This window comes from Phoxinus phoxinus (assembly GCF_949152265.1).
Source record: "Phoxinus phoxinus genome assembly, chromosome: 15".
NCBI lineage: Eukaryota > Metazoa > Chordata > Actinopteri > Cypriniformes > Leuciscidae > Phoxinus > Phoxinus phoxinus.
Genome location: NC_136890.1, coordinates 18,863,937 through 18,935,854, shown reverse-complemented (window position 1 = coordinate 18,935,854; position 71,918 = coordinate 18,863,937). Strand labels below are relative to the sequence as shown.

At 37.1% G+C, this 71,918-nt stretch overlaps 4 protein-coding genes across 8 annotated transcripts; 2 read left to right on the top strand and 2 right to left on the bottom strand.

The window, feature by feature from the left end:
* Nucleotides 1–1,920: 1,920 nt before the first annotated feature.
* atoh1a (atonal bHLH transcription factor 1a) lies at nucleotides 1,921–3,530 on the top strand. The gene has a single exon (XM_079637510.1). The coding sequence runs from the start codon at nucleotides 2,075–2,077 to the stop codon at nucleotides 2,951–2,953; it is 879 nt and encodes a 292-aa protein (XP_079493636.1). The 5' UTR covers nucleotides 1,921–2,074; the 3' UTR covers nucleotides 2,954–3,530.
* Nucleotides 3,531–29,193: 25,663 nt separating this feature from the next.
* Nucleotides 29,194–39,074, top strand: smarcad1a (SNF2 related chromatin remodeling ATPase with DExD box 1a). Of its 4 annotated transcripts, XM_079637563.1 has the most exons (25): nucleotides 29,194–29,273; nucleotides 29,498–29,565; nucleotides 29,977–30,076; nucleotides 30,224–30,329; nucleotides 30,432–30,498; nucleotides 31,020–31,093; nucleotides 31,189–31,314; nucleotides 31,404–31,482; nucleotides 31,615–32,090; nucleotides 32,550–32,746; nucleotides 32,830–32,920; nucleotides 33,034–33,133; nucleotides 33,225–33,284; nucleotides 33,458–33,533; nucleotides 33,690–33,825; nucleotides 34,009–34,140; nucleotides 34,280–34,375; nucleotides 34,613–34,730; nucleotides 34,967–35,082; nucleotides 35,953–36,141; nucleotides 36,251–36,346; nucleotides 37,088–37,110; nucleotides 38,031–38,213; nucleotides 38,309–38,415; nucleotides 38,544–39,074. In XM_079637563.1, coding segments are annotated over exons 1-25 (2,880 nt in total). In that variant the 5' UTR covers nucleotides 29,194–29,271; the 3' UTR covers nucleotides 38,606–39,074. The 4 variants fall into 4 exon arrangements, 2 of the variants coding, with proteins under 2 accessions (XP_079493689.1, XP_079493688.1); XM_079637562.1 differs by lacking the exon at nucleotides 29,194–29,273 and having other exon boundaries at nucleotides 29,314–29,565; XR_013800453.1 differs by lacking the exons at nucleotides 36,251–36,346; nucleotides 37,088–37,110.
* A 1,517-nt stretch (nucleotides 39,075–40,591) lies between these two features.
* Nucleotides 40,592–45,447, bottom strand: LOC307012068 (perforin-1-like). Of its 2 annotated transcripts, none has more exons than XM_079638317.1 (3): nucleotides 45,177–45,447; nucleotides 44,417–44,945; nucleotides 40,592–42,764 (listed from the first exon to the last, which is right to left on the bottom strand). In XM_079638317.1, exons 2-3 carry the CDS (start codon nucleotides 44,935–44,937, stop codon nucleotides 41,741–41,743), a joined length of 1,545 nt encoding a protein of 514 aa, XP_079494443.1. In that variant the 5' UTR covers nucleotides 44,938–44,945; nucleotides 45,177–45,447; the 3' UTR covers nucleotides 40,592–41,740. The 2 variants fall into 2 exon arrangements, with proteins under 2 accessions (XP_079494443.1, XP_079494444.1); XM_079638318.1 differs by having other exon boundaries at nucleotides 40,598–42,764; nucleotides 45,172–45,425.
* Nucleotides 45,448–48,389: 2,942 nt separating this feature from the next.
* LOC307011503 (macrophage-expressed gene 1 protein-like) lies at nucleotides 48,390–52,884 on the bottom strand. Its single transcript, XM_079637238.1, has 2 exons — nucleotides 52,389–52,884; nucleotides 48,390–52,104 (listed from the first exon to the last, which is right to left on the bottom strand). Exons 1-2 carry the CDS (start codon nucleotides 52,851–52,853, stop codon nucleotides 50,386–50,388), a joined length of 2,184 nt encoding a protein of 727 aa, XP_079493364.1. The 5' UTR covers nucleotides 52,854–52,884; the 3' UTR covers nucleotides 48,390–50,385.
* Between the last annotated feature and the right edge of the window lie 19,034 nt (nucleotides 52,885–71,918).

The following is a 71,918-nucleotide window of genomic DNA, read 5'->3' as shown; positions in this document are numbered from 1 at the left end:
TGTGGATTCAGTTTCACACTTTGAAATGTGGTTTCAGGGGGGGTTAATTACTGAACAATTAAAGTCTGAATTTAATCCAAATTATTACATTTTATCTATAGGCTATATAAGAAATAATTATTTTTGTTACATGTTTCAAACGATTACTTTAGCTAGCTGTGGCTGAAATTAATTTTATAATAATTATTAGTATTATTAGGCCTATTATTCGTGTTGGACATTTTATCGACTTGTATCAAGCACGCGATATCTCTGGGTTTCCCGGGAGACAGGAATGAAGAAAGCAGCACGCAGACTCGATCGCGGTGGAAGCCCCCATCGAGACACATTTTGTGCCCTTTTTCCAAAGAGTTCTTCAGGCGTGTCGAATGGAACATTGAGTCGCTATTGTCCCTGGGACACTTTAATAATCGACGGCAGCAATCCCAACCTGTTGTTTGCTTTAGGACCTATTCCAAGACACACAAGCCGCCTGAGTGAGGCTCCGGTTGGGGTGAGCTCAGGCGCCAGTCCGCAAGCCTCTGCACTCTATGAATTCATGAATAAATGTAAAAAGATGAATGTGGACTTTTTAATGCCAGAAAACCGGAATTAAGGTCATGTGCATCACTGCGTTACATACTTGTTTCGGTGACTAACCAGGGAACGCAGCTGTAGCCTATGTCATTAAATGCACGGTTTTCTCTGCGCATTTATCCACGTTATATGGTTTCACTCCTGAAAATGCCTTTTCTTAGTTTCACGATATTTAGTCATTATTCCATTCTTTTATTACTGGCTTTTGTAGGCCTTTAAACATTTGTTTAAGTAGCCTACAATAATTAAAGTGCCATCTATAATTCAACGAAAATTACCTAATTAGTTGCCTATTAGCCTATTATTATTCATATTGTTATTATTAATCTTGCTGCCCCTTCTGCGCTTGCTCTCTTTTTAAAGCTCGTGACAGCAAGGGACTGTCGCGCCTCCAGATCAAGTTTCTGATCTTTGGGAAGCTCTTTTGCTAAAAGGGCGTTCCTTAAATCGGATCAAAAGGTTTTGAACTTGTTAAAAAAAGAAACGAAACTCAATCTGGTATAACACTCATTGCTTGAGTGTCTTATGTGCACCAATAGAACGAATTATTGCACTTTATTTAATGTTTATGTTGCATAACTGATTTTTGAATAACTGAGAGAAGTAGCACACCTAGTATATGTATTAATTTATATAGGCTAATTATTAGGCTACATGTACGATTAGGCTATAAGCACGATTAGCCTATATTATAACTAATAAATAGATACCCTTAATTAAATTAGAAAAACATTTGTAGGCTAAATAACTTTCTAATATGCCTAACTTATTACTAAAAGTTGCAAAATACAAAATGATGCATGTTTCTTTCATTTCATGGGACAATATGAATGAAGACAGAGCAAATGCTTGTCAAAGCAGTGTAGGTCATCGGGTTTGTTTTCTTATTGAGGTTTGGGCCTAATTTAAGAAATCATTCAGTTGAGTTTAATAAACCAAGGAGTTTCAAAGCACGGTGTCGTCAAAGATTTTTGATTACCCCTTTCTCTGCATTTCAGTGTCGAGACAACTTTTTTTCTTGTTTTTTGTTTGTATTAAAGGCCTAGCCTATATCTAATTTCCTAAGTGTAATGTGTAAGGAGGCTCACCACAAAACTTCATTCAGTCCCTAAGATTCTGAGTAGGCCTACGTCCTGTGGGACGACCCATTGTGATAATAATTCTGTAGTTAAACAGGCTTGAAGCGCTACATTATCAAAAAAGAAAAAGAAAAGAAAGAAAGTTTGGGCATAATAACCTCTCTCGGGTTTGCTGCGACTTCTCATTGGTCGCCTACACGCGCCTGCCCCGCGTGCTCTTATTGGTCAAAGCGCCACGCGACCAGCTTGGGAAGGGGGGCTCCCCGGCGCGTGCCGCTTTTAAAACCGACGAGTCGCTCTGAGACATCAGTAAAGAAATCCTGTTCACCACAGGTGTAAGAAGAGAAATCCTCCACGGCAAAATCCCCGTTCCCATATCATAGCCACCCACTTTCCTCCAAAAAGCACAAAACAACAAAATGGATGGAATGAGCACGGATACAAGGGAAGTGGTTGAACTCGACGTCCAGCATCCAAGCTTGGGGCGGGGGGAGCAGTGCGAGTACCCACCAGCTTTGGCACTCATGGCCAGCAGTGACCCACGCGCCTGGCTGGCTCCCGTGCAGGCTGGCACCTGCGCGGCACACGCCGAATACCTGCTGCACTCGCCCGGCTCGAGCTCGGAAGGCGTGTCTTCTGCTTCCAACTTCAGGAAGAGCAGCAAGAGTCCTGTCAAAGTACGCGAGCTCTGCCGGCTTAAAGGAGCTGTGGGTGCAGATGAGGGCAGACAGCGGGCCCCGTCCAGCAAAGCGACCAACGGCGTGCAGAAACAGAGGCGAGTGGCTGCCAATGCCCGGGAGAGGCGAAGGATGCACGGATTGAACCACGCATTTGACGCGCTGCGCAGTGTCATCCCAGCCTTCGATGACGACAAGAAGCTCTCCAAATACGAAACCCTACAGATGGCCCAGATCTACATCAACGCCCTGTCCGACTTGCTTCAGGGCCCCGGTGCTAAAGCCGACCCGCCAAACTGCGACTTGCTGCCTGCCAAGGGGTTCGAGGAGGACCGCTCTCCCAGAGGATCACCGAGCGCCTGTCGGAGAGGCACGGGCGCGGGTTACCCGTACCAGTACGATGATGGAACATTCGCTTCTTTCATGGAGCAAGAGCTTCAATCGCCCTCTGGAACGAGCAAGTCCGGTTCGGAGGCCAGCAAAGACTCGCCTCGGTCGAACCGGAGCGACGGAGAGTTCTCCCCTCACTCGCACTTCAGTGACTCTGACGAAGCGCACTTGGAGTTGCAGAGCGAAGACGAGCTCTCGGAACTGAAACTGCCCAAGCACCGCGCTTTTTAGAAAACACACTACTGGACTGTCCATCAATCGTGTCAATCGTATATTTGGGCTTTGTAATGGGTTGCTTTATTTATCCATTTGTTGTACGATCTTTTGACATTGATGATGTTGTGTCTGACGCCAATAGATTTAGTTGCCTTCTCGTGACATTGACCAGACCCCTACGCCATGTGAACTGCCGCGAGCAGCAGTGCCATGGGCTCGAATGTCATGCATAAAACTGTCTTCCGTGAAAGTTTTTGAAACTGTTTATTATTCAGAAATGATTGTCATGGGCCTATTTCATGGATACGATTGATTTTGAACCCTGTAAGAATTTGCGACTTCTAAAGTTTACGTGCACTTTAAAAACGGGCCATAGGCTTGAGAAACATTCTTTTGTCGTGGAAAAATAAATTTTGTTTATGTAGAAGTAATGCCAATTTGAGGAATATATTTAATATAGCCATTAGATTTTGTACATCCGTTCTTTTTAATATTTGATTTCAATGCAAAGTTGTGTTCTGCTTCTGTAGCTGAAGTAAGCTATTTATTTACGTTTGCCTTGTCAATTTTTGCCTTACATTGGAATTTTGCTACTCGTATGTTTTGTTTTATTGTAGAAATAAAAAGGCAAATTTAACATGATTATGTCTCATGTCTCTTTGAGTTATCTCTATTATCTCTATCTCTGTTATACTTCTTATTTCCTATCAGTTTTTCGTTATATCTCATAACATGTCTAGATCTTGTTGTTTAAATCATTTCCATATGTACATTGCAACAAAAGGTCTTAATATATGTTATATTTTTACAAATGTTAATTTATAATTGGAACACTTAAGTTGGAAGTGGTGTGACATTTAATCATTACAACTATCAAAACATATGGTGATAAAAATAAACCTTTATTTTAAGTGTAGCCTATATATTTTGTATATAATATACAAAAATATATAAATATTATATCCATACTATCACGTAAATATATAGCCTACTATATCGAGTTCAGTGAAACGAGAAACATATAGGCTCTTTATCAAGCTGGTTATTTTTTATATTAGAGTTTATCAGATCAGTGTATTGTTTGAGTTCTTTATTTTAGAACTAAAGTTATTTATGGAATTTAAAAAGTTTATGTATGGCATCAGGTGTGAAACCATTTTAACGAAATCATTACTATTATAAACTGTAATACAATTAGAGCTGTACACTTCAACACACTTAATATGCAGTGACACCTATAGGCCTAATTAAAGAAAAAACGAATTCAACTGATAATACCATTAACTCATAATGTCAGTTCATATTTTCATTCTTTAACTTGTTCATTCTAATGCTGGTTTCAAAAATATTTTTCTTGTGGAATTGTAATCAAGATATTTGTCAAATAAAATGTAAACGTCCTCTTTTAAGTTAATATCATATTGTTTGTGTTTCAGTCGGTTGGCCAGCCCGAACTCGTGAGAAAAAGTTTTACGATTGCTATTTCGTATAAATTCGCATTTATGATTTAATTCGTACGAATCGTAAAAAAAATGTAAGCATCAACAACCTGCTTTAATGCGAAAACGTAACTATGGCTGCATGCGCTGTTTTTGTGCCTTCACTCTAAAACTACCAAAAATTTGAATTTCTATTGTAAAATCTAGTTTCAACGTTAATATTTTTATTTGCTCAGAGTTCGAAAACACTTCTCTAAAGACGTTTAGCACAAGCGTTACGGTTTTCTTTACGCGTGCACATGTATGCTGGTATGCTGCCAACTGCCCCCGTGCCAACTGTCAGCTTCTCTACCCTCGAGCCATGACAAACATCATGAACTAGGCTATTTGATTTTGCGTATTAAGGTTTTTAATAGTCTTCTTATCTATGCGTAACCTCATGTTTATTGAAGTTTTAACTGTAATTGAAGCGTTTATTATTTTTTACAAAATTGCTGGCCGACCCGTGTCAAGTGGTGTTGGGTGTCCTCCTGGAAGCACGCGCTGTCAGCTGGTGAGCGCACTGAGTGGAGTCCCACAGGACCTGACTCGAGAGACTATACACTCGCTCAGTGAGTCTGCCACACACGCGCTCACACGCCCGCCAGCACGCACCAAAGTACACATGCTGACGTAGTAGGCTACTATACACACAAACACCCTAATTATCTTAAACTAAAAGGGAACTTACATATATAGCCTTCTGTGTTGTATTTATATAAAACAAAAATTGCTACAACACTGTATAGCCTAAAAAACGTTTTTGCCTTAATTTTTAAGTAGCCTACAGTCAACTTGGATGTTTAAGTATTTCAACATAATTAAATTGACTTAACAAATGAGTTTACTCTTGTATAATTTATAAAAAAGTTGAAAATTACTTAACTTATTTTGAAGAGTTAAAGCAATGCAAAAAAACATGTTGTCAACTTATTGATCATACGTTTTTACAGTGAGACCTCTAAAATAGGCTACATGTTTAATAAAAACATTTTTACACATAATTTATCATTGTAAAACCTAATTTACCCCATATTGGGCTATTTTTTTTTTACAAATTAAAGCTTATATTGATCCGCTCATTTAAATAGAATATAGGCATGTTTATTATTTCAACATTATTACACTTATACGAGTCTCACACATTGTAAATTGTATAAGCTACTGACATAGTTCCTTTAGGAATAGAGGGGATCCGTAATTTTCCTAAACTTTTTTTGTCCGTTCCCTTGAAAGACTTCACTGGAATTGCTCAGGAATTATTAATGAAAGTGGGCGCTGCGTACCTGCTTTTTTGTGTCTCCACCCCTGCGTTTAACCAATCACTTGAGCCATGTGTCTGCGATCCCTATCCAGATTAACATCGAGAATAATAGGGAATATCATGCACACGCTCAGAACGCTAAATTATTCACAACCTTATCCATAATACCTTTATCTTCTAGTGAACCGCGCGACCATCTGTGCCGTCCTGTTACATGCGTCCCTCAAACGACAAACGCGCTCAAATTTCGCGACCACGCGCCTATAAATTGGGAGTAGCCACTTAACAAACTATGTGTAAAGTTTATCACCTGCATTTAGCTGGCGAATTTGATATTATTATTAAGCGTACGCTTAAAACTGACAGGTTCACTACTTGCATGCAACATTCAATATGTGACTGCCACTGGAAAATGAGGAAGAGAGCATTTTTAATATCTAGGCTACTTTATATAACTCCAATAGGCTACATATTGTTAATTGGTTATTTAATTTGACACAAAAACGTGTAGGCTACCTTTATACCAGGTATCCCGCGAAGGCAATTGTATAACCTTATAAGTTATAAAACTTTTTTTATCTGCTAACTACGGTCCAGTGTTCTCATTATTAACGATTTTTTTTTTTTTTTTTTTTTTTTTTTTTTTGCCTTTGGGAAATTATGTATGTATGTGTGACTTGCGTTTTGCGGAAAACTTTTGTCCTTATATCTCATTAAAATGTATAAAACAACTCTGTTTGTAGGCTATAGTAGGCCTATATACTTCTGGAACATTTTTTTTTTTTTTTTTTTTTTTACTGATTCGAATTAGCCTACATCAGCAATCAGCCCTATTGTGGTTTAAAATAGAAATGTGATTATTATGGTGCATTTGCTCTAAATCTTTTTTTAATTTTTTTATTCAGAAATAATAGATAAAAAGGGGAAATACTGTTATGTTACAGATACGAAATGGTTGTTGTTGTTTAACTTATTTTTTTAAATGATCGAGCACCTCTTTATATTTGTCGAGTCTTGAGTGGATACTTGCTGTATACTGTCAGTTGACCCTCGCGTGCCCTTATACCACAGCATCGGTGACACCAACGTCTTTTTTCGTTTTTCGTTTTACTCATGGAGTATTCCTGACAACAGCTGGGAGCCTGCCTGAGTTGAGGTTTCACATCTCATTAAATATTGAGGTAGAGCGTTGAGGGAAAAACATAAACAAATACCCCTCCATTTCTTACGCAATGCGCGGGCGCATAGAATCTGAGATCGCGCGCAATGGTTCTGTCGTGTTGCTTTTCAACTTCATTTAAACATTCATAGTAATCTACTAAACCAACATATAGGCTAGATACTATGGAAATTCTAAGACAGTTATGGCAACACACTGTTTCTTATTTGATACGGTTTATACGTTATGTAAACAGAAAAGGCTGGATCTTTCTCAACTTCACACTGATGGTCATTGACTGTTTTTTGTTTGACAATAACAGAAAATGTAGGAAGAACATTGAAGTGACTTCTTCAGCTTAATGCTTTTTAAAACTTTGAATATCTTGCACTTTATTTCCCCCTTGTGTGTTTGTGTGTGAGGTGCTGGGGAATAGTTAGCTTTTGCTCTTCTATAGTTCTTCAACCATTCTTCAAAATGATGGACAGATTATGAAGAACCTCCACCACGAATATCAACCTCCTCTTCATTCAGGGCTAGACGTACATATTTCAGAACATCAGGCATGCACACTGAACAGGTTACGTGTTAAAAAGTGAGTACAACAATGTAAACTGCAAGCCGAGCACATGCTCATTCCTTTGCTTAGTTGAAAAGTGTGGTTCCTAAAGTTCATTGGAGATAAGGGGAGTGGGAGGAGCCAAGGAAAGGGCCTGGACTCTCTGGGGACATTGGAACAAAAGCTAAAACTGGGCCGTACTCTCCATCTGCTTCGAGACAGTAGCAACAACCATAGAGCAAGACAGAAAAAGAGAGAAGAGGGCATGTGGGGGTGAGGTGAACAAGGCATTCAAAAGAGAGGAAAAAAGACAACTTTTGATGCAAGTGCAGAAAGTAAATGAGAAATGGAGAAAAGATTCACTGTAACATGTTAGTGCACAGAGAGAATCATTCTCGACTATGTAAGCACTGATCTGACTGACTTATGCCAAGTAACTGTTAGCATTTGGATGTCGGCTTATGGAGACAACTCTATAAAATATTAACGTCAAGTAATGTATTAGAGGCGTTTGTTGACAGATACGCATACACCTGTGCATGTACCACAACTACATGGTTAAAAAAAAAGCTTTGTGGCCTTTTTAAAAAAGATTGTTATCTAAGCAAGGGGAGAAAATAATAGAAAACGTCACATGAGCCGCTGAATAAGAGGTATGAATAATGCATAGGCTTCCTGTGAACACTAGTCTGCAGTCTCTGATGATGCGTATCAATGTAACCTAGATAGCCAGGATTATTCTTGTGGAATCATAGATAATGTTATTCATGAATGCTCTTAACCAAAAAATATTCACACAGTTTGGAAAAAGTTTTTGGGAACATTGATATAAGTATATTAATAACAGATATTAATACACTTAACAGAATATTCCAGGTTAAACTCAATCAACAGCATTTGTTGCGTAATGTTGATAATATAAAAATAAATCCGATTTAAAGTTAAGTTAAAGCACTTGCAATGGAAGTGAATGTCGCCTATTTAAAAATGTGAAGCTTATAATTCTATAAAATCACCCACATGAATTATTCTGTTAAATTATTTAAGATATATAATTGTTCGTTTCATCTTTATGGTCATTGAAAGGCAACAAAGTTGTGAAATTGGATATCATTTTACATAGCAGATTATGTTCAAACTTGTTTAAGTTTTGTGTCTATACTATTGAAACAGTGTATAAAACAGTGCCTAAGGACTGGCCCCATTCACTTCTATTGTAAGTGCCTCACTCCAACCCATTGTTTTTGTTTGAAATAATTTTTTATGGTAATCAACAGTGTCACAAGTGCTGTTGGTTGACCTTAATTTGTATTGAACCTGGAATATTCCTTTTTGAAACATATTTACTGCTATATCATTTTAATTGCAGAAAATCTGCAGGGGAAAAAATGAATGGATTAGCCATTAGTTAGCTAACCTTGCTACCCCACCTCGGTGTCTTTCAGCATGCCGTAAAAAGAAACTGAAAGAGCAGTGGTGATTCTTCACATCTTTGTTTCTCTTGTGGCTGCCCTTTTGTGTCTGCAAAATGTTCAAAGTGGACGTACCTACACCAACATGAGGCTTCTTGGGTAACCGTCTCATTCAAAGATACACAATGGTGAGGCCAATTATATTGACGTTCAATGCCCTTTGAGCATCAGTTACATTCATTGTGAGGATATGGATGTGTGTGCATATGTATAGGAAACACCTAAACTGTAGGGGCATTTATCCTTTTTGTCGACTTCCTCGTGGGTTGAGTTACGTCCAGCGTGCTGTTCCCCTTCCGATGAACGAGAGGCTGTGGTTGTGAATGGTTGAGGTCAAAAAATTGGCTCTTGCAGCGCTGGAGGGCCTTTTCCAGTCACACCTCAGAACATGAGGGGCAATTCTTTCTTTAAAACTAGTGGTGAATGCTTTGACTTCTATAGATTACAGGGGGAGACACTGAGAATGATTGGATTTGTGGTGTAAACCCCATCTAAGAGCCTCCTGTGTGGGTTTTTCTCTGGATGCAGAATTGATATGCATGAACTTCATGATCATAGGAAGCCTATAATTATTCACCCCTAAGCCAAAAGCTTGTACACTGTACAAAAATGACTTTTGAAGTTTAATTCTTCAAAAAAGATTATTGGAGTATGGTTTGCAAAAAAAAAAAAATTCATTCTTTCTGCTTCAAAATTTCATGTTTAATTCAATGTGTTACTTGCAATTTCGGAGTGAATATTGTTAAATCCTATGCACCATTTTTTTCAGTGCACTAATAATTATTTGCTGATGTTTTGATGAAGGTTCAAATCATATTTGATTTATTCAGCGTCAAAAACTATTTAGACATCTGTAATTCTTCTTAAAGGAAAGCATGTAAACTGAAATCATGCACCAGGACCTCTCTTGCCCCTCTCATCTCTGTCAATGCCTTGAACTCATTTAACTCTGCCAGGCTTGGAGAGCACTGGCTGTCCCACCCACTCACCTGTGAAGGCCACGCATCTATTAAGGGACTCTTGCCCCCATTGTACAGTGGCTGCACATATAGTGTTTCAGCTGTGAGCCATGCTCTAGGGAGGGATACTGTATATTGTCAGGAGTTTTCTTGTGTTTTATTCCGCTCTCCTTTCATGGCCACTGAAAGCCTCCCCTGGTCCAGTTCCCCAGAGACCCTCACTCTCAGGTATCCTGTGGGTGGAGCAGAGGGGAGTGGGGCAAGCTAGGGGAGACAAGGATATCGCTTTCAGCTGTACGCAGAGACAACCGTGCCCCCCGCCCACCTTTTCTCCCTCCCACTCCCAATTAGGGATACATGTCCGACCCCTTTTCTTTTTTCCTCCCCATTTCCATTCATCTATTCAGCACCCGGAGGAGAGCCTCTGACAATGGAGAGTTGTGGAAAGCAACTTTGCAAATCGAACAGTGTCGTGCAGGGCAGAGAGATGGAAAAGATAGATAGATAGATAGATAGATAGATAGATAGATAGATAGATAGATAGATAGATAGATAGATAGATAGATAGATAGATAGACAGACAGACAGACAGACAGACAGACAGACAGACAGAGATACTGTATATGGATGGATAAATAGATAGATAGATAGATAGATAGATAGATAGATAGATAGATAGATAGATAGATAGATAGATAGATAGATAGATAGATAGATATATAGATAGATAGACAGACAGACAGACAGACAGACAGACAGACAGACAGACAGAGATACTGTATATGGATGGATAGATAGATAGATAGATAGATAGATAGATAGATAGATAGATAGATAGACAGATAGACAGACAGACAGACAGACAGACAGACAGACAGAGATACAAGATGGACAGATAGATAGATAGATATATAGATAGACAGACAGGCAGACAGACAGACAGACAGAGATACTAGATGGACAGATAGATAGATAGATAGATAGATAGATAGATAGATAGATAGATAGATAGATAGATAGATAGATAGATAGATAGACAGACAGACAGACAGACAGACAGACTAGATGGACAGATAGATAGATATATAGATAGATAGACAGACAGACAGACAGACAGACACACACAGACACACACACAAATACTGATGGACAGATAGATAGACAGACAGACAGACAGACAGATAGATAGATAGATAGATAGATAGATAGATAGATAGATAGATAGATAGATAGATAGATAGATAGATAGATAGATAGACACAGATACTGAAGATGGACTGACAGACAGACAAACAGATACTGTAGATAGATAGATAGATAGACAGACAGACAGACAGACAGACACACAGAGTATCTGTAGATGGATAGAAAAATAGATGGATAGATGCTGAGTATTGCCTAATGAGTTTTATTTCCATGGAGAAAAAGAGATGTCTGAATCACTGATGAGTCACCAGACACAAGGTTTCGGGCTGTCATTATAAGGAAAAGAGAGTGAAACCTGAGCTGAATGACCTCCGCTGAATTCAAGCTTAACATGCAGGCCTTGTTTGAAATGTATAGTTTATTCCAACTTCACAAGTCAACCTGCTAAAGTAAAAGCACTGGGATTTACAGTCCCTATCTCCTCAGTGGCATAACAACACTCACTGTGTCATCAGAGTGTCGATATTTTGTAGGCATCCCGGCTGCAATATGAGTGTGAGACCTGGGAGTGGAGTGAAGGGAGTCGTGCCTGCAGGGTATACTTAGAAAATGTGACCTCTTTTAAAGTAGTTTGTGCCCAACACTTACAGAGTGACTTCCATGTTGCTTTAATACAGCCCAGATTCACTCAAGATACAAAAGAGCTAATTAGTTAACCAGCCAGCGGGCGTCCTAGCAGCTCAAGCCTCTCAGCACCAACTCCCCATTCCCTGACCCTCTTCCAAAACATCACTCTGCAAACCCAAGAGCTATTTTTAGCTATCTACTTTACTCAAACAGTAGAGCGTTGGTGCTTGCAACGCCAATGTCATTGGTTTGATTCCCATACATTCACTGATAAGAATGTAGGCTAAATGTGTACCTTGAAATGCAATGTAAGTCGATGCGGAAATGTAAATGTAGCCACTATACAGCAAAGTTTGCTACTATTTACTCACCCTCATTCCAAACCTTTGCTATTTTCTTGTGAAAAAAAACAAAATGAGATTTCATAAAAGGTCCAGATCTGTAAAGTTAAAAAATGAAAACCTCCCAGAAGCTCCAGAACAACCCATAGCACAGATTTAAAAACAGTTGTCTGTGAACCCCCAGGGGACCTCAAGGGGGTGCTATAGCGTCTGTGGAAAAATTGAGAGAATATTTGGTAACACTTTACAATATGGTTCATTAGTTAACATTAGTTAATCATTAATGTATTAACTAACATGAAATAACCATGAGCAATATTTGTTATTCTTTGTTAATGTTAGTTAATACAAATACAGCTGTTCATTGTTTGTTCACGTTAGTTCACAGTGCATCAACTAATGTTAACAAGATTTTAATAAAGTATTAGTAAATATTGAAATGAACATTAACAAAGTTTAAAAATGCTCTCTTAGTGCAGTTCATTATTGTTTCATGCTAACTAATGTAGTTAACTAATGTTAACTAATGAACCTTGTTGTAAAGTGTTACTGAATATTTAAATACTTTGCAAAATGTAAACCAGTAATAAATGAATAATAATAATAAATCTGCATATAGTATAGCTTTGTGATTTTTTAAGTGTTCTTTGTAAACTGTATCTTTCTAGGGAGTTTCTCATCACAGCTTGCACTGATTGACCATTTTTTATTGTGAAATGCACTATACAGATGAATTAGAAAATTATAATATTGGGTAAAAAACAATGAATTTTTGTATACGTTTTATAAATGTGTTTTATTTATAAAACAAATATAATTGGTAACACTTTACAATAAGGTTCATTACTGTAGTTAACATTAGTTAATGCATTAACAAACATGAACTATGAACAATACTTTATTAATCTTTGTTAAAATTAGTTAATAAAAATATTAATAATGTAAATAAAAGTGCATTAATAATGTTAACAAATACAACCTTTGATTTCAATTACGTATTAGTCAATTTTGAAACTAATATTAACTAATATTAATAAATGCTGAAGAAGTCTTGTTCATTCTTAATTCATATTAACTAACTAATGAATATTGTAAAGTGTTGCCACATCATTTATGTTTAGTTATATGTATTATTATTTATTTGCGTGTGTGTGTGTGTGTGTGTGTGTGTGTGTGTGCGTGTGTGTGTGTGTGTGTGTGTGTGTGTGTGTGTGTGTGTGTGTGTGTGTGTGTGTGTGTTGTTTATCAACATATTATTTCTTTGCCATGCACGGTAATATAATACATTTCTATATGTCCCAGTCCTGGAGAAGTGAAGCTGATTGGCAGTGCAGTATCATGCGGATCTGTGTTGATTGTTGTGGAGCAGTTTGTTCAGGTGAGCATGGGAAAGCTCTCCGTGTCTCCCATACTCAAGCTCATCTTCCCTCCCTGCAGATTATCCCTGCATCCCTTGTTTTCACATCATCAGACTCAATCCACATCCTCTTGCTCTTCTCCTGAGGGATGCTTCCCCCTCTTCAGATCAGTGCTGCTTCACTGCATCTGTCAATCAGTGTCTCTCTCTCTCTCTCTCTCTCTCTCTCTCTCTCTCTCTCTCTCTCTCTCTCTCTCTCTCTCTCTCTCTCTCTCTCTCTCTTCACCTTCCCACAGTTCATTTTTCTGCACAAGATATGTGACACCCTGAAGTTCAATTTGTTACAAAATTCCTAATTTTTGATCACCATGCAGTTTAAGCCAATCCAAACAGCCCCTATTACTGACAGCACATATGCTGATAAAATATCAATTAATGACTGCAGTTTTTGACACTTATGTTAAAAATCTCCTGTCATTACATTGCATTACATCACAACTATCTACATTGTTTGCTCTATAGATGTTGGATAAACTGACCATAGCTCCCTTCATGAGGTGATGAACAGCGTGTCAAAACTTTACCACTGGCATTGCTCTTCTGTCTTTTCTTTTCTTGATGTACAGACAATCAGTCTAGCTCTTCCCCCTCCCTGCTCCCCCCCATCCAAAAGTGTGTACTTTGGGGAAGAGCATGAGATGTGAAGGCTCTGCCCTGCCAGGGAGACAGGGGCGAAACCAAAATGGCACGGCTAACAAAAGGGCCTGTATCCAGGCCGAGGCTAGCCATTGTCCTGTGCAGAGCCTGTCGTCGAACGTGAGACGAGCGGGTCCCCCCTCCGCTGCAGGAACCTAATAGGAAATCAAAGTTCTCACGGAGAATGGGCCAGGCTCAGAGTTACCCTCCCTTGGGTCTTGCTGAAAGAAGAGTGCAGAAAGAGTTCTGGCAGGACCAGAGAAGGTTAATGCAGTGGATAGTCTTTCTGCTGCTTGCGTCTGCGGCCCACACTAAACTCTCTGTCTGTCTGTCTGTCTGTCTGTCTGTCTGTCTGTCTGTCTGTCTGTCTGGAAAGATACCTTCACTGACCAGCGTATAAGCTCTAATTGGAAACCTTCTGGCTCCCCAAACTCAATTATGCACCAAAATGCCATTCTTATCATTGATAAATCAGTTTTAGGGCCCAGTCACGGTTTTCATAAGGAGTACATTGAGATTCAAAAATAATTGAAATAATGTAAAATAGGAAATAAACAAATAAACTTAAAACTAAAGTTTTAAGGATAGTGAAAATTTTTAAACAAGGAAACTGACTAAATAATTTATAAATGTTTAAGTAATAAATATGATTTTTAAATAGATGTTTAAGACCTTTAAGATACATATTTACGATTTTTTTTTTGGTGACATTGACCACGTGACTTCACAAACAGTCAGATGTTTTGTTGAAGCACAAAATGTCCTTTGAATCATAAAATCATGATGGAGAACATTATCATCAGTTTTTACACAAACTTCATGGAGTTCTGCATGTATTTGGATAAACCAAATACCAAGACATGTTTGAAAATGTAAATTGTCCTGAAAAGTCTCTAAAGTAGATCTATTCCCACTAGTAAGACTATGAATGTCCATTTAAAGGGATAGTTCACCCAAAAATGACATTTCTGTCATCATTTACTCACCCTTATGTTATTCCAAACCTGTATGAGTTATTTTCTTCTGCACACAAAAAAAGATGAACATTTGAAGAACGTTCAACTAAAGAGTTTTGATTGGCTTCTATTGTATGGACAAAAAACACTGAGACAATATCTTCTTTTATGTTCCACAGAAGAAAGAAAGTCATACATGTTTGAATGAAAAGAGAAATGATGACAGACTTTTCATTTTTGGGTGAACTATCCGTTTAAGTTGGTTCATGTCCACTTGCGTCTGAGGCTCCAGATGTGTCAGAGGTCAAGAAGAAGGCTTGAGTGGGACATGTGAAACAGCAAGCACCTCTTCTCATACATTGAGCTGTTAAGCAACTGTGTTAAGCTGCTTAAACACCTCAGAAGCCCTGGAGGCAGGAACAAGGGAAGGAAGATCACCTGAGGGAAGCTTTTTACCGTGACACAGCACAGCACAGCTTTTGGCCCCCCGGGTCTGTTTCTGGGTTACTCGCCAGAGAACAAGAGCTTTTTGCGGTTCAGATTCTTGGAAGGTGTTGGATGTCTGCAGTGTCACAACTAACAAAACCATTTGAAAACAAAGTGGCCCACTGAATGCAGCGCTGCAATGTGATCCCCGTCCCTTTGTGCCGCAGTAGAAAATGTCCCCTCAGAAGCAAGGGGGAGACACACCATTTAATTCCTCTGATTTTCCCCTTTTAAGTGTATTCTTCAAAGGTGAACATGTTAACTATAAAAGAGCTATGTTACCTCTCGGGCAGAGGCAAACCCTCCCTCGGTTGTTAGATGTAAAGATGATAGACAGGCGGCATCCTAGTCTAATGTCACACTATAAACCAGACAGCAAGTGCCTTAACTACACAAATTTAACAAATAAAGATGTTTTAATTAGGCCTACCCAAGAGAACATGAAAGTTAACAATTTATTTATTTATTTATATATTACATTACTTTAGTTATAATTGTATTTATGCATTTATAAAATATTAAATTTATTAATGTATGCATTTATTTATTTATTTATGCATTTATTTATGCATTTATTATGCAATGAAATTGATTGTTTCTGGAGAGAAAAAAATTCTGTCATCATTTACTCACCCTGAAGTTGTTCCGATACTATATGAATTTCTTTCTTCTGATGAACACAAAATAAGATATTTTGAAGAATATATACCAAACAGTTGATGAGCCCCATTGACTTCCATATACAGTGCCCTCCACAATTATTGGCACCCCTGTTTAAGATGTGGTCGAGGACTTCTAAAAATTATCCTTTTTTTTTAAACAACATAGAACCCAAATACAAAAAAAGAGAAAAATCCAACCTTTTATTTAAGTACATTACTTTGGTGGTAAAAAAAAAATCTAAAATTTAGAAAAACAAAAACTTGAAATCATGTGTCCCACATTTATTGGCACCCCTGATGTTAATACTTTGTACAACCCCCTTTTGCCAACAAGACAGCACTTAATCTCCTCCTATAACATTTCACAAGATTGGAGAACACAGAGAGAGGGATCTTTGACCATTCTTCTTTGCACAATCTTTCTAGATCATCCAGTGTCCTGGGTCTTCTCTTATGCACTCTCCTCTTTAGCTCGCCCCACAGGTTTTCGATTGTGTTGAGGTCTGGGGACTGAGATGGCCATGGGAGGACCTTAGTTTGTGACTGCTGAACCATTTTTGTGTAGATTTTGCCACATGTTTTGGATCATTATCCTGCTGAAAGACCCAATTGACGACCCATCTTCAGCTTTCTGGCAGAGGCCATCAGGTTTTTATTTAAAATGTCCTGGTAGTTCAAAGCGTTCATAATGCCATGCACCCTAACAAGGTTCCCAGGGCCTTTGGAAGAGAAACAGGCCAACAGCATCACAGATCCTCCACCATACTTCACTGTAGACATGAGGTGCTTTTCGGCATACTCATCTTTTGTTTTACGCCAGACCCACTTAGAGTGTTTGTTGCCAAAAAGCTCAATCTTAGTCTCATCTGACCAAAGCACACAATCCCAGTTGAAGTCCCAGTGCCGCTTAGCAAACTCCAGACGTTTACGTTTGTGAGTGTTAGTGAGAAAAGGCTTTTTCCTTGCATGCCTCCCAAACAGCTTGTTGGCATGTAGAGAGCGTCTGATGGTTGTTTTGGAGACTTTGTGACCCCAAGATGCCACTCTTTGATGCAATTCTGTGACAGTGAGTTAAGGACTTTTTTTTACTTCTCTTACCATCCTCCTCACTGTGCGTTGTGGCAAGATAAACTTGGGACCTCTTCCAGCCTTGTTTGTCACTGTTCCAGTTGTTTTAAACTTCTGAATGATTCCTCTGACTGTAGATATGGGCAAGTTAAGGCGAGTGGCTATTTTCTTGTAGCCATTGCCTGACTTATGAAGGTCGACACACATCTGCCTTATTTGAATGGTGTGTTCTTTTGTCTTTGCCATGTTGACAAATGGGTAAGAGAATTAGGCCTCTGTGTCATGTCATATTTATACCCCAGGGAAACAGGAAGTCATGAATTACTAATTAAAAGTTCCTAGATACCCTGACCAACTTTAGCAACTACAGAAAAATATATTTAAAAAAAAATCAATTACATTTTTCAGCGGTATTGTTAGGGGTGCCAATAATTGTGGGACACATGATTTCAAGGTTTTTTTTTTCTAAATTTTTGATTTTTTTTTTTACCACCAAAGTAATGTACTTAAATAAAAGGTTGGATTTTTCTCTTTTTTTGTATTTGGGTTCTATGTTGTTTAAAAAAAAGGGAGAATTTTTAGAAGTCCCCGACCACATCTTAAACAGGGGTGCCAATAATTGTGGAGGGCACTGTATTCTATGGTGATGAAATGAAAACAAAACACAAAATCAGTGCATACATCAGAATTTCTTAAGAATTGTTCTGGGAAAGGTCCAAACTTAAGCCTGAATATTGATTGCTAAGACTGTAGGCTAAGCATAGATCAGGATCTGGGCATTGGAGACCCAACCGCTCTGCAGGGATTTACAAATATACTACAAACTAAACAGAAAGTTAGAACACTGCTTTGATGATGTGTGTACCTTTTAATATAGAAAAATATCTTAAAATATGGATGGATGGATGGATGGATGGATGGATGGATGGATGGATGGATAGATAGATTTGGTTACACAAATTCCTTAAAATTTCTTATTTTGTGTTCAGCAGAAGAAATAAATCCATACGGGTTTAGAGCAACTTGAGGGTGTTGTATGAACTATGCCTTTAAAGCTGAAATAAAACATTTCAATTAGCATACATAAAAGAGATAGAAGGAATGGCTTATAAGGTTTATGATTATATTCCGTGTAATTCTTAAAAATATCAAAACTCCTTATAATGTCTATCATGTATTGACAAAGGATTTATGTATTTATACAATGAAAAAGAGAAAAGAGAGCTCCATTAAATATGGTTATTAATCACAACCACAAAAAAAAAAAGACCCAGAGTAGTACATGCTTTAAACTGAACTGATGCGGATTAATTTGAATTAGTAGTTGCAATTCATGACAGAGGGTCAGAATCCAGAAGGTCACTCTTGTCCACAGTGAAACTGAACTAAGGCCATCCAACTGTCTATCTGTTGTGTTTGGCAGCGGTGCGACGGCTTATTCTCCTTTCCCTGTTGCTGTCATACTCTTGTCAATCAGCTAGTTAATTACAGCCTGTGCCCACTGTGTGAAAATCTATGTCAAGAACTTTGACCTCATGGGTTGTAGCCCCCGCCATTCCTGTCTGCAGCGTCACGGCCGGAGAGGTCCTGCCACAGTGCATGTACCCACTGACCACCTGACACAACTGTCCAGCAACCCATGGAGGCCTTAATGGGCGGACGTCCACCTACGTGTGTATATGAGAAGATGTTATGCAAGCGCAGAGGCAATGCATGTCAGCAAGGTCAAGAGATAAATGTATGATTGTGCATGTGTGTGTGTGAAAACCCTTTCGGTGTTGACAGTGACGGATGGAGATGAAGAGGAGCAGGACTCCTGGGACTTAAAGCTAATCCAGCATCTTAACAATGGGCTTTCCTGGCAGGAGGGCTTTGACTCGCTGTGACTAAGGCAGGAGGCGGAAAATAACACACTGACATGTTTCATTAAGCTTGTTAATGCCGTCTCTGCCCCCGTCTCTCCTCCCAGATCCCACAGGCTATACGCCAGACATCCATGTTCGGGAATGCAGCTGAAGGAAGATCTGATCAATCATTGTTTACCTAAGATTGAATAAGTAGACTGACTGGCATGGGAATAATGACTAAGCTGGTAGTGATGTTTATGAGCAATAGTTGAACTTATAAACACCTTTTAAAAATGGGGGACATGAGCACATGAAGCTTTTTAGAAATCATTTAAAAGTCAGCCACTTTTCAATGTTTTGTAGTATTTGTATGTCTTAATATATGAGTTATCACACATAGCAATAGCCTTTAGTTGAAATTCCAAAGCTTGGTCACATATAATGTCTGAATCCATATGAATTATTTTATAGTTGTTGAAATGTTTCACGTTCAGTTTCCCTTGTTTCATCACACAAATTGATTATATGAAACTACAAGGGAAACTGAACGTCTTTTGTAAAACCAGCAAGAATATAGAACTTCACTCCCAATAAAATAACATCAACAAAAATCAAACATGCTCAGATAATCAAGTAAAAGCCACAGTCTTGTGAATCTATTGGTACCTTTTCTTTTCTCTTGTGTAAAAATCGTTATATCCATTAAAGAATAAACAACTGTTGAAATGCAGTTACACCCTAAAAATAACAGACAGATTCTTCTTCTGCTTTTTTTAAATGATTGTACACCACAAGCACTCATAAAACAACATTGCACACAGTCAATATCACATATTGAAGCATTCGCACATCCATAAACACTTATTACCAGCTTGTCTTTTCTTCACCACAACCCAGATTAACCAGGACGTATCTGCCTTAAAAGAATTTCAAAGAAAAACATACTCTCCACAATTCCTTTGAGGAAAATAATGTCATTTGCCGTGATCAATACCAACCTGGATCTGTGTGGAAGGCGAGAAAAAAACAGCCCGCTAAATAAATAAAGTGTAACACGAGAATGAAAATTAAAATGCCATCGCTTTGTGGCAAGATGAAAGGGAGAGTGTAAAAGAAAGGCTCTGGAAGCAGATTGGGTTAGGGTGCCCGAAATCACATCACTAAAGACTTGCCCTCTCTCCACAAATTCGATCGCGAGCAATAACCGACGATTAAGAGCGCACTCCATGGGTATAAAGAGAAAATTCAAAAGTCCACTGTGACTATGGGGACTTGGCAGGATTGGATTAAGGGCCAGAGAAGGAAAGTGACCACAGGGGAGGCATACTGATCAGAGAGGAGGTGAGAGGGAGAGGCAGAAAGAACCCTTCCAGTAAGCAGAGCAAGTTATAGAACAAGTATTACTGCATTTTAAAGAATTTGCTATGTATTATAGGTTTTACCCAACTGTGTTTTGACCTAATTTACTCCTAAAAGGTCCATATTATAGTAGAGTTAACTCAAAAATTACAAATTATTCTGTCATCACCCCCCATGTAATTTCAAACCTGTATGAGCTTCAATAAGATATTTTGAGTCATTTGAGTAAAACAAATTCCATATAGTGAAAATCATGGTCACCAAAACTGTTTGGTTGCCAACATTCTTCCAAGTATCCTCTTTTGTGTTCTGTAAAAGAAAGAAAGTCAGAGGTTTGTAATGACATTGTCATTTTCAGGTATCTTTAAGGCTACATGTCACTACTCTAAGGCAGGGGCTCCCAACCAATAGCATATACCTATAGAAACCTCAATGATGTATGTGTAAGCATAATGTTAACCTCTTATTTTATCTTCAATGCTTATATGCTTGATAATATGCTTGTCTGAGGTAAGTAAAATCCTTTTGACAGATATTTCTGACTTTATCACAAAGGCTTTCTCTTAGACATGTGACTGGTGTACAATATTGTAATGCTTTTTAATATAATTGCTTTTGTTTGGGGTCAATTTGAGTAATAATAGCAGTTTTCAAAAAAAGTCTGAATTGAAATAAACAACTTGCAGAACTATGTGTATGTGTTTCAACAGTTTTCTCCCATGCAATCAAAGCAAGCGCAGTCGACAACAATGCTGGATCCTATTGCCTTTCATTGTGGACAAAAAAACAACAACAACAATGAGACAACTATTTCAAAACATCTTCTTTTGTGTTCTGCAGGAGAAAGATGAGAGTAAAAGATTTTTTTTATTTTTTTTATGAACTACCTCTTTAAGAATTCTTAAAGCCGTTACAACGCCTCTGGCATCACGAGACCCCGAGTAGAACTTGAGTTTTAATACAAATCAGCTAAAATGGAGGAAGATAAATGCACAGTGTCTAGCGACTAAAATAACCTATGAACTCTGTGACCCAAAGTAGCCTACTCAAAATGCAAGAGTGAATAGCAAGAGGAGAAATACGAGGTGTGGTACCTCTCCTCTCCTTCATCTCACAGTGAACTTTAATGGCCAAAGCCCCCTTCTCTGATTACTTTCTGACAAATTGTCTTATCAGTCCTGAGGCCGATTGGGCGAATGAAAACATGACCCTGACCTGAATCTCACCGACATTCATGCAGACATCTCGGGTACAACCGATGGGGCTGATAAGCCGGATCAGTGCAGCCACTGGAGTGGCTAACAAGCGGCCATTAGACTTTCTTTTCATGCATGCTGCTGGAAGAGGCCGGCGACCGGAGGGGAGGCAGGGGGAGGATGATGGTGCTGGAGAGGGGGAACGGAGCAAAGTAACCTTTTAGATCAGCATCATTGTGCGCTGTTAAGAGGCACAGCCTTTGTGCCCGAGAGGCAGGGGGAGCGGGGGGTGAGGTGGAGGGGGGCAGGCTGGAGATAAGTGGCTCCTCCTTTCTGATTCACGCTCTGCTACTCCCACAGTAGTGGATGAGGACACGGGGAGAGAGGCTGCCGGTGACACAGTGGAGGCTTTGTGGGAGCAGCCCAGGCGGCCCCCTGGTTTAGAAACAGAGTGAGAAAGAGAAAGGTATGGAAAGAGTGAGAGAGAAAAGCAGAGTCACTTAGAAAGGTCAAGAGGAAGATGAGGAGGACGAAGGGAATCCGAGGTGGACGTGCTCATGGAGAGTCGTAGCACACCTTGAGATTGACCAGAGCACTGACAGGGAGGAGGGTTAATGGGATGCTGGTAAAGGAGGTGGGGTTTAAGCTTAGGTTACACCAGTGCACGCCTGTCACGTCCGTCAATTTCTTTTTCCGCTCAGTGTCATTGAGAGATAAAAGAAAGAATAGGTCTGGATTACTTCCTCTCCCAGGTTTGTGGGCAGGACTGAATATCACACCTCAAAACCAGGGAAACATCACAGAGCTACAACACAATACACACGTTCAGGACACACTGAGGACCATTCAGAACACACATACTTGTAGGCAGATTTATATACAGATCACAGTTTTTAAAGTGAAATTGTTTACTTTCTTAATCAAATAGTAAATCGCAGCTAGTATGCTATGTGGTGGTCATTCTTAGCAGTGGTATGAACCAAAAATTGTTTGTTTTTTTAAGTATTGGATAACTGAAGAACATCAACATTGCAGCTCATGATACAGCTGCACCAATTAAATGATATCAACAAGTATTAGTAAGTACGCACAGTGATGTTTATGAATGATGTTTGTGTGTCAATCCTCATTAGCTAGTTCATATTTCTGTTGATTTTAAATGTGAAATGATTATATATGACTTTTTGCACTGATATTCAGGGAAAATCCAGAATGTTTTTAAACCTGGTAAATTTAAATAAAGATCTAAATAAAGATTCCATGGATGTTAAAGGTTCCTTGTGGAACCAATTGCCAATCAAGAACCTTTATTTTTAAGAACTGTAGGAGCGAGGGATGTATATCTTTCTGAACGATGGATGTTCTAATGGTCTGACTATTAGCTGAGATTAATAATAATTATTATTATTATCTTAAAAGCAATCGTCTCTGGCATTATTCTGATTCAAAATAAGTCTCGCTCACCGTTTATTTCTTGGTAATTCTCACAGTTTATACGATGTGGTGGGACACAAAGACACAGACATTAATTGTATTAAACGCTTTATCATAACAATTAGAAAAAAGTGGAATGATCTTGGTCCAAGGCTTGGATACTGATCAAATGGGCTTGGTGCCCATTAATCTCGCAGCAACATCAGAAACGTAGTAGCTGTCGTATGAAGTCCACTAGCAAAGTGGATGAACAAAGAGCTCATGGCAAAAGGACTGAGAATCATGACGACCGGTCCAGAGCCTGATGATGGCCTCTTGAGACCTTGCAGAGGCCATGCTGGGAAGGGTCATGTCAGACATCGACTCCCATGGTGGGGCCCTTCTTCCTTACTCCTCCTCCACTGTGACTGTCACCACCTCCCCACTGGGCCCGTCCCAGCTCAGACTGACCCCACCAGTCCGAACCAGCAGGGGTGTGTTCCATGCGTCACAGTCCCAGTCGAGCCATCACAGCGTCCCTCCAGTGAAATAATGAGAGCGAGGGCCTTGATGCTTTGTATGCCATCATTATTTGTTCAAGGCCTTTTGGATGTTTTTATAATGTACAGTTTATATAAGAGAGGAGACAAAATATTTTGGTGGTGGTGTTTATCTTACTATGTTTGTGTTTCATTATCACACATCTGTGACTGTGACACGATGATGATGAAGCAGGAAAAAAAAAATCATATTGAGTAATCTGGACTTCACTGTAAGGTTTCATTTGTTAACATTAGTTAACCAACAATGAACAATACTTCTACATCATTTAATAATATTAGTTAATTTCAGTATTTACTAATACACTTTTAAAATCAAAATGTGTATTTGTTCAAATACACTGTAAACTAACAACCAATGACAAAATATATTTTATTTAAAAATATGAATAAATGTTTTAAAAATGGGACCTAATTGTAAAGTTTTACCAGTAATTTATTTGTATAAAATTTTATAAATTTGAATAACAATTATGGCTGTTATAGCCTAACAGTTTATGTGCAATAATTTCTGTTGAATCAAATAAAGTATGTCTTTTTTTTTCTTAATTTAACACAATAATAACTTTAAGGGTTAGTTTATCCAAAAATGAAAATTACCCCATGATTTACTCACCCTCAAGTCATCCTAAGAGTACATGACATTCTTCTTTCAGACGAATACAATCGGAGAAAAAATGTCCTTGCTCTTCCAATTAAGCTTTATAATGGCAGTGAATTGCCGTTTCTGTTTTAAAAGTCCATCAAACTGATCAAAGTGCATCCATCCATGATAAAAGTGCTCCACATGGCTCTGGGGGGTTAATAAAGGCCTTCTGATGTAAAGCGATGCGTTTGTGTAAGAAAAATATCCATAACTAAATATCCATCAACTAAAATAACTGCTTCCAGTAGACGGCCTACGCAAGTCAACCTACACCAAAAGAGTAACACTTGACGCGATGTATGACGTAGGATGTACGAGTAGCGTAAGCTTTGACGCCTCTCGTGGTTCAAACAAACAGGGCTGGGTAACAAACTCAAGCTCATCCGACATTTCTAAATTGTAGTTTTAGACTTCTAATTCGTGACTGGTGTTTTGTTTTGCTCTATCCTCTGTGCTTCCGCGTTTGTCATTACGTTGTACGTAGGTCAAGTGTTACTCTTTCACCATAAATCGATGCGTACGGCCGTCTGCCGGAAGTATTATTTTAGTCAATAAAGTTTTAAATATGGATTTATTTATTTTTACAAAAGGGCATCGCTTTGCTTCAGAAGAGCACTTTTATCATGGATGGATGCACTTTGTTGGACTTCAAAACATAAAGTCCAACCATTATAAAGCTTGGAAGAGCCAGGACATTTTTTAATATAACTCTGATTTTATTCGTCTGAAAGAAGAATGTCATATAAACCTATGTGACTTGAGGGTGAGTAAATCATGGGGTAGTTTTCATTTTTGGGTGAATCACTTTAAATTATCTTTTGGGTGTATATTTCTCAGCCCAATTTTATGTGCAATTTATTTGCTACTAATTAGATTAATTCATCGGTACATCGTGTAATTATTTAGATTAAAAAATAAATCTCTTGACAGCCCTACTATATAAATATATATTTGTCAGGAAATTAGCAAAATTTAATTAACCCTTTCACACGTACGTTTAAAATATTGTAACTGACCCCCCAGCGTGAGTTTTTTAAGGCGACCGTTATTTAGAACCTGTTACTTTATCGTTTCCATGGTGACGCGTCATTGCTTGTCACGTGACACAGCGCAAACACAACACAGCACTGAATGAATGATGATCTGCTTTTATGTAATTTTCTCTTTTTGAATCAAAATATTCAAAAATATGTTAGATAAAGCATGAAACACAGATATTCCGATTGTCAAATATGTGCATGTGGATGTGTTTGGTTGTTTAAACACTTTTATAACGATCGCGTTAGTTGAGCTGTATGCGCGATGGGCGGCGCCATGTTAGTTTGTGCTGGATTTACAACACGTCAATTCCTCCACTTCTCACGAAATACATGAAAGTAAGTGGCAGGTTAACTGGGAGAAGAATAGGGTAAAATGTAAACCTACTTACACAATGTGTATCTGATATGAATAAAACATGTCGTCTTATTATAATGGAAAGGATTATTATTGGCGCTTCCATAGACATCTGTGTGTATTTTACAAACTCAAATTCATTGGTTTGCTAGCACTTATGTGATTTTAAATGCCTGAAACCTAAAATAAACATTATGTGGTTGAAAACACTGAATAGTTGTGATATGACAAGCGCGAGCACGTCCATCTCTGGCTCAGCGCCAGCCAACGCGCGAAAGCACATTTGAATTTAGCAGTTGATCACGTGATGCGCTGACCGTTCTAATCACACCGGTGTGATCGTACGCTCCAGGGACCAGCCAAGACTGATCACACCGGTGTGATCGTACGTGTGAAAGGGTTTTAAGCAAATGCATAGCCTACTTAAAAAGCCATTGCTGTCTCAGAAAATCATCAAAGAAAGAATTACATTTTTTGCAGTATATGGGAAGTTGTGTGTGGCATGATGAATCACAATGAAACACAAGTTGCATGGTGATGCTCCAGAGCAGTGTCTGAAAATCTGTTGAGAAATATGAAAACAAACTGCATCTCTCCCACAGTAAAGTATGGAGGAAGATATCATTGAGTCGGAGCCTTTTTAGCTGCTGGTATTGGTGAGCTACTTTACAGTGAAAAGTCTTTTCATTCTTTGGAGTACAGGAGAATATTGCACAAATGTTATCTAAAGATAAATGATCAGATGTTATTTTTCAAACAAGACAATGCTCCTGCCCAAATTGCAAAGACAAACAAGAAGTGGCTTGAGAACAAGTCCATCAGGCTCATGTTTGATTCATGCTGATTTGAACCCTATTGAAAATTTGGTCTCACATTCAACTCAAACTAACTGGGAGATATTTTTCATCTCATTTACTATTTGAAGCCATCAACATTGAGGGAAACAACATTGACTCTTCTTTCTGTAAAAAGCTGTCTTCAAGTTTACCCATTGCTTAAACATTTAAAGAAAACAAAGGGCTAAGTTACAGTATTTGTGCAATTCTTGCTAATTTCCTGACCAGTGATTAAAATGGATGAGACCATTAAAAGACCACTACATATTGAGTGTATGTATGATATACAATATAATATATATAATATAACTGGTCAAAGCAAATCACAAGTCATAAATTACTGGCATTCTAGCTGTCTGTCACTAATATCAACTCAAATGCAAAACTATGCATGAATAATGTTTATGGTCTGCATGCTCAGTCAAACAATAATTCTGTAGCTGACTTGAACTTCTTAATCTGGAAATAATTATTATCATATCATATGCTCTTATGTGCATACAATATTTGATTCAAATCAAGTGTGTCTCTCACCTCTCATTCCTTGGGAATTCCCACAGTATATAAGAAGTGGCGGGACACAAAGAGAAGACACAGCAAGGAGGTGCACATTCTCTTCCCACACTGCCTTTACCCTGGAGATGGTCAGATCCCCCTCACTAACCCCAGCTCCCCCTCCTTCCCAACTTCCCTCCACTTCCATCTTCCTCATTGTAGGCTGATTTAATTAAAAATACCCAGCAGCACCACCCTGGACCTCGCCCGCCAGGGTGGGACCTCTAGCTGTGGTGCAGGGAGACATTGTCATTCACACACACACACACACACACACACATGCGCGCGCACACCTTGTTTTCCTCATGGAGGACCAAATAAATGTCCCCATAAGGTCAAAATTTACTGGAATTACCATCCTTGTGGGGACATTTGGTCCCCATAACATTCAAGTCCATTTCTGACAAACATGATGCATTGACCTTACAGGACGTTTTTTTATTGCCCCTGAACTCTTCTCCAGAAACAATCATTTTCTTTGTGAAACATAATATCATACTGAACCTTTTTTCTTCTGATTATGGTGGCTACCATAAACATCATATCTAAGGTAACCACCGTCATGTCAACCGTACGTGATTGTTATCCCAACATAAATCAACATAATTAATCTGCACGTTTCGTCCATCCTTTGCAAGCCTTGTTTGACAGCTCCTGGATAATGTCTAATGAATGTAGAATGAGACAATGGCAATTAATTTTGTGATGATCTTGCCTTTTGGAATGGGCGGGTATTTTGTTTTAGGGGGTGGGAAGGAGCCAAATCGCAGACATGTTGCCACGGTGATAAGGTACTCCCTGCCGCCGTCGGGTCTCGGACAAGCAGGGAGCCATGGCGACTGGATAGTGACAGACAAAGTGACAAGTCCGCGAGGATGGTAGGTCAACCTTGAGCACAATTCCTCAAAACTTCCATAGGGATGTCACACACTTATGTAAGCCATTGACACAGTACACTGATGAGAATGAGCATGGATGGAGTCTGGCCATCACCAACTTCCATTCTGCTGAGCTTTTGATGTATGCAAGTTTGCAGAAACATTCCTGGCACACACGTTGTCACCATCATAATGTTTCAACACATTTTCATTGTAATACATTGTCTAATGTTGCAACTATATTTACTTTGCTAATGTTATGTTGTGCCTGCCTATGAGACTGCAGTAAAACTAACTGGGGTCCCTGATTCAGTTCCCTGCTGTTTAGGGTCAGGAGTCTGATCAAACTCAATGTCAGTGTGCCCATTGTGTGCATGGCACTAGTGTAAGTTATAGGAATCTCCATAGTGACAAGGAAAGGGAGACAGAGTGGCGGCATGGAATACTCAGCACAATTCCAGACTGCATACTGCGTACATGTACTTTTGACATTGATTCTACAGTAGTATGTGGATGGTTGCCAACTTTTCTTATAATTATCCCTGTTTATACAAAATAATTCCCTCTGTAAATGCTAGCCCTATTGAACAGCTAGCATCTTGCTAAAAATCCAGTGGGTGTCTAAGAATGATCAGATTGTTTGTGCATGCACCGCTGGATAAAACTGAAACATTTGTCCAAGATGATTTCAGCCCAACTTATTCCAATGTTAAATTAACCAATTACATATGGAAATTGAATGAAATATGATCTTGACATGATATGTAATATGATATGTTTAAAATCTCACAAAATGCTTTGCAAGTGTCCCAGTGACAGGGGTTTTGAGGACCTGTTGCCAGTCAGGCATTCTTATGCTTTTTCTGTCAGAAACAGACACACTGTCGCCCCCTAACGGACACGTAGGACATATAGCTTTGTAATCCAAATATGTATTTTTTTTTTACTGTCTATGGTGTCACCTAGTGGATGAGTGGAGTGATATATAAATGTAAAATATGATGTGATGTTCCATGTCAAAATGTTAGAATTGTAAAACGTCTATTTTAACATTTTAGCACGAAATGTAATATCTATCTATCTATCTATCTATCTATCTATCTATCTATCTATCTATCTATCTATCTATCTATCTAGTATACACTTGTAGTATGCTATTTACATTTTCATCAATATTTTTTATATACTTATACATTGCTATAATTTATACATTTTACATTTTATTTTCCACAATTGTATCTATGTAAAAATATCGTAAAATGTAATGTTTATATAATCCTGACTGAAAATTTAAAGGGAAAATAGCCACTGTATTTCTATTGGCCCAAAACCGGAAGTGACGCACGTCAACCGGTGGCGGGAAGGTGTTATTTGCTGTATTCATTACTTACAGCACCGTCATGCTCCAATGCTAAAGAATGTAAGCATTGGGTGTTTCACATAATTAATATTTGAGTCACTTACTGTTGTAGTTATATAATATCGATGAGACTATCCTGAATATTTAATCACCGAACAGAATCAAGTGCTCGAGCGTCACCGGCGGTATAAGGTTGCGCTTTGCACGAGACAAACGATTCTCATAACGGAAAATATTGATATTACAATGAGCTTTTTTAATCTTGACCGGTTTCGTTTCCAAAGGGACAATGCAGGCGACAGTCACGGTAAACCATTGGATGAATCCAGCTCGGATAAGGAGAACCAACGAGGTAAGAAAAACATTTCCCGCCGGGGCTTTGTTCAGCGTAAATAATAATGGCTAACGTAACGTTATGCTCGTTATTCTCCAGTGAGCGTCCTACCTAGACAGCATGTCGACGAGCATCATAAAGAAACTCTGTTTTTATGTGTGGTTGATTTTGTTGATACGAGATGAAACGCGAGTTTAATTGTACTGTAACTAATGTAAAGCCATTCATGCGGGTTCTCCATTTTTATCAGTGGTGGTCAGTATAAAGTCTTTATTTTCCACACCCTTGTTTTGAGGTTGACGCTGACCTGTCATCTATCAAACCCTGTCTTACGCATATTTAGGAGTTTGCAAATCTTTGTAATATGACAGGATGGTGAATTCAATTAAAATGTTGTCTTGATTCAATGAATACAATTATTTTTTCCAGCCCACCAAAGAAAGACAGATGGTCGATGTTCATCAGGCAAGACATCAAGACACACATCGGAGGATGTATTTTCTGATGACAAAGTTGTCAAGATGGGCAAGTAAGCAAGACTGAGTTTGTCATAAGTGAGCCTGTGTCTTGAAATCTGAAGCTTATTGGTCTTGCCACAAGGGTTGTTAATAATTCATTTGCTATTGAAACGCATATAGTCTATAATAAGTGCAATTAACATACAATTACTTCACAGGGATTCAACAACAGAGTCCAAGCATCAGGTGAACAAGGACATGGAGGACAGAATCATCAAACTATTGGAGATCTTCCCTCAGAAGAGTAAGAAAGATCTACTTGAGGTAAAGAGTCCCTCTTTGGTGTAACATTAGTACTTAAAGCAGGTTAATTTTATTCTGTTTGCATTGTGAATTATATACTGTTATACAACTTTGTTGTGACAGGTGGTTGAGAGCACCAGTACACTGGAGGGAGCTATAGCACATTGTTTGATGGTTTATGGGGATGAAGGTAAAGGTGTTTTTATTTTATGTATATATATTTAGTTATTCTGGAAAATTGAGGAAAAGAGCTTTATATAATAAATAATCTTAAACACTTTAGAAATGTAAAGAACTTCACCTTGTTTTCTTCTTTTATTTGGTAAATTATTTATTTGGTATATAAATGAGAGTTCTGTGTCTTTATTAAAATCAACACATTAATGATTTGTCTCTCATCCACCCACGACCCATCTGCAATTTTTGGAATGTTATTTTTTTTTATTACTTGACCAGCCCGAACCGCAGATTATCTGCAACGTCTGCGGATATAACTGCAATGTATATATGTATGTATTTGTGTGTGTGTGTGTGTGTGTGTGTGTGTATATATACATTTTTAGTTTTTTTGCATATTTAATAACATAATTTCATATGCTGCACCAAGGTGCTTATCACCCTACTTTTATTTTGTGCAGATTAAAGGCGATATATAATTGAGGGAATGTATTTATGAACTAAATTTCAAACAAAGCTGTTTTATTAATGCAGATTCAGGCAGACGGAAAGGCAACGCAGGACATAGCGATGATGATGATCAGCCAAAGAAGAGGAGAAAAATTGTGGTAAGAACTTTTAAATCAGAGGTTTTAACCTGAGATCTTTCTCACTTGGTTAATATGGAGAACTTGCTTTAAAATGCCTGTTGCCTCTGATTTAGGGTTCAGATTCGGAATCTGAGGAGGATGAAGATTCTGAGGATGAGGAGAGTCAAGAGCCAAGCAGAGAGAGGCAGGAGGATTTATTGAAGAAGATGAAGAAGAAACTACCTGATATTGAAAAAGAGGTAGGCTAAAGGTTTGAAGCCATACTGAAGTCATGACGCAAGAGCACTGGGATGTTCTGGAAAGTTTGTCTCTTCAATTTCTCCAACAGGTCCTGAGAGAAGTCCTGAAAGAGCATGACTGGGATTATGACAATGCCTTGGGATCACTGCTTGTGTTTTCATCAACAGGTGATTTGTTACTGCATTTTGGCTACATTTGAAGATTTTATTTTAGTCCAAATTGAAATTTCAATGTGAGAATGACAACTAAAACTAGTGTTTAGTGAGAACTAAAAGCCATCCATGATTTATCACTTTAAGATTCAAGTTCACCAGAAGATCAGAGAAAGCAAGAGTCAAAATCCTCTTACTCCAGGGAAAAAAATGACAAGACTCAACAAAAGCCTGACAGCTCGTCTAGTATGTCAAGATGGCTGACAGCAGCACCGTCTCCCATGTCAAAAGTCTCGAGTGTGTCTACTCCAAAAACACAAAAATCTGCAGTCAGCAAAAGCACAACCAAGAACGCATCCTTTAAACGGAAGAGGGGCGATGGATTGCCTCTAGATGACACCAGTGAATCTGAGGACGAAGATGAAATTGACAGTGATGTTGAGATTATCTCTGATGATCCGGACTCGGAGAATGAGGACAGTGTCGCTGACAGTCTTCAGGACAAGATCATTAAGTTTCTCCAAGAGGCTTCCCTAGATGAGCTTGCTCTGATATCTGGCTGCTCTATCAAAAAAGCCCAGAAGATCATTTCGCTTAGGCCTTTCAACAATTGGAAAGATGTGGTAAGAATTTAATGTGCTCTCTGTACTGCCATGTTAACTGTCACTCTTAATTGTTATTTTGGTAGAATGAATCTTAAAGTCCTCAAAGGGCATTGGATCTTTTGGCTGCTTATGCAGTTATTCATATTCAAAGATTCATTAAACTTGGGTAAAATCCTGTTTTTGGCTCGGCTGTTTTGATTTTATTCTGAGTGGCATTCTGAGTATTTCTGACTGCTGACAGATTAAATATTTAGCATAGTTTTATCTAATTATTAAAGCAAAATCTGTCACACTATTTGAAAATGATTTTGTAACAAAATGGGAAATCTCCAATCCATTTGTATTTTTGTAATTGAATTTTTGCCATGAAAATAGATGCTGACATGGCATTAAATAAAACAATCTATCACTATTCTGTTACATTAACCACTTGACCCAATGTTGTAAAATCTCTAATTGTATTTCTCTTCCTTTTAGAAAGAGCAGTTCTATAAGGAAAATGGCCTGTCTATAGATCTGGTTCATGGCTGCAAGGTGGTGCTTAAGGAGAGGCAAGTGGTTCGAGACCTTATGGGAAGATGTGAGAAGATTTCACAGAAAATGACTAAAGATGTCACCCAGGTCATAGAAGCGCGCATGGGCTCCATCAAGCAACCCAAAATCCTGAACAGCAAGTGAGCTTATTATCTGTTCTCATTATCACACCTAAGATCTCAGGTTATTTAATTTATTTTAATGGAAAATTATTTTTTGTTAGATTAAAACTGCAGCCATATCAGCTGATTGGCTTGAAGTGGCTGATTCTTCTGCACCAGCACAAGCTTAGCGGCATCCTAGCAGATGAAATGGTGAGTCGCTGTCCTCTTCCGTTCATATGGTGGTGTGAAATGACCCAAGGAGGTTACTGATTCCTTTTAAACAAAGGACTATATTGGTTTTAAGTCATTTGATCTTTGCACAGGGGCTGGGTAAAACCATTCAGGCCATCTCTTTCCTGGCTCATTTGTATGAAAAAGGAATCGAGGGCCCTCATCTTATTACTGTACCCTCGTCCACACTGGGTAAGTGACACTTATTTCATGGAAATGTAGCAACTGAATTCTGCTCTGAAGTGCTGCATGAGATTATGATTTTCACCATTTTTCTTTGCAGATAACTGGGTTCGTGAGCTGGGTCTTTGGTGTCCTAGTCTCAAAGTTCTTATTTACTATGGTGAGTTAGTTTCTAGGCAAGCAAAATGTATAATACGTTTCATTATTTAAAGTTTTTCAATTATAAATATATTTTCAAGGAATAAATTGTATTTTAAATCCTATATTTTCAATGTGTTCTCAGAATGAATACAGAATCATTTTTACCCCTTTTTTTTGTGCTTAAACTTGTAGGCTCTGTGGAGGACCGCAGATATTTGCGTCAAGACCTCCTCAATGGTTTGGTTGATTTCAACATCATAGTATCTACGTAAGTATAAGATGACTGTGAATTGTGATACCGTCTTTATGTATTGTTGCACTGAGTTTAAAAAAAAAACACACCAGACTTTGTATTTATGAAAATCAGTTGTATTCAGTGGTGCTAACACTTGCCTGTCCTTTTTTCTTGTTTCATCTGTATTAGCTACAATCTTACAATAGGGAATGACCATGACCGCAGTCTGTTCCGCAAACTGAGGCTGAAGTATGCAGTGTTTGATGAAGGCCACATGCTAAAGAATATGAACTCGCTGCGCTACCGCCACCTCATGGCCATCAATGTTAGTACAAGCAGTCTTCTGTGCTGTTAACATTTTTGTAAATGCATTTTAGACACAAGCTCTTCCCTGCCATTCTCCCTCTTTTAGGGTAGTTTAGGAACTGCTTTATGAAGAGGAGGGTAGAAGAGTTGTTTTTGTATATATCTTAGTTGTACATGGTCATTTGTGTGTCTTCTACTACAGGCTGAGCACAGATTGCTGCTGACTGGAACACCTTTACAAAACAACCTGCTAGAGCTCATGTCCCTGTTGAACTTCATCATGCCCTCTATGTTCTCTAGCAGCACCTCACAGATCTCCAAAATGTTCTCTACGGTATAGACAGTATACAGATTACGTCTAAGTAATACTATATGTGCCATCTCTTTCAAAAATGAATCTAAATGCTGCCCATTTTAAGGAAAAATTATATACCTAGAATGAACGCTCTCACGCAGACGATCTGCTTTTTCAGAGGTCGTCAGAAGAGGAAAGCCGTTTTCACAAGGAGAGAATCGCACAGGCCAAACTTATCATGAAGCCATTCATCCTGAGACGAGTCAAGCGTGAGGTAGGCCCTTCCCCAGTGTGATTATAATCAGATCTATTAATAAGTTACTATATCTTGGCACAGAGAGACCTGCATTGCAGGACTAATTCATTACTGAGAAAATCTCACACAATTGGTCATGCATCAAAATAAAATGTATCTACATTCAGTCCTCTGTGCTAAAAATATTGATAGAATTTTATGACCAGTATATTTATTTTTTGCCCTCCCTGATTGTGTTTGCAAATGTCATTATAGGTGTTGAAACAGCTTCCACCCAAAGTGGAGAAAATTGAAATGTGTCCCATGAGTGACGCCCAGCAGAAGCTGTATGACAAACTTTTCGAAAGACTCAAGAAGACTCCAAATGGAGACAGTATGTGCTATTCAGTTTTTATGCTAACATGCTGTCTAGAAGTACTGCACAATGTTTTTTAGTTTGGCTATATTGTATTCAGATTTATTTATCTTACAAATACACTGGCTGTCAAGATGTACTGGTTCCCTCTCAGCTGGAGGATCTGTAGAACAAAATGGGAATGTTGAAAACTGTTTTCCTTTTCCTATCTCTGAGCACCTGTCTCACACTTCCTCTCGTCTCTTTGTCCTCAGAGCGGGAGCTTTGCAATGTGATGATGCAGCTGAGAAAGATGGCTAATCATCCGTTGCTGCACCGCCAGTACTACACCAGTGACAAATTGGCTGCCATGAGTAAAGCCATGCTTAAGGTGAGGACTGGAAGATTAATGTGTAAGGGAGGCTGAATAATAAAGATTGAACTGTACGTCTAAAAACATATTTCACCATGGATTTAGCCCTGGGAGCTTATTGGTTCTTTAATGTAGCATGTATCTGTATTGTAGTGGTTCTTAACCTGGAGTGGGGCCCTTAGCAAACATCCAAGGCCTCAAGGGGACTTACAATTATTTAAAATGAGATGAAGCAGGGGTTACAATATGTTAAAACTACATACAAATGTTTTTTGTTTTTGTTTTAATCCCTCCCTCAACTCGTCTTTTTTTTTTTTTTTTTACCTGTTAAGGATCGCTGTGCCGTTCACGGCACACCCCCCTCGGAAGTGACGCTGCATAAACTTCATTGTAACTTTGAAGCATTAAATCTTCAAAATATACGGTCATACAGCACATCGTTTGAAAGCGTAGACTCTCAGGATTCCATTAAGCCCACACACAGCATAATATGATTTATAACAGTCATAAAACTGTAATCTAGTTGTTCGTCACGTGAACTGGGCGGCGCCAATTCAGTTTGTTTACTTACCGTCAAAATTCTTCCCTCTTTTCCACTTCGGTGAAATTGTCCAAAACAAATTGTTTTCATAAATGGGCATATACATTTTTTTTTTTTTTTTTTTTTTTTTTTTTTGTATATACCGGTAATATATTTCTAGATATGCGAAGCTATAAAATGTTTAATTGGCTAGAAAGTGAATAAAACATTTGTAAAAATCCTTATCCATTAAATCACAAACGTGATGGTCATGGGGCCTTTGAATTTTGTACCTTGGAGTCAAAGAGGTTGAGAACACTGTTGTATTGCATACTTTTGCTGAGCTGACATGCTTCTGCTTATGTTAGGAGCCGTCACATTATGATGCCGACCCTGCGCTGATCCAGGAGGACATGGAAGTGATGTCTGATTTTGAGCTCCATAATTTATGTAAGCAGTACTGCTCCATTAGCAATTTTCAGCTGAATAAAGAGCTCATCTTGGACTCCGGGAAGTTTGCGCTGTTAACCAAGACACTCGCCGAGCTCAAAGAAAAGGTTTGTCTTGATACCGTTTAAAAAGTCTCATGGTTCACTTTGAGGTGTCACTTTAAATGTTTGTGGTTTATTGTTGCTAATGTTTAAAATAACTTTCTTTTACCCCAAGGGTGACAGGGTTGTGCTTTTCAGTCAATTCACCATGGTGCTGGACATTGTGGAGATTCTGCTTAAGAACCTTGATCATCAGTTTGTTCGACTAGATCAGGGGTGGGCAATTAATTTGCCCAAGGGGCCACATGAGAAACTGGGGCGGTTATAGAGGGCCGGACCAATACACTTAACTCCGTTCTGCCCAATATATTACATCTCTCTCAAAAAAGAAAAACAGTAAATTAAATTAATTAAATTAACACAACACACAATTATATAACTATTTAATTAACATTCACAAAAACTTTCTTTTTCTAGCTGACATATTTAAGGGCTAACGGTAAACTCGCATTTCTTGAACGCTGTCCTGCATGAGCGCGAATACAGTTGAGTGAAGGTGCATGTCACACACACTGTGACTGACGTAAATAAAATAAACAAAATCAGTTGCCTTGACAGCAGTCCATAACTTTTGGCACTCTAGCGGTTATTAAACAGAACTGCATGCGTATTGCGGAAGAACATTGCAGCCGGAACTACTTCTCTCATGTCTATGAGTCACTCAGGGACAGTGTTACTCTGCAGCGGTGCCGACTCGACCGGCCTAAAATAGTCCGAATATAAACACTGATTATAGGTGTGCCATAGTGATTCAGGATAAGACACAAACACGGTTTGGAACATTGATTCATGATGTACACACTCAATATCTAATTTTTTATATATTGAGAAAATAAATAAAAATTACGGACTCCAGCTTTTATTTACCAATTACATTACGTGGGCCGGTCAAGGATAGCCAGAGGGCCTGATGTGGCCCGGGGGCCGTACAATGCCCAGGTCTGGACTAGATGGTTCTACTCCCATGGCGGAGAGGTGGGCTTTAGTACCTTATGTCACTTTGTTTGCTCTACAGTCAATTTAGATTTGATCTTCAGGACTGACCATCCTCGCTGTCACTTAGCAAGTAATAAAATGTGATCGTTCATACAGTAAATTTTAATTAAATATATTTTGTATCTATATTTCCTGTGGCAGCCATAACTTGGTCATGACAAAAAGAGGACAATTTAAACCGTTTACTCCATTACCAGTCGCTGATATGGCAATAAACTCAAATACTACTGCTACTCACTCACCAGTCAGTTCATAGTGAAAGCAACATGTGGTGATTCGTATTTTGATAACTCCATTTCTACAGTTGTTCATGCTACTGTGTGTGATGTCCCAAAATGTAAAAAGAAAAAAAATCGAGACTAACTAAACAGATTTGCCTTTCAATAGCGTGTTTTTTGTCTGATATATATAAATAATAAATTTATTATTATTATTTCTAAGGAATATCATACTACCAAGATCTTTTTTCATCCATGTTTTAAATTTATACAGTTCTGCAGCATCTTATTTGACACAAGTTAATTGATTTTTTTTTTAATATTTTCATTTGATTACATTTTAAGCTTTATTAAGTTGTTAAAGTTTATATAAATTTGTAATAAATCATAAAACACACAATCACACAATTTTTTTTTTTAGGAGAAATTGGATGGATTTCATAGATATGGCTCCTCTGTGGAGTTTAATTATGAACAAACAAGTTCATATATTTACACTCATTCTCAAGGTCTAACAAATATGTGGAAAGCATTTCCTTCCCTGTTAATTTTACATTGATATTGTGATAAATATTGATAATGTATGATTCAGAAAAAATATTTTGGCCATATCGCCCAGCCCTATTTTGCGGCCTATCTGAACTAATGTTAAATCTAATTCAACCCTCTTTGTTTCTCTAGGATTGGTCTCATTGACAAATACAATACAAGTCCTGAGATCTTTGTGTTCCTTCTGTCAACCCGGGCTGGTGGCCAGGGAATCAACCTGGCCTCGGCTAACACAGTCATACTGCATGATATTGATTGCAATCCATTTAATGATAAACAAGCAGAGGACCGCTGTCACCGAATGGGGCAAACCAGGTTAGTGTCAACACAATGAAATGGAGATCACCATGAACAAAGAAGGAAATTTAGTTCCTGATCATGTTTTTATTTATTTCTTTTTTTTATTGCAGAACTGTCCATGTTATCAAGCTCATCAGCAGGGACTCGATTGAGGCCAGCATGCTCCGCGTTGGACAGGAGAAGCTAAAATTGGAACAGGACATGACCACTGATGAAGGTAACTGTCTGCACACAAACTCTATCAGACTCACAGGTCAAAGAAAGAAAGAGAGAGGATTGAAAATGTTTACTCGCTCTCCATTTAGTTTATAAACCACTTTAATAAACTTTTGTCGCTTTGTTCAGGTGATGACGGAACTATGACTGAACAAATGGCAGAGCTGCTCAAAGTTTCACTTGGCCTTTGAAACCTAAAGAACATGGAGCAATAGCTGCTTGTGGATTTTTCTCCACTCATCAAGTGCGAACAGCAACCTGCAACCATAAACCTGACCTTTTGATTACCAGCTTACTTCATGAAGGGTTTGGTGAAGACTGGCATTTTTTCCAATCTTCAAATATTTGAGGTCAGTTAAATGCACACAAATCTTGGACAAATGTTCTGGCCATTGAGGAGACTGTATTACTCTGGGATCACCTGAAATACTTGTTCATCTTCCACACTATGTCTTATGTGCCATCTAAATGACTGTACTTCACTTACCAGTGAGTTTAGCCCCGACAGGACTGGCGAGTTGGTTCCGGATCGCAGACTTGCTGTAAAACACTGCTGTATATAACATATTTCTGTTCAACTGGTACACTTGTACCGCACCAGATTTGTTGTTCTGCGTGTGTCCTTATATTATGTTTTTCTAAATAAAAATATTTCAATTTACTTAGTCTGAATTGTTTTAGATAAAAATGGTTCTTTAAAATCTAAAATATCTGCATATGTATCTATAAAAACGAATAGAAAAAGTAGTCAAAGCCATTGAACATTTGAACAGAAATTGACATCACTTCAATAAAAATAGAATGCTTGTTCCTGAAAACAGTTTAAAAAGAGGCACTAGTAAAAGGGAGAAATGTATTCATATTTATACAGTAAAAATATTTATATTTGGTTTAAATGTAAAAACTTTTAGGACACTACACTCCTGTCAAATAGAAAATATGAAATTTTATTACACTTTTCTTCTTTTTTTGCAGTCACTGTCTAAATTGATTACAATTTTGTGTACATCACTTGACTTATAAGGCTAACCAAACACTTGCGTAAAAAGCAATTATCTAGAAAGCATCATTTTTTTTTTATTCTCGATTCTGTTCACTCTACACCACCTAATTTTGGCCACATTCTAAAGCTCTTCATATTCTATGCTTACCCTGAGGCCAGAAGATCGCCTTTCTTTCATTAAAAACATGGTTCCTGCAACTACAATAGCAACTAGAGCCATTACACCAACAGCTACACCAGTCTTTTCTCCCTACTCTGATGCTAATTCTATTTGGTTAATCTCACCAGGTTTTGCCAGTCACCACATCTTAGTTTGTCCAACTCTCACCCAAGAACAATCACCTTCTGTCATTACTGCTACAGTATTTCTGGCAATCTTACTGACCATTGGTGGTTATAAGAATATTTTAGTCTGCTCCGATCCAACTTCCACTCCAATATATATATCTAAATGTTCCTTCACTTAAAAGAGCTTATTTATCATAGACAATTCCTTCCCTTCAAACTATCTTATCACCTTAACCTTGCTTATTTGAAAGAACATCGAAGATGTGGGACACCATGGGGTGTCTCAACTTAATTAACATACAGACCACAGCTGTTGCAACAAGAGCAACTTCATTTACATTAAGACCAGGTTTAGGATTTGGGATGTTCTGGGTTCATTCTGACGCCGGGGAACCCAAGCTGCTTCGTGTACCTTGCCACTGCTATGCTGTAATAAACTTCATTTTTGAGATCTTCGACTTCCACATAATTTTTTCTTACGTGGTCTTGTGAATGGTGGGCTCTTTCTACTGTCTCAGAGCGTAATAAGATGGGATAATAAACTGGAGGGCAAGAATAATCACCAATGGCTGGGTTTTTCTGTGCCAATTTTTCTGTCAGTGGAGTCAATTTTGGTAAATCCCACCAAAGTTAAGATTGGTGACTGGACCCTCACAAGGTGCATCATCTACTGATGATGCACCTTGAAATTTGAAATTTGCCTGAAAGTTGAAATTTGGGGAATCTGCACTTACACAACCTGGAATGGTGTTTACTTTATAGTATTTCTCGTCAGCCTGACGAACTGACGAAGCCATTTTGCTTACTGTTGGTGTTGGGAGGTCTGGGAATGTTGATGGGTTAAGAAAATAGTGCAGCGGTAGCCCAGTGAAAAATCAATATATTGAATTGTATTTAAAATACATTTATTTCATGATAAGTATACAAAAAATAGATTGACACATCTATGTACTAAAATAATAAGTATACAAAAAATAGATTGACATATCTATGTACTAAAATAATAAGTATACAAAAAATAGATTGACACATCTTTGTACTAACTAAAAATACACCTGTTAACGTAGTTATTTCATTAATCAAGCTCAAACAGTGCACTACAAATTAATTTGTATAATAGTATACCTTTTACAAATGCAATTGGGGAAGGATGAAATATATATTCTATATACTCTGGCTAGGTTTTTAATTCCATCTACAACGATTATCATGATGTTCTCTGAGCACAAAAAAATAACATTTTGAGCAACATTTCCCGTTTCGGGGTTAGCAAAATAATCGCAACTGACTGTTGTGTTCTGCCATTGCATCTTTCACTGACCGATCAAGCGGTAATAATACAAATACAAGGTAAATCAATGTTTAGGATTCCTGTCTGAGGAATATTGTGTGGTTGTATACTGTAATTAGGCTTTTGGAAAATGCAGCCCTGGTCAGAAAAAACAACAACACAAGAGAGAGAAGACTATTTTCCATTTGCATTTATGCATTTTACACTGATCTTTTAAAATACAACTTTCAGTGCATACAAGTTATATATCCCAGACACTTTTAGTAAAACACACTACTTGTGTTATTTAACAAGTATATGTGCTCCCTGGGAAATTAACCAATGACCTTGGAGCTAAACACAGCTCAGGATTTCATGTCTTATAAGTCATCGTGTATGGTCTTCATTGAACCAATAGGCAGTCATGTTTAATTGAATGATCAGTAATAGAAAATGAAAAGACCTCATATTTCACTGTGTTAAATTACAACAAACACGCATCGGAATCAGACCACCGAAAGCAAAACTATTTTCTGTCTTAAAATCTTCTAAAAGTCTTAGAATCAAGAAACATCAAAATGTGTCATTAAATTTGAACACTGGAAATATATATTACAAAAAAAATAATGAAAATGTGATTATTTTTTATTTGTCCTTAATTTTTCTGTAGATGTGGATCTGTGTAAAACATCTCATCTTTAACCAAAAATTAATATGCAGAAATATTCTTTATAATTATAGTTTGTTTTATACAAATAAAAGATCTTATGTTTTTGGTGAATATCTGCTGCACCTGGGTCCAGTCAGGTGAGCATCACAAGAAGCGTTGTAGTTGAAATAAAGGATGCCATGCTTTAATTTACAGCTGTGTGAGTGAGTCCCACGCTCAGGCCTGACCACACATCTCCCCGCCATGTCATTATAAAAGACATCACTGTCCCACACCTCAAATATGAGTTCATGACCAAACTCAATTGATCCAAAATCATAGCTGATGTTCCATTCAGGATCATTGTTGTCCATAACCACTTCAGTCTCCTCGTACATATTGTTGTACCAAACTTTCACGTAACCGTCAGTGCGTGTGAAGAGATCTGCTTTCAGGCCTGCGGCTCTCTGCACCAACACTGCCAACCTGCCACGGCTGGCTCGCATAGGGCAGCAGTTGTTGTCCAGATTTGGTGTCTGAGAACATCCTTGATTCTCCTTGTGATCCACAGAAAGCATGTTCTCTTCAATATACTCTGTTACAGCACTTTTCAGATTGGCACTAACCTCAGGATCAGCCGCCAGATGATGGAGAGGGAAAATTGCATATGATATAACATCAGGGTTGTCATGCAAGCTCTTCATCCAGTTTAAGTACGCTTCAGTTGGGCTTTGGTTTAAATCAAGGTCTGGAAAGTATTTCTCACCTCCCAGCACCTCTATCTTGTGTGTCATGAAGCCCTGATAGAATCCCATGCTCATGTTATCTTTAAGGATTTGAGAGCATTTGTTGGAGAGAGAGGCATTAGCTGGGAGGAACCCCAAATTCATCTTTAACTCAATATTCAGACAGTTCTTGATATCCGTCTCGGAGAAGCCCTTCAGGGTTGCAAGACAAGTTCGAAAAGCCGTGACCCGTCTCACTCGGCCTCCCAGATGGACTTGACGTATGTAGTGAGTGCCGTACGTATCTATAGTCCTCCGGTACAGGGGTTTTGTTTTGTCATCATACTGTGCAGGAAGTCGCTGGAGATGATTTGCAAATTCGGTGCTGATCTCTGGGCGATCTGTAACTCTGTAACTGTAAATTAACAAAAAAATAAGTCATGTTAGCAGATTCTGAGTGTGTTTTCTAAATAAAACTGTAATTTGCCTGATGTGTTTTATTTTTTTTTACAGTTATTTGGTCAAGGGACATGATAAGAAAGTACTTAGTAAAGCATGTTTAGGTTTTTTTTTTGGCTGACTTTTTGGTTTTCAAGTGTCTTATGACTAAATTGTTTGGTCAGATGAGGGTTGCATGCAAATCTAAACATATTTGAGATAATGCCTCTTCTTCCTCATCATACGTAATCCTAAATTTCCCAAGGAAAAGAAAACTGACATTCAAATAATTTACTTGCACTGCAGCTTGCTTTTAAATGTTGTTAAACTAGGATATTATGAGCCTTGAAATATCTCTCTGAACAGCCAACAAGAATAAAACTTAAAATACAACTAGAAAGTATATAAAATATTGTTGTAACCTAATCGTATCAAATTATTTTGATAGGTAGGCTACTCCAAAAGTCTCCTTGTCATGAACTAAATTAAGGTAAACTGCAATTGAACATCTCTTTAGTAGCTGGCTTTGGATTGCAGGCTACATGTATGAATGTAGTTGAGCCTGCTCTGATAATTTGTTATCAATATTCAGATTTTTTTTTAGTGTCGCTTTAAAGCTGCACTAATTTCCCTCTACCGGTTAAAAAGAAAACTGCATGTGTCTTGCGGAGGAACAGTATTTTGGTTGTGCTCCGGCTCTACTCTGTGCTGCGGATGAATGTGGTTAGAGGCACCGGTCTACAGGTGGATAGATGACATCTTATCAGATGGACAAATAAATACAATTTTGTTTTGTTTTTACAACCAGTCATTCACCAGAGGCTTGCCTTTTTGAATGATCCGTGGTCACTTTTTCTCGTTCGTCGTGACAACAAACCTTCGTCTCCACACTGCCCATAGCTGGAGCAACTTTTCTGTGCAGATATGACCTTTGGGCCTTTATCAAATGAGCTATAGTGTGTGCCAGGGCTAGTTGGGTTTCCACTGTCACTTCCAGGGCTTTCTCAGTGCCAACTGCCAGGGGTTTTGGTCCGCCTAATACCTTGGTCCAAAGTGGGCTAACTGTGGCTTGAGGAGTGGTCATGAACAAAGGCAGAGTTTACCTGAGTCAGGAGAGGGTCAACGCAATAACGGTTGTTATTATGCCAGGCAACCAGCTAACTTTTCAGCTCAAAACTCACTTTCAGACACCAGCAAGCGTTTGAAATAACTTCCTTGCAAGTTGCAACCCGATGGGGATTCTGATAACTGTATTAAAGTGAGTTTTGAGCTGAAAATTCTTTCAAATGTCTTAAATGTTGATGCTAGCTGGTAGACTGATATAATAACATTGGAAATGAGCAGCGGTTTTGACCATCTCATGTCTGTCTCCTGCCTTTATCCATGACCACTCCTCAAGCCTGGACCAAGTTATTCGGCGTGCCAAAAACATTGGCCGTTGGCCCCGAGAAAGCCCAGATGAGGTCAGATCAAGCCCCGGAAGGGACAGTGGAAATGCGACTAGCCTTTGGCTCGACAATGGAAACACATATATTAAGAAAGGTTCCAATTGTTACCATTCTGTGACAAGTTAAACAAAGAAGTCAGGAGAAATACAATGCTAAATGAATCAAACCCTTATAAACTTACCTGTAATATGTGCAGCTGATCTCATGGAGGGCAAATGTTGCCTTATCCATTGCATTCTGAGAATGGGCAAATTTAGCTATATCTGAGCGGCTTCCTCCCAAAATCACCTTTCCAATGTCATTAAGGCTAAGGTCCATTTCCCAGTTGTTGTTGATGAGTGATGTTGAACTCTTCATAAGGGAGTCAACAGAATGATGAAGAGCGGTAGAAAGCTGTTTGCTGCAGCGGCTGAAGGGACGCCAGTCCAGCACGGCTGAGGGAAGTTTCTGCATCTGCCCTCCCTGAAAGCGGTTCTTGCAGACCGTACAAGTGCCGTTGTCCATGTGTGACTTGACATTGATCAAGAATGCACCTTTACGGCGCATCCTGACAACATCGAAGCCTTCGCCCGCCAGGTTGTAACCAGGCACAAATGGGGCTTTCTCACATTCTACCTGAGAGCCTGTATGGCAAGCTGAACTTGTGTCGCAGTGTGTCAAGATCAGAGAAATGCAGAGAAAAACACAGTGATTTGTCTCCATGATGATGTCTACAGGGAAATACAGAGGGTTCACATGTAATATTTCATTTCTTCCAGAATGGGGAAAAAACATTAATGAAGCAATATGCAATATATCAAATAAAATACTGAACGAATATTATTCTAAAATTATACTTAAAGTATGGATTGCATTTGTTTTGTTTTGTGTTATTTATGCTGAAATGGCATTGAAATCTACTAAAATATCCAAAATGTTAATAAAAAGAAATATCACCTCACCGAGTTCAATTTGATCCACCGAGTAGCTTTCATGCAACAGTCTGTTCCAGCTGTGTTACACCACCATATTGACCTACTTCAGAAAAAGCCTTTTTCTGTGTTCTTCCGAAAATACAGTTTCCTCAATGTTATTGCTGTAGAGTCACTTTCTGGAATGCTATAATGTTGAAAAGGAGCATTGTGTGGAAGCTTGAGCCCGTGGCATTTGTGGAAGGGAGTGTCTTCCTTTCAGACCCTTTCTTCTGTGCTGGACAGATTTCATCCGCTGACTGATTTTGTTTAGATTTGTTTTTTTATAGTGAATACCAGCTGTGCAGTGGGGGAGGGTTATCATGAGACTTCGCATAAGGGAATTCAGGATGAAGTGCAAGGTCAAGCTTAATCATGCAGGACATGTGAATGATGATATGTAGTGTTTTTTTGTTTTTTTGAAGGATTTGTGGAAAAACACAGTGTCATGTTTTGATTTGTCTGTTGTATAGACAATTTTGAACAAAAATACCAAATTTAACATTACAACAGCCTGAAAAAATGAGCATCAAATGAGAACTAGTTTGAAAAAAAAAAGTCTGTATTTAGAAGCCTTTATCTCAAAAATGAAAATCAAACATAGAGGCGTTGTTAGATTGTATAATTCATGGTTAATTCTAATGTTTAATATACTCAAATTTGATTGACCATTTTGATTTGGTGTTTGTATGTTCCGGACAGACTCCGTTTGTGCATCATTGGTGGGGATTCTTCCTAGTGGTGCTCACTGCAGAGCCAATTGAAGTCCAGCTCCCCCTCTTTGGACATAATGGGTTGAGGTTGACCTAATTAGGTTTAGGTTTAGGTTGTGGCTGGACATTAACCTCCACCAATTGGCATTGAGCTGTCTCTCAGTTTGCAAGTAAGTGACATGTGAATACCAAGTATGGAAACTCATACTCAGAATATTTACTCATACACACACACTAGGAGTAACACACACACACACTGTAAAACCCTGGACACATGCCCAGAGCAGCAGGCAGCCATTTTGCTGTGGCGCCGATGCACAGATGTATCCTATGCGGAAGTCTTTCTTGTTGAGAAACCCCACACACGTGTAAATTCTCCTCCCCCTCACATCTGTCACAACAAATGCTATAGCTTTTTAGTGTAAATAAACCATCACTCATATTTCAACAGGACAACTTGCTTTATCATTATTGTTTATGAACTTCTTGAATAACCAAACTTTAACAACATAAGGGCAGATCCTTTGAACACAGCTGATGCCGCTTTACAATTATGCTCAACTAATCAAGAATAATATACAAATAAGCTTTCCTTCGATTTCTCCGTCCTCGTTTTCTTTTCATGCAGCTTTCCCTTGCATCCTACGGGGGGTGGAGCTGAGATGCAAGGATGCACAAAAAAGAAATGAGAAGCACCCACTGAGTTTCCTCTGTATAATATCAAGGGGTCAAAGATCTGTCCAAATAAACTTCCCTCGTCCACTTGACAAAGTTTAAAGCACTTCAAAATGGCAGCGGTGAAGTGCTTCCTAAGCACTTCCCTGAGGGGGAATATGTCACGGGTATGGTGCGGGTGAAGACAGGCAGAGGCACAAAGTTCCAATTCAAGCATTTACTATAATAACTCACACAAAACTGGTACAGGCAGACGGGTAACACTCAATACATAGTAACATCAACCAGTAACATATACAAGGACCGACAAGGACAGGCTGAACAGTAGCAAACTAAATACAGATACAAACGAACACTAACAAGGTGAAGACAGGTGACACAGATAATGAGGACGATGAACAGGTGGATGATTGAGGGAGTGAGTTCAGGTGTGGAGACACAAGGGATTCTGGGAAGTGTAGTGCAGACTAAGACAGACAGGTGCAGACGAAGACTGTGACAGAATATATATATATATATTGATTATAGAAGAGTGGGACTACAGAGAACAGTGTCTGTCACAAAACACGGAACTACGCTGATAATTAGCCTTGCTTGCTGTACAAAGCTTATGGTTTCAATTGATAAGACATAATAAATTATATAAATACAAAGAAGCCACAGAGTTAGTGGAATAGTGACAGTTGGCCTTAATACTGCCACACACACACACACACTTAATTCTACCTACTAATTTTGATTATGCACTACACTATGTTAGCAAACTTATGCTTTCTCATTATTTATGAGCGTAAGAGATTATACAGTCAATAATACAGTAACGTTTTAAAGGGAAGCAATTATCTCAAGCTATAGGTGAACAGGTAGTTGATAAATAGGGCAGATGCCAGATAAACTTAATTCCTGTTTTGTTTGTATTTTATTTGTATTGTTTGGCTTGGGAGACAGGACATCAGGACATCTTATGAGAGGAGGCTTGGGAGACGGGACATCTCATCTTGAGTCCCAGGTGAAAAAAGACATTGCTCTGAAGAATAAGGATAAGAGAGAAATTAAGAGGATGACAAGTAACTGGGATGTTTTTGGAGATTAATAATGCACAAATTAATTGTCTAGTGTTTGTCTTTGTAGTGGCTGGACATATCAGACTCACAATTGTTTGTTATATTTAACAAACAATCTACAATTACCTCACCTAACAAAACAAACCACGAGGTAGAGTTCTGGCTTTGCATCCGAAGAGCAACTAAACACCCCAAATGCAGCTAACACCAGGCCAAAGATAAGACTGGTTTACAACTCAAATGAATGTTCAGTTTCTATGAACTCTTTGTTAATTTACATTACGTTTTGCTAACTTCTTGTTTTATAACCACAGAACAAGTACACAAGCATACACCCTTTCACATTATCCATATTCAAATTTACACTTCTTAAAAATAAGAAATGCATAAAGTAAATAATACAAAATGAAAAAATGTAATAATAAATAAGTAAGTAAAAATAAATTAATTTGTTACATATAGTGTTAAAGTATTTTTCAGTAAGGTCTACATGTCCATCTTACATTCTATTTATATATGGCTCCCCTATAGCTCCCATTTCGGCTTGCACTTATATAAGCAATATAAGCTAGCCTTTCCAGTCTGATACTGTTCGAAATCTCCTTTATCCACATTTTCATGGATAGAGCATCCATGCTCTTCCAGCATAATGCAATAACTCTTCTGGCTTTAAGGAGACCAAATTTTACAAGTTTAATCTGTCTTGATGTTTGTATAAAGTCCATTAGATATATTCCAAGAATACAAAGTTTCACATTCAAAGGAATTTTTAATGTTAAACATGTCTGACAACATTTTATAACCTCTTTCCATTCTATTTATATTTTTGGACATTAGTTAAATAGGCTATTACAAGAGTCTTAAAGGTTTCTTTTCTTTACACCCAATACAATTTAATATGCAAAACACCCTGCTAGAAGACAAAGAATCGTAAAGTTTCCCTCAAAAGGAACAACTTCTTATTAGCTCACTCTCCTCCCGAGGGTGTGGCATCTTCATCTTATAATTGATCACAGTGTGCTTTAATGTTTAAGGAACATTTTTTCAAAATGCTTTTATCTTGTTCAAAATTGCACAAAGCCACAATGGTGTTACCTAACAAAAATGACCAGCCTACAAAATAAAAAAGCTTATAAATCATGCTTTATTATCATCAAATATTTGATTGTCTTTTTGCCAACTTGTTTTCTTTCAATTTTTGAAAGATATTATTTAAATTTCTATCACTGCGAAGGTTTTTATGTTAATTAAAAAAAAATATCTATATGTAAATTTCGAACACTTAAAATGTAGTATTGTATTACCTTTGCATCGAATTAAAAAAAAACTAGTTAACACTGTGAGGGCGTGGGAGTGATGGTAAAGTTGACTTCTTTCTCTCTTCTGACTGTTGTTATCAATTTAAATTTTTTACCCTTTTTTTAAAGGTGTGAAAACATTATTGTGTAGTTTTTCTTTTGCTATTTGAGCAATTGGGCACCCCCCCAAAAAAATTTTTTGTATAGTCTCTCATTCACTGCTAGAAGATTACCCAACTATGACGATTTCCGCTTCTGACGTGAAGATGATGCTTGAAGTCTTCTAAAGACCCCTAAGTTTGTGCCAAGCTGTGGCCTTGTCTTTCCATTCATCAAAGATCCTCTGACTTAAACGGGTTATCTCTCAAGACAACTTCAGTAAAGATCAACTGGAGCTTCAACAAATTGCATAAAGAAACTTTTATTTAAATGGTGAGACATACAAGTAGCATATCAAACCCCAGAAATTAACATTTCTTATAATGTCTGATGTCTAAAACAATTTGTTTGGTTGTGGTAGCCTAATAATTCGACATCAAGTTAATTCTTACAGCTGATCTAAATAATTATAATGAATTATTACTAGTTCTAATTAATTATTCATACTTTCTTTTTGGCTAATTTGCTAGCTTCAATGACTATATGAAAAATAAAATATTGATTAATATATACTAACAACAAGTGAGATAATCTAGTAACTAAACTTCAGGGTTTTCATCAATATGTCCTTAAATTTGTTTACAAGGCAAGGCAAGGCAAGTTTATTTATATAGCACATTTCATACACAGTGGTAATTCAAAGTGCGTTACATAGAAGAAATTCAAATAATTACATAAATAATAGAAGAAATAAGAATAATTAAAACAGTTTAGAAAATAAAATACAGTGCAAACAGTCGGACGAACAGTGGCACAGTGCTCATTCAGTAAATGCAAAGCTAAACAGTGGTAATTCAAAGTGCTTTACATAGAAGAAATTAAAATAATCAAAAGAGGTAAGGTATACCAAATACAAGGTAAGTGTAGCTTGTGTGAGATTCCTGATCATGTTGCATGTCTGAGTTAAAGACATTTGCTCAGTTTCTTTTTATGAAATATTGATTAGACACACAAGCACAAAAACTTAGATATACACATATATCAATAAAAATAATAAAGCATTAGAAAATAACTTTATATGTAAAACCCATAATTCTGTCAATGTATTTTCAATGTATGCATTAACAGACACATTTTCTTTCAGATTTATTCCAATGCCTGGATTGTTAGTTGAATGTAACATGTTGAATGTGAAGGTTATTTTTAGAGAATGGTTACTGACTGAGATCACTAGTAATATAACTGCTGGACCTGTTACTGCTGCTGCTAACTATTACTTCTACTACTAATATTCATTATAACATTATAAAGCTTTACTGAAAATCTCTGAATACTCTTATTAAAGAGATTGTTATGAAAGAAGGGATTGAGTGGGGTTATCATTTGCAATCTCAATCTGTTGCTCTCTCTGAATCTCTACACTACTCTCGCTTTGACCCTCACTATGAATCTCATCATAGCCTTTGCTCAACCTGATGGCAGAAAACCTCTTTCTCTTTTTCATTATAATCACAATTACTGTGACCACAAGGGCAACCGGAACAATTACACCAATGGCTACTCCAGCCTTTTCTCCTCCGGACATCTTAGAAGACTCTGTGTTAAACATTGTTGCCATTTGGTTAATCTCACCAGGCTTTGCCAGTCGCCACATCTTAGTTTGTCCAACTCTCACCCAAGAACGATCACCTTCTGTCATTACAGCTACAGTATTTGTGGCAATCATACTGACCATTGGTGGTCTTGTGAATGGTGGGAGACGGACTGGCCTTAAATGACCACCAGTGAACACACCAGACTGGACACAGTACAGTACCTGACAGCCATCATTAATGGCAGCAAGATGTTGACTGAACTGAGGTGGACAGCGAGATTGACCCTTTGAGAGAGGGTTGCCAGATTGGCAGCTGAAGAAACCAGCAAAAGGCACAGAGAATCTTGTTGCGGCCTCATAATCATTGCTCATACAAACCATCATGCCATTAGACAAAAAGTGTTGAGCAAAGTAGTTTGGTGGACAGCCATTAGATTTGGTCAATGGGTTTTGCATAGCTGGTCCAAATAGACCTCCAAAGAGGTATCCAGAGTACTCAGGGATTTTCTGAGTAGAGGAACACCAGTAGGTTTCAACTTTTGCATGACGGACACGGTAAGCATCACCACATGTTTGATCACAACAAGTAGACAACCATAAGAAACCGCATTTATGACAGTGGCTGTGGCATTCATAATGATTATAACCTCTTTCTACTGTCTCAGAGCGCAACAGGGTGCTGGTGTACTGTGCAGGGCAAGAATAATCTCCAGTGGCTGGGTTTTTCTGTGCGGTCTCATCACAGATGGCACTTCCATCTGAAGTCAAAGGAGTGCATTTTTGGTAAATGCCACCAAAGCTAAGATTGGTGACTGGACCTTCACAAGATGCATCATCGACATTTGCCTGAAAGTTGAAGTTTTTGGAATCTGCATTTACACAACCTGGAATGGTGTTTACTTTATAGTATTTCTCTGCAGCCTGACGAACTGATGATGCCATTTTGCTTAATGTTGGTGTTGGGAGGTCTGGGAATGTTGATGGATTAAGAAAATAGTGCAGCGGCAGGCCAGAGCGGTCAATAGCCACCAGATTATTGAGTGTACTCTCTTGCCACTTCTGTAGAGTGATGCCTGGGTAGAACAAAGCTCCACCATGGCTCTGAATTAACGAATATGTGATGTTACCCTGATAACCACTGTTTTTAGAGGTTCCCTGGGATGTATTGGCACCAATATCAAATTTAACTTTGTCAAAGAAGTTAAAGCCTGCTGATGCAGTAACTGAAGACGAGTCTGACTGACTGTTAGAGACATAAGACATTTTTAAATAATCCTCTTGCACTAAAGTAGCACCAGCATCAACACTTGTGATGACATGAGTACCATAATCAAGTATGAGTTTCTCTGACAGGTAAGTTGCTTGACGTGTTTGATTGTTCTCAATAGCGTCTGCTATTTCCTCTGCCTGTCTCGCAAATCGGGAGTCCAGAGTGAAGTCGGGATACGCTTTTACTGTGTACAGATGGTTACGGACCTGAGAAACAAATATTTGATATGAGAAAATGAAGGATTGATTTTCATCATTTGTTTTAAACAATATTTTTTTTACTTGTAGATTTTATTAGATGTAGTATATTTCATTTATTTTGGTGTTAAGTTGGACTTGTAATTTAGATGTTATGTTACCATAGTGTAGGTTATTAAAAATTACTTTTTTCCTGGTTTACGTAGAATTACTTCAAAATCTTCTGTATTTGTCCAGCTTATCAATGCGGTCCATACGACTCCCAGTATGATGTTTTTTACTTTTGTACTTACTTGAACCCGTGCTGTTACAGAACTCTCTCTCACTTGGTGGCTTTTCATGCGCTGGTTTTCTGTGGAGAATTTTGCATTGAGCACCGAAAAGAAGGAAATATCAGCATTAATGGAGCTTGAAGTGGAGCTTTTTTGTTCCAGCCATGACATGATGATCTCCGAGTTTGTTTCCACTCCACTCACTTTCTGTGGAATGACAAAGACTTCATCTGGAATGAGATAGACACCATCTTCTGTGGTCTGACACTGGGAATAGCTCAGATTCATCACCCGGCCCATGTCTATGTTGCGCAGGTTGTCCCAGCCTCCACCTGGTAGAACCTCCAGCCCTGTCAAACTTGAGTTTTTGCGGCACAAGCGAAGTCCATTACTGGGACGAATGAGCGGATGAAGGTTGCAGATGTTGATAAAACAGCAGAGAATCAGCAGACACAATGCTCTTGATTCCATGATCACCAGATGCATGTTTCACACTACTTCAATAAAAATGTATGTCAGATTATAGAATTTGGTGAGTTCCTTATTAATAAAGCCACTTCTCATTTTCACATCCGTCAGAAAATAAAGTCATGAGACCATGAACTTCCTCTTCATAGATTGACTACCTTGGAGACACAAACAGATGACAGAGCCTTCAACCTATGTTTAAACGTTCAGTTGAAGGACGGTTTTATGGGCTGAATGAAACAAATATTTTTGTTGTGAATTATGGCCTATTCCTTGGTAAATGTATTCAGTTCTTCACATTTTTCTGGGTCTTCATAACGTCCAATATTTTTTGATAATGTATGAGGGTGTGTGGTTTTATTTAACTTTTTTTTTTTTTTTTAACAAGAGGAAGTGAGATTCTTTGCTGCTTCTTGTTTTAGAAGAGTATGGCATTATCAGGTATTTTCAAATCCTCTTCTTTATGAGAAACATTCTAAAACTGCTGTGAATGTAGATCATGAAAGCCACTAACAGGTTTCTTGTCATACTTTTTGTACCATATGGCGGAACAATTTTATATTTTATTATGTCAAAGTATTCAATTTACATTTATTTGTATAGCGCTTTTCACAATACATATTGTTTAAAAGCAGCTTTAAAATGCATGTCTACATTACAATTTAAACGGGATCTGTTATCAGAGGTGACTGTGTCCAAGTTATGTATTTCAGAAATGTACATATACAAATCACACAGTTGGCTAATAATGTATTAATTTAAACAATGTATTAATTTAAGGCAGAAACAATGACCTCATTGAATACATAAAAAGTAAATGCTGCAAATGCTGCAACGCATATGGTCAGCCGGATATGATGTCAGGCTGTTTTTCACCAAATAGTAAATGTCAAATTACAAATAATAATGAATTCTGTTGCAACTCATTTCCCTAAACTATTCAGCTTTGAGGTCTGTATGTATTTAGCCAAGAGGTCAACATGTGATGTTTACATTCTGTGTTGAACAAAAATAAATTTGCAGGCCATAATTTACCATATGATGCAGTAGAAGATATTGGTTGAAGGGTCCAAAGTACTTTTGAATGTAACCCCCCCCCCCCCCCCCCAAAAAAAACTACTTTAAAAGAACTGGGTTAAACTCATAAAGAACCAATAGATTAAACAACTTGAAATATTTAGCATCACTAGTTTCAAACCACAAACATCCAGTGACCATTCAGTTCAAGTTTTAATAGTTGGCAAATAGATATGCAGGGCAGTAGTGAAATCTTGAAAATGGGCATTATTTAAAAAATCTATAGACACATTACATAATGTTGTAACATTCAAGAGTAAACTCTGAAAAGATAACCAAGCTGTACATATATAGCTGACAAATATTTTATTACAATTTATTTTTACGAAAATAAAATCCAGAGGCTTCCAAATATTAATTCTCTTTTGAATTCAATGGCCTGGAATGAATTTTGATTATAAATGTAACTAAAATATATCTATTAATTGTTTTGTTTCGTTGTATTTTTTCATTACAACAATAAATGGTGATTATTTAGAGCTCTTCTTTTTTCTTTTTTCCCCCCTTTTTTCTTTTTTTGCTCAAGCTAGCATTTGCGTTTTACGTTTAGGCCCAATGTCATCTTAATTGAAATTTACAACAAATAATGGCTTTTTTAATTAATTACTTTTTCTTGGAAGAAACACACTATTGAATGCAATTGAGTTTCTGCAGATGCTGTACCCAACAGCCTCATCACCTGTAAAGAATAAGTTACTCCACAATACATACACACACACACACACACACACACAGAGAGAGAGAGAGAGAGAGAGAGAGAGAGAGAGAGATGGACGGTAGATACTTGAAACTTGGAAGGATTTGTTTTCAAGATGAAGAAAACGTCTCTCAATGTAACAGTCAGGCTACTGTTTCTGTCCCAGCATTAATGTGTGCACCAGTTCAGTCAGCTCATTCGTTTGCATATAGCCTACTGTATGCATTTATTAAGCATACTGTATGCTTTTTGCCTTGCTTTTTTTATTAATATAAAAACCTTAGGACATTGTAAGCTGAAGAAGCCTAACATGGTACTATTTACAGTAAAAGCATTTTATAAAAATGGTAAACATTTTCTTGTTTTCCTCCACTTTTTATCAACTTTTACACTTTTTTTATTTCGATATTTCAGTATGAGCTCGTAAAAACTGCATTCACAACAATTATGAGACATAAAAAAAAAAAATACTGGTTAAGTAATAAAAACATTCTGTCTTACAGATAGTTCTTCTGAAGTGTGTCCTGGTCTTCTTGGCTTGAGGTGCAGTCACTACACTTTTCACTTTTGTTCACTTATATGCATGTGCAAAAGGAAAATCCATCTGGGCCAAAGTTCATGTTTGATGTCCTGCAAGTCTATGTTTTATTACAAACATAATCTCTCTAGAACATCATATCATATCTTTATAATATGGCATGCTCAAATGCTACTGTGTACTTATGAGATTGATTGACCTCATTTTAAATGAATGTAAACAAAGGAGAGCACAGTTCAAGCACATAATGCTTTCTCTCTTACTGCATACAAAAGTTACAGTTTGTTGGCAGCAAACTTTATTAGGATGCTTATGAAAACATTATGCTTTATTATACTCTAGTTTCTCTCATTCTTTTGCCAAAGTTTGATTCTATTATGTAACAAAAGTTTACAATACCCTACCTATTGCAACAGTGTATGAGTGTGCTTCTAAGAGAAGTTAGTTTGGCCCACTTGCACTTTTGATCAATTAAAATACAAGAGACGGAAAAACTGCGAGTGACACTCTGCAGGATCAAAATTATGCAAGAAGTTTGCATGAGAATGGGCACAACTGTGCAAAAACTTGACATAAACAAAAAATCCATAGACACAATGCAAACATGATGAGTGCATGGTTTCAGAAAAGATACACATGGTATATTATTATTATTATAATAATTATTTACATTTATTTAGATTGGGACAGGTACAAAAAACATAGATAAACTTAAACAGTCATCTGATATATGCATCATAGTATTTTTAGCTAAAGCTAATTCACAACACTATATGCACAATATGATATGTATTGTAACGATCACCATGAGAGTGCCCCGGATAACCATCAGATAGGCTATGTATAGCCTATACAGATTAATGTTTAACTAATATTTTACTGCTGTTTTACTGCTTGTTGCTCTTTTTAGACTGTTATTAGGGCCCAAGCCTTGAAAAGGCGAAGGCCCTATTGTTTTCCAAAGGATTATTATTATTATTATTATTGTTCTTCAAGGGTTTGGGGGCTTTTGGGGCCCTTAACATACTCAAAAACTCTTGAAACTTTGCACACGGGTCAGAACCCGCGGCCATTAGGGCCGGACTGAAGCTGGTACCCGGTCGTGGCAGGGGGGCTCGACAGCGCCCCCTGGAACGGGGTCCGAAAACTTGGTCCATAAATCAAACACGCTTGCATGAAATAATATGAAACTCGGTACACTTATAGATCTCACCGGTTCATATATCCTTCGTGCTCTGACTTTTTACCCCAGCCCAACAGGAAGTCGGCTATTTGGGGTAGTTAGAAAAAGGCATTCAATGGAATTTAAAATACTCCTCCTAGACGATTCAACCAATCGCCACGAAACTCGGTGTGCATGAAGTCAAGACATTGAGGATGAATTTGCGAGGGGATTTTTGATATCTCGAACGGTTTGGCCGTGGCGAGGAAACGAATTTATGGCGAATATTGGAAACAGGAAGTGTGTTATAACATCCTCATACATTAACTGATCTTAATGAAACTTCAGCAGTGTGTTCGCTGTAAGAGGGCGATCACATGGATGTGACTATTGTGAGTCAAAGTTATAGCGCCACCAACTGGCAGCAGGAAGTGTGTCACTTTCAAAATGCTTTGAATTCACCCTCTTATTTTTACCCGATTTGCTTAAAACTTCATCTGTATAATGTAAACACACGACAGATGTAGACCTGTGAAAGGATTATTGATATCTTTAATACTGTCGCCATGGCAACGCTTTAAACTTTTATATTCTTTTTGGATGCATTTGAGGCTCTTAACATGCTTCAAATTGCATGAAACTCAACATACATATCACATTTATTGCCTAGTACACTTGTGCGAAGTTTCAGAAACGGGCGTGGTAAGGGGCTCAGTAGCGCCACCTTTAGTCAAAAATGGGGTATTAGTTTTACCTACAGTAACCAAACTCGGTACGTATATTCTTCTCTTCGATCCGGACAACTTTCTAATTGTCACACACACAGACAGCCCCCCCCCCCCCTTTTCTGTGTGTGTTTGGAGGGGAGCAGAAAGACTCACACTGATACAAGCTCTAAAGCAGACTTCTTCTCGACAGTCAAAGCGGGGTTACGTTATTGCCCGTCGTGCACAGGAACCCGAAAGGCAACGGGGTGGCGGCTTTAAATATATATATATATATATATAAATATATATATATAAATAAATATAGCTACAAGCAGCGATGGAGGGCCCAAGCCGGTGGCAGCGCCAGCCCGGTGCCTTATATTTATTTATATATATATTTTTTATTTTATTTTTTTCATACTTTCCTATCATTATTAAAAGGCAAAATATATTCTTTAAACTGATGGCAGTTAAGCTCCATCCAAAAAGAAATTGAGTTCAAGTCCCGGGTCATGTTTTTTTTTTTTTTTTTTCATACTTTTGGGATTTTGATGACAGGTCCCGGGTCATCGTTTTTTTTTTTTTTTTTTTTTTTTCATACTTTCCTATCATTGTTAAAAGGCAAAAGATATTCTTTAAACTGATGGCAGTTAAGCTCCATCCACAAAAAAATTGAGTTCAAGTCCCGGGTCATGTTTTTTTTTTTTTTTTTTTCTCATACTTTTGGGATTTTGACGACAGGTCCCGGGTCATCGTTTTTTTTTTTTTTTTCATACTTTCCTATCATGGTTAAAAGGCAAAAGATATTATTTAAACTGATGGCAGTTAAGCTCCATCCACAAAGAAATTGAGTTCAAGTCCCGGGTCATGTTTTTTTCTGTTTTTTTGTTTTTACATACTTTTGGGATTTTGACGACAGGTCCCGGGTCATCGTTTTTTTTTTTTTTTTTCATACTTTCCTATCATTGTTAAAAGGCAAAAGATATTCTTTAAACTGATGGCAGTTAAGCTCCATCCACAAAGAAATTGAGTTCAAGTCCCGGGTCATGTTTTTTTTTTTTTTTTTTCATACTTTTGGGATTTTGACGACAGGTCCCGCGGGGGTCATCGTTTTTTTTTTTTTTTTTTTTTTTCATACTTTCCTATCATTGTTAAAAGGCAAAAGATATTCTTTAAACTGATGGCAGTTAAGCTCCATCCACAAAGAAATTGAGTTCAAGTCCCGGGTCATGTTTTTTTTTTTTTTTTTTTTAATACTTTTGGGATTTTGACGACAGGTCCCGGGTCATCGTTTTTTTTTTTTTTTTCATACTTTCCTATCATGGTTAAAAGGCAAAAGATATTCTTTAAACTGATGGCAGTTAAGCTCCATCCACAACAAAAATTTAGTTCAAGTCCCGGGTCATGTTTTTTTTTTTTTCTTTCTCATACTTTTGGGATTTTGAGGACAGGTCCCGGGTCATCGTTTTTTTTTTTTTTTCATACTTTCCTATCATGGTTAAAAGGCAAAATTTATTCTTTAAACTGATGACAGTTAAGCTCCATCCACAAAAAAATTGAGTTCAAGTCCCGGGTCATGTTTTTTTTTGTTTTTTGTTTTTTCATACTTTTGGGATTTTGACGACAGGTCCCGGGTCATCGTTTTTTTTTTTTTTTTCATACTTTCCTATCATGGTTAAAAGGCAAAAGATATTCTTTAAACTGATGGCAGTTAAGCTCCATCCACAAAGAAATTGAGTTCAAGTCCCGGGTCATGTTTTTTTTTGTTTTTTTGTTTTTTCATACTTTTGGGATTTTGACGACAGGTCCCGGGTTATCGTTTTTTTTTTTTTTTCATACTTTCCTATCATGGTTAAAAGGCAAAAGATATTCTTTAAACTGATGGCAGTTAAGCTCCATCCACAAAGAAATTGAGTTCAAGTCCCGGGTCATGTTTTTTTTTGTTTTATGTTTTTTCATACTTTTGGGATTTTGACGACAGGTCCCGGGTCATCGTTTTTTTTTTTTTTTCATACTTTCCTATCATGGTTAAAAGGCAAAATATATTCTTTAAACTGATGGCAGTTAAGCTCCATCCACAAAAAAATTTAGTTCAAGTCCCGGGTCATGTTTTTTTTTTTTTTTTCATACTTTTGGGATTTTGACGACAGGTCCCGGGTCATCGTTTTTTTTTTTTTTTCATACTTTCCTTTCATGGTTAAAAGGCAAAAGATATTCTTTAAACTGATGGCAGTTAAGCTCCATCCACAAAGAAATTGAGTTCAAGTCCCGGGTCATGTTTTTTTTTTTTTTTTTTTTTTCTATACTTTTGGGATTTTGACGACAGGTCCCGGGTCATCGTTTTTTTTGTTTTGTTTTTTTTTTTTTCATACTTTCCTATCATTGTTAAAAGGCAAAAGATATTCTTTTAACTGATGGCAGTTAAGCTCCATCCACAAAGAAATTGAGTTCAAGTCCCGGGTCATGTTTTTTTTTGTTTTTTGTTTTTTCATACTTTTGGGATTTTGACGACAGGTCCCGGGTCATCGTTTTTTTTTGTTTTTTTGTTTTTTCATACTTTTGGGATTTTGACGACAGGTCCCGGGTCATCGTTTTTTTTTTTTTTTCATACTTTCCTTTCATGGTTAAAAGGCAAAATATATTCTTTAAACTGATGGCAGTTAAGCTCCATCCACAAAAAAATTTAGTTCAAGTCCCGGGTCATGTTTTTTTTTTTTTTTTTCTCATACTTTTGGGATTTTGACGACAGGTCCCGGGTCATCGTTTTTTTTTTTTTTTTTTTTTTTTTTCATACTTTCCTATCATTGTTAAAAGGCAAAAGATATTCTTTTAACTGATGGCAGTTAAGCTCCATCCACAAAAAAATTGAGTTCAAGTCCCGGGTCATGGTTTTTTTCGTTTTGTTGTTTTCTCATACTTTTGGGATTTTGACGACAGGTCCCGGGTCATCGTTTTTTTTAGTTTTTTAGTTTTTTCATACTTTTGGGATTTTGACGACAGGTCCCGGGTCATCGTTTTTTTTTTTTTTTCATACTTTCCTATCATTGTTAAAAGGCAAAAGATATTCTTTAAACTGATGGCAGTTAAGCTCCATCCACAAAGAAATTGAGTTCAAGTCCCGGGTCATGTTTTTTTTTGGTTTTTGTTTTTTCATACTTTTGGGATTTTGACGACAGGTCCCGGGTCATCGTTTTTTTTAGTTTTTTAGTTTTTTCATACTTTTGGGATTTTGACGACAGGTCCCGGGTCATCGTTTTTTTTTTTTTTTCATACTTTCCTATCATTGTTAAAAGGCAAAAGATATTCTTTAAACTGATGGCAGTTAAGCTCCATCCACAAAGAAATTGAGTTCAAGTCCCGGGTCATGTTTTTTTTTTTTTTTTTTCATACTTTTGGGATTTTGACGACAGGTCCCGGGTCATCGTTTTTTTTTTTTTTCTCATACTTTCCTATCATGGTTAAAAGGCAAAATATATTCTTTAAACTGATGGCAGTTAAGCTCCATCCACAAAAAAATTGAGTTCAAGTCCCGGGTCATGTTTTTTTTTTTTTTTTTTTTTCATACTTTTGGGATTTTGACGACAGGTCCCGGGTCATCGTTTTTTTTTTTTTTTTCATACTTTCCTATCATGGTTAAAAGGCAAAAGATATTCTTTAAACTGATGGCAGTTAAGCTCCATCCACAAAAAAATTGAGTTCAAGTCCCGGGTCATGTTTTTTTTTGTTTTTTTGTTTTTTCATACTTTTGGGATTTTGACGACAGGTCCCGGGTCATCGTTTTTTTTTTTTCTTTTCATACTTTCCTATCATGGTTAAAAGGCAAAAGATATTCTTTAAACTGATGGCAGTTAAGCTCCATCCACAAAAAAATTGAGTTCAAGTCCCGGGTCATGTTTTTTTTTTTTTTTTTTTTCATACTTTTGGGATTTTGACGACAGGTCCCGGGTCATCGTTTTTTTTTTTTTTTCATACTTTCCTATCATGGTTAAAAGGCAAAATATATTCTTTAAACTGATGGCAGTTAAGCTCCATCCACAAAAAAATTGAGTTCAAGTGCCGGGTCATGTTTTTTTTTTTTACATACTTTTGGGATTTTGACGACAGGTCCCGCCCGGGTCATCGTTTTTTTTTTTTTTTTCATACTTTCCTATCATGGTTAAAAGGCAAAAGATATTCTTTAAACTGATGGCAGTTAAGCTCCATCCACAAAGAAATGGAGTTCAAGTCCCGGGTCATGTTTTTTTTTTTTCATACTTTTGGGATTTTGACGACAGGTCAAGGGTCATCGTTTTTTTTTTTTTTTCATACTTTCCTATCATGGTTAAAAGGCAAAATATATTATTTAAACTGATGGCAGTTAAGCTCCATCCACAAAAAAATTGAGTTCAAGTCCCGGGTCATGTTTTTTTTTTTTTCTTTTCTCATACTTTTGGGATTTTGACGACAGGTCCGGGTCATCGTTTTTTTTTTTTTTTCATACTTTCCTATCATGGTTAAAAGGCAAAAGATATTCTTTAAACTGATGGCAGTTAAGCTCCATCCACAAAGAAATTGAGTTCAAGTCCCGGGTCATGTTTTTTTTTGTTTTTTATTTTTTCATACTTTTGGGATTTTGACGACAGGTCCCGGGTCATCGTTTTTTTTTTTTTTTCATACTTTCCTATCATTATTAAAAGGCAAAAGATATTCTTTAAACTGATGGCAGTTAAGCTCCATCCACAAAAAAATTGAGTTCAAGTCCCGGGTCATGTTTTTTTTTTTCATACTTTTGGGATTTTGACGACAGGTCCCGGGTCATCGTTTTTTTTTTTTTTTCATACTTTCCTATCATGGTTAAAAGGCAAAAGATATTCTTTAAACTGATGGCAGTTAAGCTCCATCCACAAAGAAATTGAGTTCAAGTCCCGGGTCATGTTTTTTTTTGTTTTTTGTTTTTTCATACTTTTGGGATTTTGACGACAGGTCCCGGGTCATCGTTTTTTTTTTTTTTTTTTTCATACTTTCCTATCATTGTTAAAAGGCAAAAGATATTCTTTAAACTGATGGCAGTTAAGCTCCATCCACAAAGAAATTGAGTTCAAGTCCCGGGTCATGTTTTTTTTTGTTTTTTTGTTTTTTCATACTTTTGGGATTTTGACGACAGGTCCCGGGTCATCGTTTTTTTTTTTTTTATCATACTTTCCTATCATGGTTAAAAGGCAAAATATATTCTTTAAACTGATGGCAGTTAAGCTCCATCCACAAAAAAATTGAGTTCAAGTCCCGGGTCATGTTTTTTTTTTTTCATACTTTTGGGATTTTGACGACAGGTCCCGGGTCATCGTTTTTTTTTTTTTTTTTCATACTTTCCTATCATGGTTAAAAGGCAAAATATATTCTTTAAACTGATGGCAGTTAAGCTCCATCCACAAAAAAATTTAGTTCAAGTCCCGGGTCATGTTTTTTTTTTTTTTTTTCTCATACTTTTGGGATTTTGACGACAGGTCCCGGGTCATCGTTTTTTTTTTTTTTTCATACTTTCCTATCATGGTTAAAAGGCAAAAGATATTCTTTAAACTGATGGCAGTTAAGCTCCATCCACAAAGAAATTGAGTTCAAGTCCCGGGTCATGTTTTTTTTTGGTTTTTGTTTTTTCATACTTTTGGGATTTTGACGACAGGTCCCGGGTCATCGTTTTTTTTAGTTTTTTAGTTTTTTCATACTTTTGGGATTTTGACGACAGGTCCCGGGTCATCGTTTTTTTTTTTTTTTCATACTTTCCTATCATTGTTAAAAGGCAAAAGATATTCTTTAAACTGATGGCAGTTAAGCTCCATCCACAAAGAAATTGAGTTCAAGTCCCGGGTCATGTTTTTTTTTTTGTTTTTTCATACTTTTGGGATTTTGACGACAGGTCCCGGGTCATCGTTTTTTTTTTTTTTTCATACTTTCCTATCATGGTTAAAAGGCAAAATATATTCTTTAAACTGATGGCAGTTAAGCTCCATCCACAACAAAAATTTAGTTCAAGTCCCGGGTCATGTTTTTTTTTTTTTCTTTCTCATACTTTTGGGATTTTGACGACAGGTCCCGGGTCATCGTTTTTTTTGTTTTTTCATACTTTTGGGATTTTGACGACAGGTCCCGGGTCATCGTTTTTTTTTTTTTTTTTTTTTTTTTCATACTTTCCTATCATTGTTAAAAGGCAAAAGATATTCTTTAAACTGATGGCAGTTAAGCTCCATCCACAAAGAAATTGAGTTCAAGTCCCGGGTCATGTTTTTTTTTGTTTTTTTGTTTTTTCATACTTTTGGGATTTTGACGACAGGTCCCGGGTCATCGTTTTTTTTTTTTTTTTCATACTTTCCTATCATGGTTAAAAGGCAAAATATATTCTTTAAACTGATGGCAGTTAAGCTCCATCCACAAAAAAATTGAGTTCAAGTCCCGGGTCATGTTTTTTTTTTTTCATACTTTTGGGATTTTGACGACAGGTCCCGGGTCATCGTTTTTTTTTTTTTTTTTCATACTTTCCTATCATGGTTAAAAGGCAAAAGATATTCTTTAAACTGATGGCAGTTAAGCTCCATCCACAACAAACATTTAGTTCAAGTCCCGGGTCATGTTTTTTTTTTTTTCTTTCTCATACTTTTGGGATTTTGACGACAGGTCCCGGGTCATCGTTTTTTTTTTTTTTTCATACTTTCCTATCATGGTTAAAAGGCAAAATATATTCTTTAAACTGATGGCAGTTAAGCTCCATCCACAAAAAAAATTGAGTTCAAGTCCCGGGTCATGGTTTTTTTTTTTCATACTTTTGGGATTTTGACGACAGGTCCCGGGTCATCGTTTTTTTTTTTTTTTCATACTTTCCTATCATGGTTAAAAGGCAAAAGATATTCTTTAAACTGATGGCAGTTAAGCTCCATCCACAAAGAAATTGAGTTCAAGTCCCGGGTCATGTTTTTTTTTGTTTTTTTGTTTTTTCATACTTTTGGGATTTTGACGACAGGTCCCGGGTCATCGTTTTTTTTTTTTTTTTCATACTTTCCTATCATTGTTAAAAGGCAAAAGATATTCTTTAAACTGATGGCAGTTAAGCTCCATCCACAAAGAAATTGAGTTCAAGTCCCGGGTCATGTTTTTTTTTGGTTTTTGTTTTTTCATACTTTTGGGATTTTGACGACAGGTCCCGGGTCATCGTTTTTTTTTTTTTTTCATACTTTCCTATCATTGTTAAAAGGCAAAAGATATTCTTTAAACTGATGGCAGTTAAGCTCCATCCACAAAAAAATTTAGTTCAAGTCCCGGGTCATGTTTTTTTTTTTTTTCATACTTTTGGGATTTTGACGACAGGTCCCGGGGTCATCGTTTTTTTTTTTTTTTTCATACTTTCCTATCATTGTTAAAAGGCAAAAGAAATTCTTTAAACTGATGGCAGTTAAGCTCCATCCACAAAGAAATTGAGTTCAAGTCCCGGGTCATGTTTTTTTTTTTCATACTTTTGGGATTTTGACGACAGGTCCCGGGTCATCGTTTTTTTTTTTTTTTCATACTTTCCTATCATGGTTAAAAGGCAAAATATATTCTTTAAACTGATGGCAGTTAAGCTCCATCCACAAAAAAATTGAGTTTAAGTCCCGGGTCATGTTTTTTTTTTTTCATACTTTTGGGATTTTGACGACAGGTCCCGGGTCATCGTTTTTTTTTTTTTTTTCATACTTTCCTATCATGGTTAAAAGGCAAAAGATATTCTTTAAACTGATGGCAGTTAAGCTCCATCCACAAAGAAATTGAGTTCAAGTCCCGGGTCATGGTTTTTTTTGTTTTGTTGTTTTCTCATACTTTTGGGATTTTGACGACAGGTCCCGGGTCATCGTTTTTTTTTTTTTTTTCATACTTTCCTATCATGGTTAAAAGGCAAAAGATATTCTTTAAACTGATGGCAGTTAAGCTCCATCCACAAAAAAATTGAGTTCAAGTCCCGGGTCATGTTTTTTTTTTTTTTTTTTTTCATACTTTTGGGATTTTGACGACAGGTCCCGGGTCATCGTTTTTTTTTTGTTTTTTTTTTTCATACTTTCCTATCATTGTTAAAAGGCAAAAGATATTCTTTAAACTGATGGCAGTTAAGCTCCATCCACAAAGAAATTGAGTTCAAGTCCCGGGTCATGTTTTTTTATTTTTTTTTTTTTATATACTTTTGGGATTTTGACGACAGGTCCCGGGTCATCGTTTTTTTTTTTTTTTTCATACTTTCCTATCATGGTTAAAAGGCAAAAGATATTCTTTTAACTGATGGCAGTTAAGCTCCATCCACCAAAAAATTGAGTTCAAGTCCCGGGTCATGTTTTTTTTTTTTTTTTTTCATACTTTTGGGATTTTGACGACAGGTCCCGGGTCATCGTTTTTTTTTTTTTTTTTTTTTTCATACTTTCCTATCATTGTTAAAAGGCAAAAGATATTCTTTAAACTGATGGCAGTTAAGCTCCATCCACAAAGAAATTGAGTTCAAGTCCCGGGTCATGTTTTTTTTTTTTTTTTTTTTCATACTTTTGGGATTTTGACGACAGGTCCCAGGGTCATCGTTTTTTTTTTTTTTTTCATACTTTCCTATCATGGTTAAAAGGCAAAAGATATTCTTTTAACTGATGGCAGTTAAGCTCCATCCACCAAAAAATTGAGTTCAAGTCCCGGGTCATGTTTTTTTTTTTTTTTTTTCATACTTTTGGGATTTTGACGACAGGTCCCGGGTCATCGTTTTTTTTTTTTTTTTCATACTTTCCTATCATGGTTAAAAGGCAAAATATATTCTTTAAACTGATGGCAGTTAAGCTCCATCCACAAAAAAATTTAGTTCAAGTCCCGGGTCATGTTTTTTTTTTTTTTTTTCTCATACTTTTGGGATTTTGACGACAGGTCCCGGGTCATCGTTTTTTTTTTTTTTTCATACTTTTCTATCATGGTTAAAAGGCAAAAGATATTCTTTAAACTGATGGCAGTTAAGCTCCATCCACAAAAAAATTGAGTTCAAGTCCCGGGTCATGTTTTTTTTTTTTCATACTTTTGGGATTTTGACGACAGGTCCCGGGTCATCGTTTTTTTTTTTTTTTTCATACTTTCCTATCATGGTTAAAAGGCAAAAGATATTCTTTAAACTGATGGCAGTTAAGCTCCATCCACAAAGAAATTGAGTTCAAGTCCCGGGTCATGGTTTTTTTTGTTTTGTTGTTTTCTCATACTTTTGGGATTTTGACGACAGGTCCCGGGTCATCGTTTTTTTTTATTTTTTCATACTTTCCTATCATGGTTAAAAGGCAAAAGATATTCTTTAAACTGATGGCAGTTAAGCTCCATCCACAAAAAAATTGAGTTCAAGTCCCGGGTCATGTTTTTTTTTTTTTTTTTTTTTCATACTTTTGGGATTTTGACGACAGGTCCCGGGTCATCGTTGTTTTTTTTTTTGTTTTTTTCATACTTTCCTATCATTGTTAAAAGGCAAAAGATATTCTTTAAACTGATGGCAGTTAAGCTCCATCCACAAAGAAATTGAGTTCAAGTCCCGGGTCATGTTTTTTTTTTTTTTTTTTTTTATATACTTTTGGGATTTTGACGACAGGTCCCGGGTCATCGTTTTTTTTTTTTTTTTCATACTTTCCTATCATGGTTAAAAGGCAAAAGATATTCTTTTAACTGATGGCAGTTAAGCTCCATCCACCAAAAAATTGAGTTCAAGTCCCGGGTCATGTTTTTTTTTTTTTTTTTTCATACTTTTGGGATTTTGACGACAGGTCCCGGGTCATCGTTTTTTTTTTTTTTTTTTTTTTCATACTTTCCTATCATTGTTAAAAGGCAAAAGATATTCTTTAAACTGATGGCAGTTAAGCTCCATCCACAAAGAAATTGAGTTCAAGTTCCGGGTCATGTTTTTTTTTTTTTTTTTTTTCATACTTTTGGGATTTTGACGACAGGTCCCGGGTCATCGTTTTTTTTTTTTTTTTCATACTTTCCTATCATGGTTAAAAGGCAAAAGATATTCTTTTAACTGATGGCAGTTAAGCTCCATCCACCAAAAAATTGAGTTCAAGTCCCGGGTCATGTTTTTTTTTTTTTTTTTTCATACTTTTGGGATTTTGACGACAGGTCCCGGGTCATCGTTTTTTTTTTTTTTTTCATACTTTCCTATCATGGTTAAAAGGCAAAATATATTCTTTAAACTGATGGCAGTTAAGCTCCATCCACAAAAAAATTTAGTTCAAGTCCCGGGTCATGTTTTTTTTTGTTTTTTTCTCATACTTTTGGGATTTTGACGACAGGTCCCGGGTCATCGTTTTTTTTTTTTTTCATACTTTTCTATCATGGTTAAAAGGCAAAAGATATTCTTTAAACTGATGGCAGTTAAGCTCCATCCACAAAAAAATTGAGTTCAAGTCCCGGGTCATGTTTTTTTTTTTTCATACTTTTGGGATTTTGACGACAGGTCCCGGGTCATCGTTTTTTTTTTTTTTTTTCATACTTTCCTATCATGGTTAAAAGGCAAAAGATATTATTTAAACTGATGGCAGTTAAGCTCCATCCACAAAGAAATGGAGTTCAAGTCCCGGGTCATGTTTTTTTTTTTTTCATACTTTTGGGATTTTGACGACAGGTCCCGGGTCATCGTTTTTTTTTTTTTTTATATACTTTCCTATCATGGTTAAAAGGCAAAAGATATTCTTTAAACTGATGGCAGTTAAGCTCCATCCACAAAGAAATTGAGTTCAAGTCCCGGGTCATGGTTTTTTTTGTTTTGTTGTTTTCTCATACTTTTGGGATTTTGACGACAGGTCCCGGGTCATCGTTTTTTTTAGTTTTTTAGTTTTTTCATACTTTTGGGATTTTGACGACAGGTCCCGGGTCATCGTTTTTTTTTTTTTTTTCATACTTTCCTATCATGGTTAAAAGGCAAAAGATATTCTTTTAACTGATGGCAGTTAAGCTCCATCCACCAAAAAATTGAGTTCAAGTCCCGGGTCATGTTTTTTTTTTTTTTTTTTCATACTTTTGGGATTTTGACGACAGGTCCCGGGTCATCGTTTTTTTTTTTTTTTTCATACTTTCCTATCATGGTTAAAAGGCAAAATATATTCTTTAAACTGATGGCAGTTAAGCTCCATCCACAAAAAAATTTAGTTCAAGTCCCGGGTCATGTTTTTTTTTGTTTTTTTCTCATACTTTTGGGATTTTGACGACAGGTCCCGGGTCATCGTTTTTTTTTTTTTTCATACTTTTCTATCATGGTTAAAAGGCAAAAGATATTCTTTAAACTGATGGCAGTTAAGCTCCATCCACAAAAAAATTGAGTTCAAGTCCCGGGTCATGTTTTTTTTTTTTCATACTTTTGGGATTTTGACGACAGGTCCCGGGTCATCGTTTTTTTTTTTTTTTTTCATACTTTCCTATCATGGTTAAAAGGCAAAAGATATTATTTAAACTGATGGCAGTTAAGCTCCATCCACAAAGAAATGGAGTTCAAGTCCCGGGTCATGTTTTTTTTTTTTTCATACTTTTGGGATTTTGACGACAGGTCCCGGGTCATCGTTTTTTTTTTTTTTTATATACTTTCCTATCATGGTTAAAAGGCAAAAGATATTCTTTAAACTGATGGCAGTTAAGCTCCATCCACAAAGAAATTGAGTTCAAGTCCCGGGTCATGGTTTTTTTTGTTTTGTTGTTTTCTCATACTTTTGGGATTTTGACGACAGGTCCCGGGTCATCGTTTTTTTTAGTTTTTTAGTTTTTTCATACTTTTGGGATTTTGACGACAGGTCCCGGGTCATCGTTTTTTTTTTTTTTTCATACTTTCCTATCATTGTTAAAAGGCAAAAGATATTCTTTAAACTGATGGCAGTTAAGCTCCATCCACAAAGAAATTGAGTTCAAGTCCCGGGTCATGTTTTTTTTTGGTTTTTGTTTTTTCATACTTTTGGGATTTTGACGACAGGTCCCGGGTCATCGTTTTTTTTTTTTTTTTTTTTTTTTTCATACTTTCCTATCATTGTTAAAAGGCAAAAGATATTCTTTTAACTGATGGCAGTTAAGCTCCATCCACAAAAAAATTGAGTTCAAGTCCCGGGTCATGTTTTTTTTTTTTTTTTTTCATACTTTTGGGATTTTGACGACAGGTCCCGGGTCATCGTTTTTTTTTTTTTTTTCATACTTTCCTATCATGGTTAAAAGGCAAAATATATTCTTTAAACTGATGGCAGTTAAGCTCCATCCACAAAAAAATTGAGTTCAAGTCCCGGGTCATGTTTTTTTTTTTTTTTTTTTTCATACTTTTGGGATTTTGACGACAGGTCCCGGGTCATCGTTTTTTTTTTTTTTTTCATACTTTCCTATCATGGTTAAAAGGCAAAATATATTCTTTAAACTGATGGCAGTTAAGCTCCATCCACAAAAAAATTGAGTTCAAGTGCCGGGTCATGTTTTTTTTTTTTACATACTTTTGGGATTTTGACGACAGGTCCCGCCCGGGTCATCGTTTTTTTTTTTTTTTTCATACTTTCCTATCATGGTTAAAAGGCAAAATATATTCTTTAAACTGATGGCAGTTAAGCTCCATCCACAAAGAAATGGAGTTCAAGTCCCGGGTCATGGTTTTTTTTTTCATACTTTTGGGATTTTGACGACAGGTCAAGGGTCATCGTTTTTTTTTTTTTTTCATACTTTCCTATCATGGTTAAAAGGCAAAATATATTATTTAAACTGATGGCAGTTAAGCTCCATCCACAAAAAAATTGAGTTCAAGTCCCGGGTCATGTTTTTTTTTTTTTTTTTTCATACTTTTGGGATTTTGACGACAGGTCCCGGGTCATCGTTTTTTTTTTTTTTTCATACTTTCCTATCATGGTTAAAAGGCAAAAGATATTCTTTAAACTGATGGCAGTTAAGCTCCATCCACAAAGAAATTGAGTTCAAGTCCCGGGTCATGTTTTTTTTTGTTTTTTGTTTTTTCATACTTTTGGGATTTTGACGACAGGTCCCGGGTCATCGTTTTTTTTTTTTTTTCATACTTTCCTATCATTGTTAAAAGGCAAAAGATATTCTTTAAACTGATGGCAGTTAAGCTCCATCCACAAAAAAATTGAGTTCAAGTCCCGGGTCATGGTTTTTTTTTTCATACTTTTGGGATTTTGACGACAGGTCCCGGGTCATCGTTTTTTTTTTTTTTTCATACTTTCCTATCATGGTTAAAAGGCAAAAGATATTCTTTAAACTGATGGCAGTTAAGCTCCATCCACAAAGAAATTGAGTTCAAGTCCCGGGTCATGTTTTTTTTTGTTTTTTTGTTTTTTCATACTTTTGGGATTTTGACGACAGGTTCCGGGTCATCGTTTTTTTTTTTTTTTTTTTTTTTTTCATACTTTCCTATCATGGTTAAAAGGCAAAATATATTCTTTAAACTGATGGCAGTTAAGCTCCATCCACAAAAAAATTGAGTTCAAGTCCCGGGTCATGTTTTTTTTTTTTTTTTTTTTCATACTTTTGGGATTTTGACGACAGGTCCCGGGTCATCGTTTTTTTTTTTTTTTTTTTATACTTTCCTATCATTGTTAAAAGGCAAAAGATATTCTTTAAACTGACGGCAGTTAAGCTCCATCCACAAAAAAATTGAGTTCAAGTCCCGGGTCATGTTTTTTTTTTTTTTTTTTTTCATACTTTTGGGATTTTGACGACAGGTCCCGGGTCATCGTTTTTTTTTTTTTTTTTCATACTTTCCTATCATGGTTAAAAGGCAAAAGATATTCTTTAAACTGATGGCAGTTAAGCTCCATCCACAAAGAAATTGAGTTCAAGTCCCGGGTCATGTTTTTTTTTGTTTTTTTGTTTTTTCATACTTTTGGGATTTTGACGACAGGTCCCGGGTCATCGTTTTTTTTTTTTTTTCATACTTTCCTATCATGGTTAAAAGGCAAAAGATATTCTTTAAACTGATGGCAGTTAAGCTCCATCCACAAAAAAATTGAGTTCAAGTCCCGGGTCATGTTTTTTTTTTTCATACTTTTGGGATTTTGACGACAGGTCCCGGGTCATCGTTTTTTTTTTTTTTTCATACTTTCCTATCATGGTTAAAAGGCAAAAGATATTCTTTAAACTGATGGCAGTTAAGCTCCATCCACAAAGAAATTGAGTTCAAGTCCCGGGTCATGTTTTTTTTTGTTTTTTGTTTTTTCATACTTTTGGGATTTTGACGACAGGTCCCGGGTCATCGTTTTTTTTTTTTTTTTTTTCATACTTTCCTATCATTGTTAAAAGGCAAAAGATATTCTTTAAACTGATGGCAGTTAAGCTCCATCCACAAAGAAATTGAGTTCAAGTCCCGGGTCATGTTTTTTTTTGTTTTTTGTTTTTTCATACTTTTGGGATTTTGACGACAGGTCCCGGGTCATCGTTTTTTTTTTTTTTTCATACTTTCCTATCATGGTTAAAAGGCAAAAGATATTCTTTAAACTGATGGCAGTTAAGCTCCATCCACAAAGAAATTGAGTTCAAGCCCCGGGTCATGTTTTTTTTTGTTTTTTTGTTTTTTCATACTTTTGGGATTTTGACGACAGGTCCCGGGTCATCGTTTTTTTTTTTTTTTCATACTTTCCTATCATGGTTAAAAGGCAAAATATATTCTTTAAACTGATGGCAGTTAAGCTCCATCCACAAAAAAATTGAGTTCAAGTCCCGGGTCATGTTTTTTTTTTTTCATACTTTTGGGATTTTGACGACAGGTCCCGGGTCATCGTTTTTTTTTTTTTTTTTCATACTTTCCTATCATGGTTAAAAGGCAAAAGATATTCTTTAAACTGATGGCAGTTAAGCTCCATCCACAAAGAAATTGAGTTCAAGTCCCGGGTCATGGTTTTTTTTGTTTTGTTGTTTTCTCATACTT

Coding starts and splice junctions, on each gene's coding strand:
- LOC307012068 (XM_079638317.1), bottom strand. CDS start 44,937: ATGGAGACAAATCACTGTGTTTTTCTCTGCATTTCTCTGATCTTGACA. Junction 42,765..44,416: donor ATCAGCTGCACATATTACAG/GTAAGTTTATAA, acceptor GTTAATTTACAG/TTACAGAGTTACAGATCGCC.
- LOC307011503 (XM_079637238.1), bottom strand. CDS start 52,853: ATGCATCTGGTGATCATGGAATCAAGAGCATTGTGTCTGCTGATTCTC. Junction 52,105..52,388: donor CTGTAACAGCACGGGTTCAA/GTAAGTACAAAA, acceptor TTTGTTTCTCAG/GTCCGTAACCATCTGTACAC.
- smarcad1a (XM_079637562.1), top strand. CDS start 29,460: ATGAGCTTTTTTAATCTTGACCGGTTTCGTTTCCAAAGGGACAATGCA. Junction 32,091..32,549: donor TCAACAATTGGAAAGATGTG/GTAAGAATTTAA, acceptor TCTTCCTTTTAG/AAAGAGCAGTTCTATAAGGA. Junction 38,214..38,308: donor CACCGAATGGGGCAAACCAG/GTTAGTGTCAAC, acceptor TTTTTATTGCAG/AACTGTCCATGTTATCAAGC.
- atoh1a (XM_079637510.1), top strand. CDS start 2,075: ATGGATGGAATGAGCACGGATACAAGGGAAGTGGTTGAACTCGACGTC.